The 52,600-nt window shown below is 39.1% G+C and overlaps 3 protein-coding genes and 2 pseudogenes across 3 annotated transcripts; all 5 read left to right on the forward strand.

Moving 5' to 3' along the window:
- Nucleotides 1-3,098: 3,098 nt before the first annotated feature.
- LOC139568018 (interferon alpha-7-like) lies at nt 3,099-4,080 on the forward strand (annotated as a pseudogene).
- Nucleotides 4,081-10,352: 6,272 nt separating this feature from the next.
- Nucleotides 10,353-11,908, forward strand: LOC139568024 (interferon a3-like; annotated as a pseudogene).
- Nucleotides 11,909-18,834: 6,926 nt separating this feature from the next.
- On the forward strand, nt 18,835-20,873 carry LOC139568028 (interferon a3-like). The gene is made up of 5 exons (XM_071389716.1): nt 18,835-19,023; nt 19,227-19,301; nt 19,427-19,576; nt 20,246-20,338; nt 20,553-20,873. The coding sequence occupies exons 1-5, from the start codon at nt 18,889-18,891 to the stop codon at nt 20,646-20,648; spliced, it is 549 nt and encodes a 182-aa protein (XP_071245817.1). The 5' UTR covers nt 18,835-18,888; the 3' UTR covers nt 20,649-20,873.
- Nucleotides 20,874-29,112: 8,239 nt separating this feature from the next.
- On the forward strand, nt 29,113-30,190 carry LOC139568034 (interferon alpha-7-like). Its single transcript, XM_071389726.1, has 5 exons — nt 29,113-29,238; nt 29,335-29,421; nt 29,547-29,696; nt 29,793-29,885; nt 29,990-30,190. Exons 1-5 carry the CDS (start codon nt 29,113-29,115, stop codon nt 30,095-30,097), a joined length of 564 nt encoding a protein of 187 aa, XP_071245827.1. The 3' UTR covers nt 30,098-30,190.
- Nucleotides 30,191-36,741: 6,551 nt separating this feature from the next.
- Nucleotides 36,742-38,310, forward strand: LOC139568041 (interferon a3-like). The gene is made up of 5 exons (XM_071389739.1): nt 36,742-36,876; nt 37,145-37,219; nt 37,350-37,499; nt 37,811-37,888; nt 38,221-38,310. Exons 1-5 carry the CDS (start codon nt 36,742-36,744, stop codon nt 38,308-38,310), a joined length of 528 nt encoding a protein of 175 aa, XP_071245840.1.
- The last annotated feature ends 14,290 nt before the right edge of the window (nt 38,311-52,600 follow it).

Below are 52,600 nucleotides of genomic sequence, written 5' to 3' on the forward strand. Positions count from 1 at the left end.
CCTTAATATGTCACTCCCAGGTTCACTCAACAGTTGGTACTGTTCTTGTGTATCGGCCTTCAGCCTTATGTTAGTGTCGTGTTCTTGGTTTTGTGTTTTATTAAAACATTTCACCTGCACCTGCTTCCAACCCTAATCTAGCGTACCTGATTAATTAGGTGGTTGATAAACTGAATCAGGTTAGTTACAACTACAGAAGGGTAGTTCTCCAGGAACAGCGTTGGAGAGCCCTGACCTGAACAGTGATTATCATTTTTTTATTAAACTCTTTATTTAGACAGGAGTTACGGTTCTCAAATTGGCATTCATATAGTTTATATGTTGTATTTCCCTTTTGTACCTGTGTTGAACTGAACCGTATTGTCTGTCTACTTAAAAAACATGTGAAAAAAAATTACATGTATTTTGTACTCATTTTCAAAATGTCATTCTTGTCTAAACACAATGAGAGTGGATTTACAATATTGAGCAGTCTTATCCAACCATCAGAGGGGATGTACATTAAACTTGTTGCTGATCAGTCACATGATAATTCTACTTTATGTTTAGGTATTCTTGTTTTGTTTCTTTGTGTAATTTATTTTGAATGTGTTTTTGTACTTTGTAAGGGTTGCTGTTCTTTTAGTTTTTCCTGTTTGTTTTTGTGTGGTAATCACACTGGGGCAGTGGACTGAAGGAGGTGGGGAGATCTGGGTAGCAGTGGACCAGGAACTTTTATCTCCCACTTGACATTGTGGGATGTTTATTTATAAAGTCTGTCCAATGTATTAAACACCCGATTGTCTTACTATGATTGAAGGAGAAATAAGAAAAAGTAATGGAAATAAAACAAACCAAGCTTTTAATAGATAATAGTTTAGACCCCTGAATGAGGCACCCCTCATTGAAATGAAAATAAAATTAATTGATTTAGCTTAGTCATATATATAGACCTTTTTAAGTTGCATCAGGGATCCTCCTAATATCTATTAATGAATAAATGAGGTCAATTCCTTACGTAGGCCTATGATGCAATCCTTTCAAGAGGCTTGGAATTCCTGGATGGAATAGAGGCTATGTATTTATTTATTCCTTTATTTATATATTATAAAATTAAAAGAGAAAAACATTCATCTATTATCATATTGTTTGTATTCAGTTACATATTCAGTCATCCATGCATCCATCCATTCAGTTTTTCATGCATTCATTTGTTAAAAGGCAATATACAGTTCAAAACAACAGCATAGTGGTCACTCAACCAATATTTTGGTAAATAGCCGAGTGATAAGGTTGGAGAAAAGTAATCAGTCAGAGAGATATTTACTCAAGAAATGACCCTCCAAGAGATCAAAATGATCATTTTAATTACATTTTGAAGCCATACAGTGTTTGTTTATATGTATGTTGTTTCAAACAATGTCATAAAAAAGTACATTTTGGGTTCTGTTGAAGTAAGACAGGTGAACGAAGCTCATTAGGCATTTAAAAGTTATATATTCTTCAAGAGTCAATAGGCAGCCTGTGTATCATTAATTTAAAAGTCAAAATAGGATGTAGCAATCGCAGAAATGTCCCCTTTAACTAAGCATATCCAAGACGATGAAAAGTAGTATTATAAGGAATTAGGATGTAGTTTTTTTTTATAATATTGGTTTATTTATAGGAATATCCCTGCTAGTCTCTCAAAAGTAATAAATAGCCAAATGATAAAGTTAGCCTCATTATTCAGATATGGACGTCATATGGACGCCAGGCTCTGATCAGGCCCTACACCCAAACAAGGGCACTGCGTTCATCCACCTCTGGCCTGCTCGCCTCCCTACCTCTGAGGAAGTACAGTTCCCGCTCAGCCCAGTCAAAACTGTTCGCTGCTCTGGCACCCCAATGGTGGAACAAACTCCCCCACGACGCCAGGTCAGCGGAGTCAATCACCACCTTCCGGAGACACCTGAAACCCCACCTCTTTAAGGAATACCTAGGATAGGATAAAGTAATCCTTCTAACCCCCCCCCCCCCCCCCCCCCCTTAAAAGAGTTAGATGCACTATTGTAAAGTGGTTGTTCCACTGGATATCATAAGGTGAATGCACCAATTTGTAAGTCGCTCTGGATAAGAGCTTCTGCTAAATGACTTAAATGTAAATGTAATATAATGCTGCTTAATTTCTATTTAATCATCAGTTATTATCAAGAGTTTAATTCAAATGTATAGACATGCATGGGACTAAAGACAGAAGACCCAAACAGAACGAGATCATATAAAATCATCATCTCTCACTCCCTCTCTCTCTCACAGACACGGACACACACCCACACAGAGAGAGAGAGAGAGACAAACAAACAAGCAAATAGCAGTTTTGTGATTAAAAAACAAACATTGTAGTAGGCCTACCCTTAGTCCATAAAAGTTAGTTTAATATTGGTGTTGATGAATGGGGCGGTAGGTAGCCTAGTGGTTAGCGCGTTGGACAAGTAACCAAAAAGTTGCGAGATTCGAATCCTCGAGCTGACAAAGAGGAAAGAATCTGTCGTTCCGCCACCCGAATAAGGTAGTTAACCCGCTGTTCCTAGACCTTCATCGAAAATAGAGATTTTGTTCTTAACTAGTTCATTAAAGACATGAAAAGATCTACTGCAATCATTGTGAAGTTAAGAGATAGTTGTTCTTTTTCCCTGTCTTTCTCAGAAACGTTTGAGTGTTCACAAGGCCAGCTATGAGTAACTTCTTTTCAACCGACTTAGGATAACGTGTCTCCCATGAAGGAACACTCGAAACACGATGAGAGGGAAGTGGAGCACAAGGAAAGAGAAATCCGGTCTTGCGGTTCACTGGGCAAAACTTTCCCAAATTCATTCATTTTAACACATAATTTAGCGAGACACCCTTTCACTTTTTGTACATCCTTTCAATCCTCGCTATTTAAATGAATCCGCAGATATGGGATCAGAACACAAACCACATTCACACTGGAGAAAATTTGCGATATACTGGCAACAGGTGAGTCAACAATATGCTATCATTTGATAATTGCTTCAGGATACAAATAATGAATTATTTTCAGGATTATATTCTACTAACAATTATCATCTGCTGCAGATATTCTAACTACAATAAGAATGGCACTTCAGACTATCGCTTGGATGAGCGCCTTCCTCTGCCTTGCGCAAGCTTGCTCCATGCCCATGCCTTTGCCATCTACAAGGACAGCTGGTGCGAATAACACACAACCTACTGAGAGACATGGTACGTTTTTTATATTGCTTTTGTCTTGAGAAGTATTATCCAACTATGTTTAACTGAATAGCTCAACGTGAATGCTGTGTTTTCTCTAACTTTCAGGGGGGACATTTTCCTCTGGAATGCCTGCAGGAGAATGTCTTCATGCCATTCCCAGCCACCGCATTTGCAACCTCCGGCGCATCACAGGTAAGGGCAAGCGAGCATATCCAAGTGTTCTTTACAGCATGACAGAGTATTTTCAACCATTAAAAAGTAGATACCTTTAAACTGCCATTTATGTTATTTGAAATTATTGTTGTTGTCCGTTTCAGTTGAGCAGCAGTGGTGCTACGGCTATTTATGAGACATTGAAGAACATCGACACATTGTTTGGAGCTGACGACCTGCCTACTAAGTGGGACCAACAGAAGTTGGAGAATTTTCAGAATATTGTATACCGCCAGATTGAAGAGAGCAAATGTGTGAGTTACTATGCCAGAAGGGTAGTTAACTGTTTAATTGTGGTATTGTGACATTTTTATTATTATTCATCTTCTGCCTTTTTCTTTCTGGCAGATGATGGGCAGTGTGGATACAAGTGATTATCTCATCAGGGCAGAAGGACTGAATACGTACTTTGGGAACATTGCAGCAGTCCTGAAAAGAAAAGGTAGACTATAGGTTAAACACAAATAGACATATTTTTTTGATAATATCTCTACATACAATATTCCCCCACATTGCCCTAACAGTTTATTTGTATTTTCACAGAATTTCAATTACTGCGCCTGGGAAGTGGTTCGAAAAGAGCTCCTGTACACCCTACAGTTCATTCTGGAACACAACTCTGATAGCCTTCTGTGGGCCAACAGAACATGAATTTTAACATTTTTAAAATTGAGTTTTACAATTGTACTTGATTTTAAAAGCCTACTATTCTACAATCATGTCATGTGCAACGTCAAACAGAAATATTATACATGTATTTATTTATTTATCAAGGTTATTTATTCATGTATGCCTATTTATGAATGTAATTGATTTATCTATTTGAAAATATGTTGCTCTTCATCAAATGTTAAGTTAATAAACATTTGTATACTTTTAAATATTGTTAATCTTTTTGCTCATTCTGTAGCCCAGTCAATCGGTGTGTGAACATTCAGATTTGTATTAAACATGCTCAGGACATATGGATGTCAGTACAATTAGTCCTTTAGCCTACTAATCCATTAAGGAAAGACCTAGAAACAAGTCAACTGTATCTTCTTAAAATGTAGTTGTATTCAAAAGCCTTTTTTCAAATAAGTGTGTTTTAGCACTGGACAGGGCGGGCCTGTTTTGAACGTTGTACTCTGAGCTCCTATACGACTTAATTTGTTGATAGGCATACAATGTTGTTCTATCAATGCCATGATCAGTTCATTTTTACAAGGTTTCATGAGATAAATGCTTAATATAAAATCTGTATAATCAGAAACCTACATCTCCAATTAACGTTGTCCTCATCACATCACCATCATCATAAGCATCATTCTATGAGACTATATATCCATGTTACTTTCCTACTCATTCACATTAGGCCAAACTCACACATCATCGTCATCATTTTCGTCGGTCTTGGTAAGCGCCTAATAAAGGCTAATCTTTTGCACATACTCTTTTATCAACCAGAAATTAACACATTGTAAAAAATTGTAATTTACCGAATCAATGTAATAAGAATGAACCGCATGAGAGAAAATGAAAAAGTAAAGACAAAACTACCGCAGTTTACTCTCCATTTTAAAGGCGGGTCGGATTTAGCCTTCATTCAACACTACCAGTCACTTTGTTAATAAAATGTGTTTCATTTCAAAGATGTGCAATATTAACACTGAACAGTCATGCTTCAGATTGAACTACCTGATTAAAAGAAAGTCACATCAGACTTAACGTGTGAGCAAAATGTGATCGCTGTGCCTTGCCTATTGAAAACTTCTATGTAGGGTTAACCCTACATAGAATCTGAAAAATGTGGTGTGCAATGTCCACAATATTGACCATGGCCCTCATTTGCTAATATAGAGCCCTGCAACATTGTAGAAATAGGCGACTGTTCTATTAGTTTCTCCTATTCAATTTTACCTGCTGAATTACTGCTTTCTGACCTCATGAAATGCATTGCTCCAATACAATTCTCCGCAAAGACATGTATGAAAACTGTTCACTTGCAGGACAAAAAACATTCTTATTCATTTCACAACAGCATAATTAAGCATATATTTTTTACGTAGTAATTACACACTGATTACACTATCACTCGTATTACATATGTCACAACGATTCTTCGATAGGTATGCTATGATGCTGCTAAAGTTGTCTCGCGCACCTACAGTGCTGGTCATAAAAAAAGCTAGCTAGCTGATGGATGCAAACAATGTTCTTCCACATAGAAAAACGACATAATATGTAGCTATAGTTGGTTGGCTAACTATATGGCTAGTTGTCATCATCTAAAATTATCATCATTTATAATACAGTTCTTATTTGATTAATGGTGGTCGGACCCATCTATGTGAAGCTAGACACAATAAGGATTAGCCACAATAGTGGACTTTGAGGTTAGCAAAGATAACCTCCCTCGTAGAGAACCTCCCTTCACATTTCTCACAGTCAATTGTGAATAATAACTCTTCAAATGTTTCCAGTGTCACGTCATGCAGAATCTGCATACCAACCATTTGATATCAATCAGTTTCATGAGGATATGCATTTAGATTTTCCTGAGTTGTAGGCTACAGTTTCGTAGTAGCCTATTGTGTTGTTCTAAATGATGTACAATGAGTGAATTCTAGAGCAGATGGTGTTAACAAACTGTAGCATAGCCTACCTGTTTAGTTTCAATCAAATCACATATTTTGCTTAGCAGCACAATCTTCCTCAAATTTCATGAGAAATTCGTTTTTTTTAGTAACGTTATACTACGCTATTATATTTGGTTCTGTTATGTAGAAAACTATCATTATGTGATCATGCAGAAATAGATTCAGATTTTATCTAACTTTATTAAATGAGCACCATTCGCCACAGTAGGCTAGCCTGTTCTCTATGAATGGAGAGGAGACTGTGTGGAGTTGGGGGTCCTGCACATGTGCAGAAGCTTCAGGACCTTTAGCTGTTGGGAGGAAAGATCCGTGTTTTACATTGCCTGTTTTTATTTCACATCATTCTTTCAATAATCTCACCAGTAAAATCACAACTAACCAACACTAACACTTTGATGAAATCAATTCACTTTAAGCTGTCACTGTAGGATCAATATTGGTTTGTTCTTTGCCTCTAGAACACAAGTTGAAACTTCAGGAGGAGGAACCCAAGCGGTGGACCTGGTTTCAAGGACAGACAAGTCATTTCTACATTTGCGGCTTAATGAGGAAATAATGAAAATAACGAAAATCTTTGTTCCGTTGTTCTAGTTTTAGATGCACATTAGGATAAATCTTCTTCAGGCTGCAGGGGCAGTATTGAGTAACCTGGGAAAAGGTGCCCATTTCAAACGGCCTCGTACTCAATTCTTGCTTGTACAATATGCATATTATTATTACTATTGGATAGAAAACACTCTCTAGTTTCTAAAACCGTTTGAATTATTTCTCTAAGTGAAACAGAACTCCTTCTGCAGCCCACTTCCTATCCGGAAGTGAGATTTCTGAAAGCGAGGTCTCTGTTCAAGAGCTTGTCTATAAATGGGCATGTCACTTAGGACTATACATACACGTCATACACCTTCCCCTGGATGTCAAGAGGAAGTGAGAGCAGAAATGAGTTGATTATCTTGTTCTGAGGTGGAATACATCATCTTGGAATGAGGGGTCCGGCCATTTTTTTTTTCGAAAGCGCGAAGTTGGACCTGGAATCGCCTTCTGGCAAGCTGTCGTTATGGGCGAATACAATCTCCGGCTTAGATTTTATTTGATACATGTCACAATATCATCCTAAAGTATGTTTTTTCAATATAGTTTTATTATATTATTGAAATTTATTCGGGACTTTAGGCGTGTTGCGTTGTATCACTTTGTTCACGAAGGAGAGGTTAGCGCCGCATGGCCAGTGTGCTTGCTAATTCAAGAGGGAAAGAGTTTGTTCTGGATCCAAACAAAGACGGTTCTGGACAAAGGACCCCTTGTACAACATTCTGATGGAAGATCAACAAAGGTAGGACCCAATTTGGGATGCTATTTCATATATCTGTCGAACTGTGCTATCGCTACCGATTACCTGGAATCAATGCTGTTGTGTGTTAGCTATTGTAGTAAGCTAATATAACGCTATATTGTGTTTTCGCTGTAAAACACTTTTAAAAAATCGGGAATATTGGCTGTATTCACAAGATCTTTGTCTTTCATTTGCTATACACCATATATTTTTCTGAAATGTTTTATGATGAGTAATTAGGTAGTTGACGTTGGTGTCTGTATTTACTCTGGCTACTCCCGTGCTATTTCTGACTGTAGCTGTGATGGTAGCAGTAATGTAAAACTGATTTATAGCTCAAATATGCACATTTTTCGAACAAAACATAGATTTATTGTGTAACATGTTATAGGACTGTCATCTGAGGAAGTTGTTTGTAGGGTAGTTTGGTTGGTTCTAGGTTAGTTAGGTTGGCTTTGTGCATGCTACCTGCATGCTACCTGTGCTGTGAAAAATGTCTGTCCTCTTTTGTATTTGGTGGTGAACTAACATAAATATACGTGGTGTTTTCGCTGTAAAACATTTTAAAAATCGGACATGTTGGCTGGATTCACAAGATGTTTATCTTTCAAATGCTGTATTGGACTTGTTAATGTGTGAAAGTTAGATATTTTAAAAGTATACATTTTGAATTTCGCGCCCTGCACTTGAGCTGGATGTTGTTATAAGTGTACCGGTGTCAGGCTTGCAGCCTGAAGAAGATAACATTATGTAAACTATATTACTAATTAACTGTCTTCTTTTGGTTTTATTTCAGAGGGTCAAGCAATGGGGACAAAGGTTGTTAAGCCAAAACCTGAAACTGTGGGGAGACTTTCTCTCTAGACCTCAAAGAGGAACATGCTTTTCTTATGCTTATGAGAAAGCTTGTAGAATGTAGACCTTTCCACATTGCTCTGTAATATTTATTTAAATGTTCAGACTGTGCTCTCTTGTCTCCTGTCTTTGTACTGGACATTTTGGGGGATTTCAAGGTCTTCAACTGTAATTGCGAATAACATTTATCAAATGCATGTGTCAACAATGAATGTGTATGGTTGGCTATATTTTTATATATAAAAAGTTATATCAATGTAATGGATATGAAATGGAAAAGTAAAAACAATAAGAAGAATTTGTCTCCTGTGTTTACCAAAGTAATTTGTTTGCATTGCCACTTTTTATGAAAAAAAATGTTTACAGAATGATTCCATTAATTTTCCTACAATCTTTCACTGAACCAGATATCGAACCCAAGGTGTTCTTCATCACTGAACCAAAATTGGGTCCAAATAGAACTTTGTATGGTGCCATTTACTAATTATTACTGCTACTAATACAAAATATTCATAGATAAGAATATAATAATACATATATTTAATAAAGGACAAAAGAATACCAGCATAGTTTCGAGATTCTTATTGTCATTATATGCAAACGTCATCAGAAGCAGCCAAAAGAGTAGATCATCTGCCTCTAATAGAGTTACTGACAGACTCTGAGCAAAACAAATAGTGCTTTAACTTAAAAGTCATGTAATGATTAACTATTGAATCACCATGACATCAAATAAATAATTTCTGTTTGGTCTAATTATTCATTGGGGGAAAAACGGTGAATTGTGGCGGCTGCTACAATGTTGAACCAGGCTCATGTTACGCTTCTCAGGTGAAAGAGCATTAGGTAAGACAGACAGACAGACAGACAGACAGACAGACAGACAGACAGACAGACAGACAGACAGACAGACAGACAGACAGACAGACAGACAGACAGACAGACAGACAGACAGACAGACAGACAGACAGACAGACAGACAGACAGACAGACAGACAGACAGAAGGACAGACAGACAGAAGGACAGACAGACAGAAAGACAGACAGACAGACACGGAGAAAGTCTAGGCGAAGTGAAAAGTGATGAAGGGATCTGAGACCAGCAGTGAAGCCTAGCCGTATTAGTGGTTCCATAACGTCAACAATTTAGATTGTCTATCAATATCCAAGAATAGACATAAGGCCTATGCTTTCCCAGCAGTTAACTGACTTGCCTAGTAAAATAAAGGTTAAAAAAGAAGAATGGTCCACCACTCAAAGGACATTCAGCCAACTTGACACATTTGTGGGACGCATGGGCTAGCATCCCTGTGGAACGCTTTCTACACCTTGTAGAGTCCATGCCCCGACGAATTTAGGCTGTTGTGAGGGCAAAATGGGGTGCAACTCAATATTAGGAAGGTGTTCCTAATGATTTGTACACCCAGTGTATGGTCAAATATAATTTTTCATATTTCCTTTGTAAAGAAAAGGACAGTTCCAACAAATCATGTTATCATTGCTCGTCAAAATTGCATCACCAGCAGGTGAAAGTTGGTTACATCATTGTTGAAATTAAAAGTTGAGAGACACAGACGTCTCCCTTTCAATTTTCATTTGAAGCGCAACATTGAGGACTTGCAAGTAACGCCGCGAAAGGATATTTCGGACTAACTTGGTAATGAAACCCACTAAATTGACTTATTATGTGGGTAAATGTCATAATTTTGGGTTTTGTTTTGACCTCGGCGATTTCGTTATCAGGCTTGTTTTGTATTTTTTTTTTAGGTTCACGCGAAGATAATGGCAGTTAAAAGCCTAGCTCACGTGTAGCTTATTCTCGCAAATAGCCTATATCAAAATAAAATAACCTATATTGTTGTGGTTAAACTATCATTCAACGCTGGCATTTGGTCGTCCAGAAGTCGGACAAGGCATGGAATTCCTTTGGCTGCATGTGCTAGAGTCTGGAAAGTTAAAAACCCGCGCTTTGGTAGGTCTATTCGGGGAAATTCACGATACAATTTTCACTTTCCCATCTCCAAATAAAACTCCTTAATAAGAGCCAAAATGTTCAAACTCAACTGGAAAACTAAGAGCAAAGCAAACTGCTATTTACAATGTATACAATGCAGAGTTGGACGTGTATTTTTCTTATTATTTGCAGAATGCATAATGTTATTGCTGTGACTGGATCCGACACCACTACGGCCACTTGAGCGCAGAATACCTTTCACTGCTGGACCAGATGGTGAGTTATCAGCACACTGTAAGAGGAGACTGAATGGATGATTAAAGGCATATATAAAACAACCAACCAAGTAAAGTAGTCATATGTTTCATGTTTAGCAGCTGTGTTAGAAAACTGTCATCTATATTTGAGTAGCCATAGTAAAAGGGCGCTAGGCTATAATGACAGAGCGATCACGAGAGGCTATATACATTAGGCCTATACTGTCCTTGCAGTAAAAGCTATACTTTTAGACGCGTGACTTAAAATACTATATTGGTTGTATTCCAGGGAGGAGATATCACAGAGCAGGTTGCCCCGTCTTTTTCCCCGAATCAAATTTACAGACCCATAGATGACGCCAAGGTAAAAACTTCAATTTTGACTTTTCATGTTCTGATATGCTTTAGTATAGCGGTCGTGACCCAACGTTACATTGATGGCATAATTGAAGACTATACTGTTTCTAATCTTCTTTTTACATGTTCATGTGTAGTTTGAGGACCAAGTCAGATTCCGGAACGAGACCATCTATCAAATCACAAAACTGTTTGATGGGAATATGAAGGCTGTCACTTGGGACAAGAAAAAGCTGGACAATTTCCTCATCTGAACGCCAATTGAGAACCTTAAGTCCTGGTAACCGGTCTATTTAAAGTATAATCCCTGTTTTCGTTAGGGCTCTCGAACCCTGTTCATGGAGAACCTCCCTTCTGTAGGTTTTCGCTCCAACCCCAGATGTAACTAACCTGATTCAGTTTATCAACCAGCTAATTAATCGGCTGTGCTAGATGAGGATTGTAGTGAAAACCTAAAGGACCGTATCTCTCCAGGAACAGGGTTGGAGAGCCCTGTTTAAGCTGTAGACTTCTAACTGTACAAGTGAGAAAATCTATGTGGGCTATTATGTTCAGTGGAAGGCTAATGTTTTAATCTTGTCCAACAGGTATCACCTGCCAAGATACCTGAGAGGAGACTGAAACGTTACTTCAAGAATTTGAATAGGATGGTACTGAGAAAAATGGTGAGTTTGTTTTCGGATGGCAACGTGCTTAATATATCTAATCAAATGAATATAAACTAGGCTAAGCAGGAGCAGTTTTGAAACATTTTTTGGGTTCTAGGGCCATATGTATTAAGCATCTCAGAGAAGTGCTGATCTAGTATCAGGTCTCCTCTGCCTTATTTATAGTGACCTAAAAGACAATACTGATCGTTAATCAACACTCCTACTCTGACATGCTTCATACATTATTATTATTATTATTACATACGGCCCCAGCCCTTTGTTGTTCAAGACAATATGATCATTATATGACTAGAAAGTCCATACCACTAATATGTACAGTTTTTCAGAACTACAGTGCACTGGCATGGGAGCTCATCAGGAAAGAGACGAAACATCATCTGGAAAGATTGGATATTTTTCAGGCAAAGATTCACTGATCATCCGGACTCATCTCAGAAGCTACGCCCTTACCAGTTTATAAAGCACGAATACAATCATGTGGGACCCTGTCAGTCTATTTATTATATTTAAATGCATAATTTATTGTTTTTTCATTATTATACATTTATATTTATATTTTGTATGTCCCTTTTGCACCAATGTTGAACTGAACTGTATTACCTGTCTGCTTGAATAACCTAAGAAAAAATTGCATATTGAAAATGTGTTTAGTTGAATTTAACTGTGTCTCGTTCTGCTTTTCAGTGTCACACTTATTCTCAGTGGTGGAAGTATTCAATTGAAACACTGATGTATAAAAGTAAAGATACCTTACTAGAAAATGACTCAAATAAAAGTTAAATTCACCCAGTAAAATTCTACTTGAGTAAAAGTATTTGGTTTAAAATATACTTAAGTATCAAAAGTAAAAGTATAAAGTATTTCCAATTCCTTATATTCAGCAATCCAGACGTCACCATTTTGTTCTTAATTTACGGATAGCCAGGGGCACACTCCAACATTCAGATAAAACTTACAAACGAAACATCTGTGTTTAGTGAGTCCGCTAGATCAGAGGCAGTAGGAACGACCAGCGATGTTCTGTTGATAAGTGCATGAATTGGACAATTTTCCTGTCCTAATAAGCATTCAAAATGTTACGAGTACTTTTGGATGTCAAGGAAAATGTATGGAGTAAAAATAATAACATTTTCTTAAGGAATGTAATGAAGTAAAAGTAAAAGTAGTCAAAAATATAAATAGTAAAATAAAGTACAGATACCCCAAAATACTTCTTAATTAGTACTTTAATGTATTTTTACTTAAGTACTTTACACCACTGCTCAATCCACACGTTTTACCTGATTAATACTTAGAATGTGCCTGTCGTAGATATGGGTCTGAGGATTGCTCTCACAAGGTCGACTCCTCAGCGGGAGGGAAAATATTGTCTGAACACCCAGACTGTGGTTGCCAGTGAGATTAAACTCGTTGCTGATCGTCAGTCACATGATTTTCTACTTTAAGTTTATACACCACATGACCAAAAGTATGTGGACACCTGCTCATCGAACATCTCATTCCCCCCATTGCTGCTATAGTAGCCTCTACTCTTCTGGGAATGCTTTCCACTAGATGTTACTTCAAACATTGCTGCGGGGAGTTGCTTCCATTAACGGCCAAAAGAGCATTAGTGAGGTCGGGCACTGATGTTGGGCGATTAGGCCTGGATCGCAGTCGGTGTTCCATTTCATCCCGAACGTGTTCAATGGGTCATATCAGGGCTCGGTGCAAGCCAATCAAGTTCTTCCACACGAATCCCACAAACCATTTCTGTATGGACCTTGCTTGGTACACTGGGGCATTGTCAGGCTGAAACAGGAAAGGGCCTTCCCCGAGCTGTTGCCTCAAAGTTGGAAGCACAGAATTGTCAAAAATGTCATTGTATGCTGTAGCGTTAAGATTTCCCTTCACTGGAGCTAAGGGGCCTAGCCAGAACCATGAAAAACAGCCCCAGACCACTATTCCTCCTCCACCAAACTTTACAGTTGGCACTATGCAATCGTGGGAGGGTCGCGTCTTCGGTATCCGCGCCAAAGTCGGATTTTGTCCGTTGGACTGCCAGATGGTGAAGCATGATTAATTTCTACAGAAAACGTGTTTCCACTGCTCCAGAGTCCAATTGCAGCGAGCTTGACACTACTCAAGCCGACGCTTGGCATTGTGCATGGTAACCTTAGGCTTGTGCAGTCCCGTGGGAAACCCGACTTCATGAAGCTCTCAAATAACCGTTAAAAAAAAAATGTATTCTTGTGCTGACATTGCTTCCAGAGCAGTTTGGAACTCGGTACGTGAGTGTTGCGGCCGAGGAGAGACGATTTTTTTACGCACTACGCGCTTCGGCGCTCTGTGGTCCCGTTCTGTTCTTGCTTGTGTGGCCAACCACTTCACGGCTGAGCCATTACTTCCCTTCGACGGTTCCACTTCACAATAAACGCACTTGCAGTTGACCGTGGCAGCTCTAGAAGGACAGAAATTTGACAAAATGACTTGTTGGAAAGGCTGCATGTTATGACTAAGACTTGGAATGCCTGGATAGAACAGAGATATTGTAGATATATACATCCAATTATTTAATGGTGTGAGGTTATTTGCCATAACATCTTGAATGGTGAGTATGTGTGTTTACTTTATATGGTATAATACTCATATGTGCTGTATCTAAATGGTTTTAAGTATGTTTTGTGTATATGTAAAAAAAAATATATATAATAATAATCATCCAATGACTTGGCACATGAAACTGTTAATGAATGCAACGTGTAAACTCAATAAACGCAATTTCCCCCTATAGAAAATTGTCTAGAGTGGATCATCATATGTTCTTTTGGTTGAGTTAAGTATATTTTTTCAATTGAAGATCACCACTGACGTTTGTAGGCAACAAGGGAAGGTTTCGATACACCGGGTTAACTTATGAAACCAACCTTCTTTACAGTCTCATCATAAGGCTTATTTTTGGTGAATCACGCAGCTAGGCTACTCGGTTGTCTCATTTCGATTGGCTGTCAGGAATTTTGTGAGGCCTTCCTATAGGCTACATATTGATGCTTGTCTGAATATTTCCAGACCGATTCTTCGAATACTTCGTGAGATTTTGTTGTTTAGCCGACACTCATGATAACCAGTTTGACGTGGTGGAGTGTTTCATTTAGCATATGTCCGGTGTATCCAACGATGAGATGCACATGGAAGGATGCTCGTCTCAAAATCCCCAAATAAGCACAGCATCAAACTCGGCTGACATAAACCATTGATGATTGTGTTCGAGCACGAGACGCAGCCTAATTTCTAAATCTGGCACAATTGACATCTTAGCTGACCATATCATGTTTTAAATACCTAAGGTGGTCGTTTTCCGGTTCAGTGCTTGCAAGAGAACTTGAACATCGAATTCAACATGAATTTGTTATTCGAAGACAAACAGTAGCCAAATAATTTTCTTCAATGGAATGATTTTATAGCACACTAATTTACATCCATTTATTTTTCCCAACAGAGAGAGATGAGTTTTGACTGCATATATCATTTTAGGTCAAGTGAGAACGATATTTGCTAAACCTTTCCAGCCTCTGTGTCACTACTTCCGCCGAAGTTGTTCCCTCTATTGTTCGGGCGGTGTTCGGCGGGCGACGTCACCGACCTTCTAGCCATCGCTGATCCATTTTCATTTTCCATTGGTTTGGTCACCAACCTATTTCGATCCTACCAATTACATGTTGTGTATTTAAACCCTCTGTTCCCCCTCATGTCCTTGTTGGTGATTGTTTATTGTAAGTGTGTGTACGTCTGTACTGGTGTGAGGCGGGTTATGTTACACATGGATATTTATTATTATGTTTTCCGGTGGGTTTTTGTAAATAAATTGCGCCGTTGGAAACACAGTTATTTCTCTCCTGCGTCTGACTCCCCAGCCGCTAGTTAATACCCTTACACTCTGTCATGGAACAAAGTTCCCTAGATTACTTTAGAAATATAATTTTCCGACAGACAACCAATTTATCGGAATGCGTGATTATGATTATTTTTTGCCTGCTAATTGAAATGTCTTCCCTGATATGATAATACCACTTATTACATTAAATAGTTTCACACAGTTAAATGCAGATTAAAATTATACCATTGGACACCTGTTCATGAAAAGACACTACGTCGTTCTAGAAAACATTGCTTCAGCTAAATGAAGAAACTTATAAAGCAAAAGGTTAAAGTAACACAGTAGCTTATATTGAATGGTTTAATTTTATTCACTTTTTCCGTTCTTCCATTTACTCATTTCAATTTACTGTGGGGTTTTGTCGTTTCAGGACAACAGCTTTTGTACTTTGGGAGGATGTTCGAAATTAAATCGTGTGGCAATAGAAGGATCTACAGATTCTACTCGAGTCTATGCACCACACATAGAGCAAGATGTAATATGTATATTTCATAACACGGCTGACTGTAGGCTACCAAAATAAACCTGCTCACCCATTTGAACCAGCTTGTAATTCATTGACTGGACAAATCCAGTGAAATTCATCTCACGTTTGAAAATAATCATCCATTTGTTGATAAGGCATACAATGTTGTTCAAATCAATGCCATGATCAGTTTATTGTTACAAAGTGACATAATATAAATGCTAGATACAGAAACTGCCATAATGCACTAGCGCTACAACTCCAATTGACCCTCCTGCTGTGTTCCGGTCGAATTGGACCGATTTTACAAGTTTTCTTTTGGAAAAATGTAGTTAATTTAATCGGATTGTCATACGGTTCCGTGACTTTGTCCACACAAGGCATCTGAACACACAAAATACATTTGGATGATTTTCATAACATTGGGGTGTTTTATTGAACTTTTGTACACTTGTGATGTTCCCGGTCAAAATTGACCGGTCATGCGAAATGAATGGGCGAGACCACAATTAGTGTATAAAATTGAGTTCAGGCACATGCCCATTCATCAGATGGACAAACTTCCTCTCCCAGACCTCCACATGCATGTGTGTCTTTCGAGCACACAACAGACACATCTCACTCCCCTTCTTTGCTTCCATGGCAACCCCCACCGGAACCTTTCCCCAAATAGAATCTTTCCCCCAAGGGAACCACACCTGTTGGCAGTCTCACAAACAATAATCGCAACATTGTTTCAATAATATATAGCACTATGACTCCTTTCACGTGGAACAAGGAAACACTTGAACCTGTTCAAAAACAGATGACCTAGTTAATTAAGTTAAGAAATTAGAGGGATGGGTGAGTCTGCTCCCTCTCATGGTGTAGCCTAAGCTATATTTGGGGGGGCAGACAGTAATTGGCACAGGTTTTTAATTTGTGATTTAATGAACAACAAAAAATTGTATCATGTTTTACAGAACATTTTACCTAATACGTAACTAATTCTAACGGGCTTGACCACCATTTTATATTGTCTCCAGGTCGGTGTGGTGTTGGGGCATCCTCTGGAGATGGAGGGTCGGTTACTTCTGGTAACGCGTCATGAAAACATATTTCGACAAGCTGAACACCGTAACGAAACAGAAGGTGGGTCCAATATCAAATGTCCTCGAAAAAAGGCTGAATTAATCACAGGAAAAGTTCTAGATCACCACAAAATCGGATGAGAATTTTGCTGCCGCAAGACTCACATGTGAAACATGGAACTTCCAAACGCCGTTCAAGTCGACGGAACGCGTTGGCGCTGCACCTGCTGTGGTTGAGTTGACTTAAAAAAAAGAATGCATTGTATGCACTCCAGGAACACAGCGCATGCGCATGTGAGATCGTGGGGTCTAGGTTCGCTTCAAACTGGTGGCAAGTTTTAAAAATTCCACGACAGCGGAGTACAAGCGGTGACGAAATCAACTGCAGAGTCGAGCAGATGAGGAAGAAGCAGTCTGTTGGACAAACCACATGATCATAATTTTAGACATGTGACATGTACCTGAGGCTGGCTAATAGATTGATGGATGATATATTTACTGACTGACTGAAAAAAACATGCATCTATTAGCCAGCCTCATATTGTTTGTATTCATTTACATATTCAGTCATCCATGCATTCATCCATTCAGTCTTTCATGCATTCATTTGTTTATAGACAATATGCAGTTCAAAACAGCAGCATAGTGGAGTCTATGCACTACAAATGAGCAGATGTAATATATTTATTTCATACCACCACTGTAGGCTGCCAAAAAAACCTGTTGACCCATTTAACAACATTTGTAATTAACTGACTGCAAAAATACAGTGGAATTCATCTCAAGTTTTAAAATAATAATTAATTTGATGATTGGCCAACAATCTTGAACAATCAATGCCATGATCAGATAGTTCATTGTTACAAGGTAACCTAATATAAAGACTTAACATAAAAACTGAATAATCAGAAACCTACACCTCCAATTAACGTCGTAGTCATCATCGTCATATGATTCTATATCTGAATGGGATTTTCATGGTTAAGTAAAAGTTTAGAAAAATAGAGCTATAACCATCATTAGCGTCATCATCATTCACATTCGGTCAAATTCACACATCATCGTCAAGGCTAATTTAGGGCGTATACTCTTTTTTTAAACAAAAATGAACTAACTTTAAAAAGACCCCTTGGAATTTACCGAATCAATTTAATAAGAATGAAGCGCATAAGAGAAAAGGAAAAGTAATTCCCCTGCATGCTGGCAGTACCACCGCAATACCACCGCACATTACTCTCGATTTTAGAGGCGGCGGCTTTAGTCTTCATTCAACACTACCAGTCACTCTATTAAATAAAACGTGCTTTTATTTCAAAGATTTGCCATATTAACACGGAACAGTAATGCTTCATATTGCACTACCTGATTAAAAGAGAGTCGACAACAGACTTGACGTCTGTGACCAAAAAATGATCTCAGTGCTACGACTATCAAAAAACCTTTCTACACAGAATCTGAAAAATGTGGTGTGCAATGTCCAAAACTACAGCATATTTACTAAATATGGCCCTCATTTCATAGGAGAGAGCCCTGTACCATTGTATTATAGAAATAAAAAATCAGCCATGGTTTTCTTAGTTTTTAATATTCAATATGTCCTACATTTTAACACCTGCTGAATATGTTAGCATGAAATGCATTGCTCCAATGCAATTCTCTACATATGAAAACTGTTAACTTGATAGGCAAACATTTTCTGATTAGTTTTACAATAGCATAATTAAGAATCACCCGCTGAAAATTGGGTCTTATAAAGGGAAGCGAAAGCCTGAACTACGAAACCCTTCTTCACCACAAAGGGATTTTGACACCTTTACGTAGCGATACTTGTCTTATATAAAATGGGCAACTTCAACAGTCTAGGTATCATATCAATCAAGATTAAGATACTCCGTCTTTATTCATTTTTAATAGCTGTTCCGTTCAAGTTCTTATAAAAGAAACATGGCTGTATTGAAATGGTTAAGCATTTGCCTGACTCTGTTCTGCCAAGGCACAGCAGCATCAACACCTTGCAACTGGACGCAGTGTAGGTTGGGGAAGCTGAACGACGTGAGCATAGACCTGCTCTCATATATGGTGAGGAATTTAAACTGCACCAGTCCGCTATTTGGTGTGCACAAATTGATGCGCAAAATTCGCAATGATATTCTAATTTCTATTTTGCATTATAGCACATTTTATTGTTAAGCAATGCTTTCAAGTTTGAACAACATTGTTTCATTTAAGGTTACTATCACAATATAGTTTACTTCTTGATATTGATATGAATTCTATTTCAGGGTGGACTCTTTCCACTTAAGTGTGCAGAAGAAAACGTCGAACTGTTTCCAGAGGATGTTTACAAGAACACAGAGGTAGGATACACTTCAGTATTTTGATAAACTAAAGTACAGTATAACTAAAGTACAGTGTGGTAAATTGGAAGTTTAACCACTTCTTTAGACACCCAATGCCTAAAACCCTGTTTTATTTTATCCAGGGTGAGGACGTCTCTGTGGTTGCATTAGAGGCTATGCGATATGTGGACCAATTATATAACAACAGTCTGACGTCTGTCACGTGGAACAAAACAACACTTAAACAGTTCCAAAACGTCATATATCGTCAAGTTCAAAACTTAGAGTTATGTGTAAGTATGATCCCTCTTGTGTAGTCTATAGGTTATACGATGAGTGTACTAAACATTAGGAAGACCGGCACTTTCCATGACATAGACTGATATAGACATGACATAGACTGGCCAGCTGAATCCAGGTGAAAGCAATGATCTCTCACTTGTTAGATCCACTCCTATTGGTGTGGAGGAAGCCTTGAGACATTTGAGACATGGATTGTGTACGTGTGCCAGTCAGCGGGTGAATGGGCAAGACAAAATATGTACGTGTCTTTCACGGGAGTATGCTAGTAGGTGCCAGGCGCACCAGTTTGAATGTGTCAAGAACTGCAACGCCGCTGGCTTTCTCATGCTCAACAGTTTCCTTTGTGTATGAAGAATGGTTCACCACCCAAAGGACATCCAGCCAACATGACACAACTGTGGGAAGTATTGGAGTCAACATGGGCCACATTCGCTGTGGAACACCTGCTCTGACGAATTTAGGCTGTTCTGAGGGTAGAACGGGGTGCAACCCAATGTTAGGAAGGTGATCCTAATGTTGTGTACACTCAGTGTATTTTGGGGGCAGACAATCGTGGGCATTGGTATTTACATAATTTATACACTACAAATATTTTTGTTATATATTTTCATAACCGTCTCAGAAGTAATGCACTCACCAGCATTTTATATTGTCTCCAGGTCGTAGGTGGTGTTTGGAAATCCTCTGGAGATGGAGGCTCGGTTACTCTGAAAACATATTTCAACAAGCTGAACACCGTCTTGAAAGACAAGGTGGGTCCAATATCAAATGTCCTCAAATAGAGGCTAAATTAATCTGAGAAAAAGTTCTAGATCACCAGAAATAGGACGCATTTCAATGCCACAACTCACATATGAAACTTGGAATTGCCCAGTGCCGTTTTAATGTCGATGGATGCGTTGGATCAACAACACCTGCAGTGGTTGAGTTGACTGAAATAAAATGTATATCTTGTACGCTCTCCAGGAACACAGCGCATGCGCATGGGAGATTGTGCGAAAGGAGATTCGCGAAAACTTGGTGCAGTTCAAGAAATTCATTGACAGCAGAGTCAAGCCGTGAGGAGAACCACAGAATCATCATTGGAGACGTGACATATTCCTCAGGCTGGCTAACAGATTGATGGCTAATATATATACTGACTGACTGACTGGCCGGCTGCTAGATTGACTGAATGACTGATTTATTTATTTATATATATTGGTAGACTGATATTTATGTGTACACTATGTATTTATTTATTCGTGTTTTATATATAATACAATTTAATAAAAATACTTACAACTATTCTCATATTGTTTTCATTCACTTATATAATTAATTCATGCATTCATGCATGCCTGCATTCATCCATTCATGCATTCATTTTTTTATAGACTGACTTTCTAAAGGGGAACTCTGCAGTTCAAACAAAACCAAAGCACACTCAAACACTATTTTTGTAAATAGCTGAGAGATGGGGTTGAAAAAAAGAACCACTGTCACAGAACTATGGATGCAAGGAAGGATTATCCATGAAATCACAATTCTAGTTTTATCTACATTTTGAAGACATACAGTGGTTGTTAATATTTGCATTGTTTCAACCAATGGTGTAAAACACGTTTGCACGTTGGTTTGTTGTGTTGCAACACAATCTCACACTCAATTCGTGCAAATATGTACGAAAACTATTTTGCATATTTCAAGCACTTTTGTGCGTTTTTGTGTGAAAAGATACGCATTTTTGTGCTACTTAATACGTAGGAAAAGCACTCATTTTTGTACGACTTCATTCATTGGAACAAACTTTTTCGGGGTCAAACTTTGGAACAATCTTTTGAAAGTTATTTGAGCAATGCTTGATGAGCAGCTGTCTATTTTTTGTCCCATATATTTTTATATAAAAAAACAAAACGTGATAACAACCAAATATTGTTAATCAACCAGGTTGTCACCAAAATAATTATATTATAATAGAAGCCTTACATTGTTTTATAATTTTTATTAACACCTATAACCTTTTCTATGCTTGTTTTCTCTTAATTCTTCAGGATTCTGGTGTATTTGGAGTCAGATAGACCCTTTGTTTTCATGTAGGCACCAGTAGGCCTATAGAATTTTCTTCATAACGCATTTCATAGTATGTGGAGATGACAATCCACAATTTTCTTCATTTTATTCTTTAACTTCTTAGGGCTACAATTGTCTTTATTTATTTATTCTTTAAGGGTTTTTCTTTATTTTTACTATTTTCTACATTGTAGAATAATAGTGAAGACATCAAAACTTTGAAAAAACACCTATGGAATCATGTAGTAACCAAAAAAGTGTTAAACAAATCAAAATATATTTTAAATTTGAGATTCTTCCAAAATGCCACTCTTTGCCTTGATGACAGCTTTGCACACTCTTGGCATTCTCTCAACCAGCTTCATGAGGTAATCACCTGGAATGACATGATGCCAGACGATAGGATGGAAATTCCCTCCTCCGACATTGCGTATCATCATCCCCATCTGCAAACAGTAGCAGACAAAATTCCAGCTGTGGACACAGACGCTCCCATCCTCCTGATCTTAGGACGAGACATCTTAACTTCTTAACGCACGGATCCCTTTAGCGGGATAATTTTTGTAAACTACCGCTGAACTGCATTTATAATCATGAAATCACAAGTGAAATATACCAAAACACAGCTTAGCTTGTTGTTAATCCACCTATCGTGTCAGATTTTTAAAATATGCTTTACAGCGAAAGCAATCCAAGCATTTGTGAGTTTATCAATCACTAGACAAAACAGTAAGAACAGCTAGCCGCAAATTAGCTTTGTCACGAAAGTCAGAAAAGCAATAAAATTAATCGCTTACCTTTGATGATCTTCGGATGTTTGCACTCACGAGACTCACAGTTACACAATAAATGTTATTTTTGTTCGATAAAGATTAGTTTTATAACCAAAAAACGCCATTTGGTTTGCGCGTTATGTTCAGAAAACCACAGGCTCGTTCCGGTCCTGAAGGCCAGACGAAAATTCCAAGAAGTATCCGTAATGTTCGTAGAAACATGTCAAATGTTTTTTTTAAATCAATCCTCAGATTGTTTTTAACATACATAATCGATAATATCTCAACCGGACGGTAAACTATTCAATACTACAGAGAAAGAAAATGTTGAGCTACAACTCTCGGGCGCATGAACTAATCAAAGGACACCTGACGCGTTTTGATAAATCTCGCTCATTTTACAAAATAAAAGCTTGAAACTATGTCTAAAGCCTGGTCACAGCCTGAGGAAGCCATTGGAAAAGGAATCTGGTTGATACCCCTTTAAATGAAGGATGGGCAAGCAATGGAACAGGGATTTTTCCAAATAAAAGGAACTTCCGGGTTGGATTTCCTCAGGTTTTGCAAAATCAGTTCTGTTATACTCACAGACAATATTTTTGACAGTTTTGGAAACTTTGGAGTGTTTTCCATCCTAATCTGTCAATTATATGCATATTCCAGCATCTGGGCCTGAGAAATAGTCCGTTTACCTTGGGAACGTTATTTTTCCAAACATAAAAATAGTGCCCCCTAGCTGAAAGAGGTTAAGGGTACACACGGTACAAAGCAAATCAATGGGCCCCATGACATACCTTATGCATAGCGACTCGACCTCGGGTGTGTCATCGTGGGTGAGGTCTGTCTTGGAACGGCTCACCGACCAGCCGGTGTTAACGTGTTCAAGACAAACATACTTCAAAATGGTCGCACATCCTATCTGAGCCCTTGCCCTGACTTCATCCAGGTGAAAGAGAACTACAACAGCATAGCTCAAAAACACATCTCTCTCTCTACAGTGCACTCGAGAGATCCAAGCACAACTGTGAACACAGACAGCCTGGGATGTTCCGTGTTCGACGAAACACAAGACGATGATAAACAAGCACCATCAGTGGAGGACAAAGCCTTCTTGGACATTATGGACGAACAGGTTTTCCAGGATGACGGCAACAACTGGGTGGCTCCACTACCATTTCGCCCCACTAGACGTCACCTTCCTAATAACAGGGAGCAGGCCATGAACCGTCTCACATCACTTCACAGGACTTTAGACAAAAAGCCTGACATGAAACGTAATTTATTCCTCATGCAAAATATGCTGGATAACGACCAAGTCGAACCTTCTCCGCCACTAAAGGGAGACAAAGAACGCTGGTATCTGCCCATATTTGGTGTTTACCATCCACAAAAGCCTGAAAAATAAGATAGGTGTAATAAGATAGGTGTTTGACTCCAGTGCTAAGTGTAAAGGCATGTCACTTAACGACGTTCTACTCAGTGGTTAAACAGACTTAAACAACACACTCTTGAGCGCCCTAATGCGCTTCCGCAAGGATTGCATTGCGCTAACGGCAGATGTGCAACAAATGTTTTACTGTTTTGGTGTACGTGAGGATCACAGAGATTACATAAGGTTTCTCTGGTATGAAGACAACAACCCAGATAGAAACATAACTGAGTACAGGATGAATGTCCATGTATTTGGGAACAGCCCCTCACCAGCCATCTACTGCATGAGACAAGCAGCTCTACAGGGTGAGAAGGAACACGGGTCAAAACCCAAGCAATATGTAGTGAGGAACTTCTAAGTCGATGATGGGCTGACATCAGTAGCTACTACAGAAGAAGCTATCAACATTCTAAGAAAAACACAAGCAATGTTAGAGGAGTCCAAAATGAAACTAAACAAAATTGCATCCAATAGCAAAACAGTGATGGAAGCCTTCCCCATGGAGGAACGTGCTAAAGTCTTAAAAGACCTGGACCTCGGAGTGGATCCTCTCCCTTTTCAGCGGAGCCTGGGACTTTCCTGAAACCTGGAAACAGACAGCTTCACATTCCAGGTGTCCCACAATGAGAAGCCTTTTACGCGGAGAGGCATCCTGTCCACAGTGAATAGTCTTTATGACCCCCTTGGGTTAGTGGCTCCAATAACAATGCAAGGTAAAGCCTTAATCAGAGAACTCTCTTCTGACCAGAGTGAGTGGGATGCCCCTCTTCCCACAGAAAAAGAAGAGGAATGGAAAATGTGGAAGGAATCTTTGATGGAGTTGGAACATCTGTATATTCAGCAGACCTACATCCCAGTCTCCTTGTCTACCACTCAAAGAAGAGAGCTGCACATCTTCTCAGATGCCTCTACAGTAGCCATAGGAGCGGTAGCCTACCTGAGAGTTATTGACTCGAAAGGTCAATGCCATGTTGGATTTATCTTGGGGAAATCAAAATTGGCCACTCGACCGGCCCACACTATCCCACGCCTAGAACTGTGTGTGGCTGTGCTAGCTGTTGAGATGTATGAACTGATCAGAGACGAAATGGACATTGATGTAAATCAAGAGCCAATTTCTACACAGAGCCAAGTTCTACACAGACAGTAAGATAGTTCTCGGTTACATCCACAATGTCACCAAACGATTCTATGTGTATATTGCCAATAGGGTAACTCGCATAAGGAAGTCTACCCATCCAGATCAGTGGTGTTATGTAAACACTGACAGCAATCCAGCAGACCATGCAACAAGGCCCATACTAGCTGCGCTCTTAATCAGGTCCACCTTTCCTGACCCAAGCAAACTCAAGTGAGCCTGAGACCATCAATTTTTACCTTGTAGAGCCTCACGCAGATGCAGAGATTCGACCAGATGTCACAGCCTTCGCCACTAAGGTTTCTGGAGCTCAACGTGGCTCTCATCGCTTTGAGAGGTTCTCAAGCTGGTAAGCTCTCAATCGAGTCACAGCACGACTCATTCATGTTGCCAGATCCTTCCATGAAGGTGCGGACAACACCAACTGCAGAGGCTGGCAGGACTGTAATAAACCATGCAGTACAAGTGAGTTGTATTAAACTTCTGGTCTCTGGTATCATCCACAAGTGTGTCACCTGCAGCAACGTTAGAGGGAGGTTACTTGACCAAAAGATGGCTGACTTGCAGACAGACTCACATCTGAACCACCATTCACCAGCGTTGGACTTGATGTGTTTGGACCATGGAATGTCATAACTCGACGCACAAGAGGTCAGGCCACGTCGCAGTTGGAAACGAGAACTTGTTCTCAACTGGCCTACCTGGTTAAATAAAGGTGAAATAAAAAAAAATATGAGGTGGTAGTGCAGACTCCAAGAGCTGGGCGGTACTTTTTACATGTATGTCTACTAGAGCAGTCCATATTGAGCTCATCGAATCCATGTCCACATCCAGCTTCATCAACTCACTGAGGCGTTTTTTCTCTATCCGTGGTCCAGCAAAAGTGCTACGCTCTGATCGAGGTTCAAACTTTATAGGTGCCTGCAGGGAACTGGGAATCGAAAAACAAATGACTCAGAACTGACTAAATACCTCTCAGACAAGGGATCTACTTAAATATTTAATCCCCCACACTCGTCTCATATGGGTGGTTCTTGGGAGAAACTCATTGGGGTTGCCAGATGCTATGCTGTTTCAGACGGGCTCCACTCATCTCACACATGAGCACATTGAGCACTCTTATGGAAATTATCAATGCGAGACCCCTAGTGTCAGTGTTAACCGACCCTGACATGCCTGCCATTCTCACACCCTCAATGTTACTGACACAAGAGACCAGGACTTCCTCAGCCCCTTCTGGATACTTCAGCATGAACGACCTTCATGGAAAACAGTGGAAACAAGTCCAGTGTCTCGCTGACACCTTTTGGAAAAGGTGGAGACAGGAGTACCTGACAACGCTGCAGAGACGCAGAAAAGACACATGTAAAAGTGGGAGATGTTGTCTTATTGAAAGACAGTCAGTCGCACAGAAATGACTGGCCAGTCGGGCTTGTGGTCAAAACCTTTCCCAGTACTGACAAAAAGGTTAGGAAAGTTGTTCTTCTTGTTGAAGCATCCTAGAGACAAAATATAAAAATAAAGAAAGGACATTATTTGTTTCTTGATACATGATTTATTTCATAGTGGCACAATTTCTTTATATCAGGCTGCCATCCTGTTAGAAGATAACGGATTATTTTATTACAGTGGTTAATATGGATTTTCATTGTGTTCCATGGTGTTTATTACCCCCTAGTGGAGCTTTCTGGTACTTAGATTGTACGGAAACAGGAAGTAGAGTAGAGCAGTCGTTCTGCACGCAGAGAAGCAGCTAAGAACAACGCCACGGTGCTGTTTTTTTCAGTGCAGTTATTTCTTGTCACGCTTCAGCCTCGGAAAATATTTCTTTGTAAATTCGATTCAAGCATATTGCTAGTGATGATAATCTTGGTATTGATAGAATTGCTTACTTATCATTGTTAGTTGGTTGCCGATCAGTCACATGATAATTCTACTTTATGTTTAGGTATTCTTGTTTTGTTTCTTTGTGTAATTTATTTTGAATTTGTTTCTCTACTTTGTAATTGTTGCTATTCTTTTAGTTTTTCCTGGTTGTTTGTGGTAATCACACTGGGGCAGTGGACTGAAGGAGGTGGGGAGATCTGGGTAGTAGTGGACCAGGAACTTTTATCTCCCACTTGACATTGTGGGATGTTTATTTATAAAGTCTGTCCAATGTATTAAACACCCGAATGTTTTACTATGATTGAAGGAGAAATAAGAAAAAGTAATGGAAATAAAACAAACCAAGCTTTTAATAGATAATAGTTTAGTCCCCTGAATGAAGCGTGGTGGTGGGTAAAAAATGAAAATAAAATTAATTGATTTAGCTTAGTCATATATATAGACCTTTTTAAGTTGCATCAGGGATCCTCCTAATATCTATTAATGAATAAATGAGGTCAATTCCTTACGTAGGCCTATGATGCAATCCTTTCAAGAGGCTTGGAATCCCTGGATGGAATAGAGGCTATGTATTTATTTATTCCTTTATTTATATATAATAAAATTAAGAGAAAAACATGCATCTATTATCATATTGTTTGTATTCATTTACATATTCAGTCATCCATGCATTCATCCATTCAGTTTTTCATGCATTCATTTGTTAAAAGGCAATATGCAGTTCAAAACAACAACATAGTGGTCACTCAACCAATATTTTGGTAAATAGCTAATAAGGTTCGAGAAATAGCTGATAAGGTTCGAGAAAAGTAATCAGTCAGAGAGATATTTACTCAAGTAATGACCCTCCAAGAGATCAAAATTATAATTGTAACTACATTTTGAAGCCATACAGTGTTTGTTTAGATGTAGTTTCAAACAATGTCATAAAAAAGTACATTTTGGGTTCTGTTGAAGTAAGACAGGTGAACGAAGCTCATTAGGCATTTAAAAGTGATATATTCTTCAAGAGTCAATAGGTAGCCTGTGTATCATTAATTTAAAAGTCAAAATAGGATGTAGCAATCGCAGAAATGTCCCCTTTAACTAAGCATATCCAAGACGATGAAAAGTAGTATTATAAGGAATTAGGTTATATTAAAAAAAAAAATAAGCCTACGATAATGTTACCACAACACATTGGCACATTGGTTATTTATAGGAATATCCCTGCTCTCGAAAGTAATAACTAGTCAAATGATAATGTTAGCCTCATTATTCAGATACGGACGTCATAAAATGCTGCTTAATTTCTATTTAATCATCAGTTATTATCAAGAGTTTAATTCAAATGTATAGACATGCATGGGACTAAAGACAGAAGATCCAAACAGAACGAGATCATATTAAATCATCATCTCTCACTCCCTCTCTCTCACAGACACGGACACACACCCACACAGAGAGAGAGAGAGACAAACAAACAAGCAAATAGCAGTTTTGTGATTAAAAAACAAACATTGTAGTAGGCCTACCCTTAGTCCATAAAAGTTTGTTTAATATTGGTGTTGATGAATGGGGCGGTAGGTAGCCTAGTGGTTAGCGCGTTGGACAAGTAACCAAAAAGTTGCGAAATCGAATCCTCGAGCTGACAAGGTAAAACATCTGTCGTTCTGCCCACTGAATAAGGTAGTTAGCCCGCTGTTACTTGGCCTTCATTGAAAATAAGAATTTGTTCTTAACTGACTAGCCTAGTTCAATAAAGACATGAAGAGATCTACTGCAATCATTGTAAAGTTAAGAGGTCGTTGGTCTTTTTCCCTGTCTTTCTTAGAAACGTTTGAGTGTTCACAAGGCCAGCTATGAGTAAATTCTTTTCAACCAACTTAGGATAACGTGCCTCCCATGAAGGAACACTCGAAACACGATGAGAGGGAAGTGGAGCACAAGGAAAGAGAAATCCGGTCTTGCGGTTCACTGGGCAAAACTTTCCCAAATTCATTCATTTTAACACTTAATTTAGCGTGACACCCTTTCACTTTTTGTACATCCTTTCAATCCTCGCTATTTAAATTCATCCGCAGATATGGAATCAGAACACAAACCACATTCACACTGGAGGAAATTTGCAATATACTGGCAACAGGTGAGTCAACAATATGCTATCATTTGATAATTGCTTCAGGATACAAATAATGAATTGTTTTCAGGATTATATTCTACTAACAATGATCATCTGCTGCAGATCATCTAACTACAATAAGAATGGCACTTCAGACTATCACTTGGATGAGCGCCTTCCTCTGCCTCGCGCAAGTTTGCTCCATGCCCATGCCCTGCCAGCTACAAGGACAGCTGGTGCGAATAACCCACAACCTACTGAGAGACATGGTAGATTTTTTATATTGCTTTTGTCTTGAGAAGTATTATCCAACTATGTTTAACTGAATAGCTCAACGTGAATGCTGTGTTTTCTCTTTCTTTCAGGGGGGACATTTTCCTCTGGAGTGTCTGCAGGAGAATGTCTTCATCGCATTCCCAGCCACCGCATTTGCAATCTCCGGCGCATCACAGGTAAGGGCAAGCGAGCATATTCAAGTGTTCTTTACAGCATGACAGAGTATTTGCAACCATTAAAAAGTAGATACCTTTAAACTGCCATTTATGTTATTTGAAATTATTGTTGTTGTCCGTTTCAGTTGAGCAGCAGTGGTGCTAAGGCTATTTATGAGACATTGAAGAACATCGACACATTGTTTGGAGCTGACGACCTGCCTACTAAGTGGGACCAACAGAAGTTGGAGAATTTTCAGAATATTGTATACCGCCAGATTGAAGAGAGCAAATGTGTGAGTTACTATGCCAACACATATCGCTTAACTGTTAAATTGTGGTATTGTGACATTTTTATTATTATTCATCGCCTGCCTTTTTCTTTCTGGCAGATGATGGGTAGTGTGGATACAAGTGATTATCTCATCAGGGCAGAAGGACTGAATACGTACTTTGGGAACATTGCAGCAGTCCTAAAAGAAAAGGTAGACTATAGGTTAAACACAAATAGACACATTGTTTTCATAATATCTCTACACTGGACAATACTACCCTCCATTGCCCTAACAGTTTATTTGTATTGTCACAGAATTTCAGTTACTGCGCCTGGGAAGTGGTTCGAAAAGAGCTCCTGTACACCCTACAGTTCATTCTGGAACACAACTCTGATAGCCTTCTGTGGGCCAACAGAACATGAATTTGAACTTGCAGAACTTTTTTACAATTGAGTTTTACAATTGTGCTTGATTTTAAAAGCCTACTATTCTACAATCATGTAATGTGGAACGTCAAACAGCTATATTAAATATGTATTTATTTATTTAACAAGGTTATTTTTTTAAAGTATGCCTATTTATTAATTTATTGATTAATCTATTTGAAAATATGTTGCTCTTTATCAAATGTTAAGTTAATAAACATTTGTATACTTTTAAATATTGTTAATCTGAGTGTTCATTCTGTAACCCAGTCTGTCGATGTGTGAACATTCAGATTTGTATTAAACACGCTCAGGACATATGGATGTCAGTACAAAATGTAGTTGTATTCAAAAGCCTTTTTTCAATGAAGTGTGTTTTAGCACTGGACAGGGCGGGCCTGTTTTGAACGTTGTACTCTGAGCTCCAATACGAATTTATATGTTGATAGTTATACAATGTTGTTCTATCAATGCCATGATCAGTTCATTTTTACAAGGTTTCATGAGATAAATGCTTAATATAAAATCTGTATAATCAGAAACCTACATCTCCAATTAACGTCGTCCTCATCACATCACCATCATCATAAGCATCATTCTATGAGACTATATATCCATGTTACTTTCCTACTCATTCACATTAGGCCAAACTCACACGTCATCGTCATCATTTTCGTCGTCTTGGTAAGCGCCTAATAAAGGCTAATCTTTTGCACATACTCTTTTATCAACCAGAAATTAACACATTGTAAAAAATTGTAATTTACCGAATCAATGTAATAAGAATGAACCGCATGAGAGAAAATGAAAAAGTAAAGACAAAACCACCGCAGTTTACTCTCCATTATAGAGGCGGGTCGGCTTTAGCCTTCATTCAACACTACCAGTCACTTTGTTAATAAAATGTGTTTCATTTCAAAGATGTGCAATATTAACACTGAACAGTCATGCTTCAGATTGAACTACCTGATTAAAAGAAAGTCACATCAGACTTAACGTGTGAGCAAAATGTGATCGCTGTGCCTTGCCTATTGAAAACTCTCTGGTTAACCCTACATAGAATCTGAAAAATGTGGTGTGCAATGTCCACAATATTGACCATGGCCCTCATTTGCTAATATAGAGCCCTGCAACATTGTAGAAATAGGCTACTGTTTTATTAGTTTTTCCTATTCAATTTTGCCTGCTGAATTACTGCTTTCTGACCTCATGAAATGCATTGCTCCAATGCAATTCTCCGCAAACACATGTATGAAAACTGTTAACTTGCTGGACAAAAAACATTCTTATTCATTTCACAACAGCATAATTAAGCATATATTTTTTACGTAGTAATTACACACTGATTACACTATCACTCGTATTACATATGTCACAACGATTCTTCGATACGTATGCTATGATGCTGCTAAAGTTGTCTCGCGCACCTACAGTGCTGGTCATAAAAAAAGCTAGCTAGCTGATGGATGCAAACAATGTTCTTCCACATAGAAAAACGACATAATATGTAGCTATAGTTGCTTGGCTAACTATATGGCTAGTTGTCATCATCTAAAATCACCATAATTTATAAAACAGTTCTTATTTGATTAATGGTGGTCCGACCTATCTATGTGAAGCTAGACACAATAAGGATTTTTTTTTTTTATTTTACCGTTATTTTACCAGGTAAGTTGACTGAGAACACGTTCTCATTTGCAGCAACGACCTGGGGAATAGTTACAGGGGAGAGGAGGGGGATGAATGAGCCAATTGTAAACTGGGGATTATTAGGTGACCGTGATGGTTGAGGGCCAGATTGGGAATTTAGCCAGGACACCGGGGTTAACACCCCTACTCTTACGATAAGTGCCATGGGATCTTTAATGACCTCAGAGAGTCAGGACACCCGTTTAACGTCCCATCCGAAAGACGGCACCCTACACAGAGCAGTGTCCCCAATCACTGCCCTGGGGCATTGGGATCTTTGTTTAGACCAGAGGAAAGAGTGCCTCCTACTGGCCCTCCAACACCACTTCCAGCAGCACCTGGTCTCCCATCCAGGGACTGACCAGGACCAACCCTGCTTAGCTTCAGAAGCAAGCCAGCAGTGGTATGCAGGGTGGTATGCTGCTGGCCACTATTAGCCACAATAGAGGACTTTGAGGTTAAGAAAGAGAACCTCCCTCGTAGAGAACCTCCCTTCACATTTCTCACAGTCAATTGTGAATAATAACTCTTCAAATGTTTCCAGTGTAACGTCATGCAGAATCTGCATACCAACCAATTGATCTCAATCAGTTTCATGAGGATATGCATTTAGATTTTCTTGAGTTGTAGGCTACAGTTTCGTAGTAGCCTATTGTGTTGTTTTAAATGATGTACAATGGGTGAATTTTAGAGCAGATGGTGTTAACAAACTGTAGCATAGCCTACCTGTTTAGTTTCAATCAAATCACATATTTTGCCTAGCAGCACAATCGTCCTCAAATTTCATGAGAAAATCGTTTTTTTTTTTTTGTCTTACAGTAACGTTATACTACGCTATTATATTTGGTTCTGTTATGTAGAAAACTATCATTATGTGATCTTGCAGAAATAGATTCAACTTTGATCTAACTTTATTAAATGAGCACCATTCGCCACAGTAGGCTAGCCTGTTCTCTATGAATGGAGAGGAGACTGTGTGGAGTTGGGGGTCCTGCACATGTGCAGAAGCTTCAGGACCTTTAGCTGTTGGGAGGAAAGATCCGTTTATTACATTGCCTGTTTTTATTTCACATCATTCTTTCAATAATCTCACCAGTAAAATCATAACTAACCAACACTAACACTTTGATGAAATCAATTCACTTTAAGCTGTCACTGTAGGATCAATATTGGTTTGTTCTTTACCTCTAGAACACAAGTTGAAACTTCAGGAGGAGGAACCCAAGTGGTGGACCTGGTTTCAAGGACAGACAAGTCATTTCTACATTTGCGGCTTAATGAGGAAATAATGAAAATAATGAAAATCTTTGTTCCGTTGTTCTAGTTTTAGATGCACATTAGGATAAATCTTCTTCAGGCTGCAGGGGCAGTATTGAGTAACCTGGGAAAAGGTGCCCATTTCAAACGGCCTCGTACTCAATTCTTGCTTGTACAATATGCATATTATTATTACTATTGGATAGAAAACACTCTCTAGTTTCTAAAACCGTTTGAATTATTTCTCTAAGTGAAACAGAACTCCTTCTGCAGCCCACTTCCTATCCGGAAGTGAGATTTCTGAAAGCGAGGTCTCTGTTCAAGAGCTTGTCTATAAATGGGCATGTCACTTAGGACTATACATACACGTCATACACCTTCCCCTGGATGTCAAGAGGAAGTGAGAGCAGAAATGAGTTGATTATCTTGTTCTGAGGTGGAATACATCATCTTGGAATGAGGGGTCCGCCATTTTTTTTCTTTTCGAAAGCGCGAAGTTGGACCTGGAATCGCCTTCTGGCAAGCTGTCGTTATGGGCGAATACAATCTCCGGCTTAGATTTTATTTGATACATGTCACAATATCATCCTAAAGTATGTTTTTTCAATATAGTTTTATTATATTATTGAAATTTATTCGGGACTTTAGGCGTGTTGCGTTGTATCACTTTGTTCACGAAGGAGAGGTTAGCGCCGCATGGCCAGTGTGCTTGCTAATTCAAGAGGGAAAGAGTTTGTTCTGGATCCAAACAAAGACGGTTCTGGACAAAGGACCCCTTGTACAACATTCTGATGGAAGATCAACAAAGGTAGGACCCAATTTGGGATGCTATTTCATATATCTGTCGAACTGTGCTATCGCTACCGATTACCTGGAATCAATGCTGTTGTGTGTTAGCTATTGTAGTAAGCTAATATAACGCTATATTGTGTTTTCGCTGTAAAACACTTTTAAAAAATCGGAAATATTGGCTGTATTCACAAGATCTTTGTCTTTCATTTGCTATACACCATATATTTTTCTGAAATGTTTTATGATGAGTAATTAGGTAGTTGACGTTGGTGTCTGTATTTACTCTGGCTACTCCCGTGCTATTTCTGACTGTAGCTGTGATGGTAGCAGTAATGTAAAACTGATTTATAGCTCAAATATGCACATTTTTCGAACAAAACATAGATTTATTGTGTAACATGTTATAGGACTGTCATCTGAGGAAGTTGTTTGTAGGGTAGTTTGGTTGGTTCTAGGTTAGTTAGGTTGGCTTTGTGCATGCTACCTGCATGCTACCTGTGCTGTGAAAAATGTCTGTCCTCTTTTGTATTTGGTGGTGAACTAACATAAATATACGTGGTGTTTTCGCTGTAAAACATTTTAAAAATCGGACATGTTGGCTGGATTCACAAGATGTTTATCTTTCAAATGCTGTATTGGACTTGTTAATGTGTGAAAGTTAAATATTTTAAAAATATATATTTTGAATTTCGCGCCCTGCACTTGAGCTGGATGTTGTTATAAGTGTACCGGTGTCAGGCTTGCAGCCTGAAGAAGATAACATTATGTAAACTATATTACTAATTAACTGTCTTCTTTTGGTTTTATTTCAGAGGGTCAAGCAATGGCGACAAGGTTGTTAAGCCAAAACCTGAAACTGTGGGGAGACTTTCTCTTTAACCTCAAAGAGAAACATGCTTTTCTTATGCTATGAGAAAGCTTGTAGAATGTAGACCTTTCCACATTGCTCTGTAATATTTATTTAAATGTTCAGACTGTGCTCTCTTGTCTCCTGTCTTTGTACTGGACATTTTGGGGGATTTCAAGGTCTTCAACTGTAATTGCGAATAACATTTATCAAATGCATGTGTCAACAATGAATGTGTATGGTTGGCTATATTTTTATATATAAAAAGTTATATCAATGTAATGGATATGAAATGGAAAAGTAAAAACAATAAGAAGAATTTGTCTCCTGTGTTTACCAAAGTAATTTGTTTGCATTGCCACTTTTTATGAAAAAAAATGTTTACAGAATGATTCCATTAATTTTCCTACAATCTTTCACTGAACCAAATATCGAACCCAAGGTGTTCTTCATCACTGAACCAAAATTGGGTCCAAATAGAACTTTGTATGGTGCCATTTACTAATTATTACTGCTACTAATACAAAATATTCATAGATAAGAATATAATAATACATATATTTAATAAAGGACAAAAGAATACCAGCATAGTTTCGAGATTCTATTGTCATTATATGCAAACGTCATCAGAAGCAGCCAAAAGAGTAGATCATCTGCCTCTAATAGAGTTACTGACAGACTCTGAGCAAAACAAATAGTGCTTTAACTTAAAAGTCATGTAATGATTAACTATTGAATCACCATGACATCAAATAAATAATTTCTGTTTGGTCTAATTATTCATTGGGGGAAAAACGGTGAATTGTGGCGGCTGCTACAATGTTGAACCAGGCTCATGTTACGCTTCCCAGGTGAAAGAGCATTGGGTAAGACAGACAGACAGACAGACAGACAGACAGACAGACAGACAGACAGACAGACAGACAGACAGACAGACAGACAGACAGACAGACAGACAGACGGACAGACAGACAGACAGAAGGACAGACAGACAGAAGGACAGACAGACAGACACGGAGAAAGTCTAGGCGAAGTGAAAAGTGATGAAGGGATCTGAGACCAGCAGTGAAGCCTAGCCGTATTAGTGGTTCCATAACGTCAACAATTTAGATTGTCTATCAATATCCAAGAATAGACATAAGGCCTATGCTTTCCCAGCAGTTAACTGACTTGCCTAGTAAAATAAAGGTTAAAAAATAAGAATGGTCCACCACTCAAAGGACATTCAGCCAACTTGACACATTTGTGGGACGCATGGGCTAGCATCCCTGTGGAACGCTTTCTACACCTTGTAGAGTCCATGCCCCGACGAATTTAGGCTGTTGTGAGGGCAAAATGGGGTGCAACTCAATATTAGGAAGGTGTTCCTAATGATTTGTACACCCAGTGTATGGTCAAATATAATTTTTCATATTTCCTTTGTAAAGAAAAGGACAGTTCCAACAAATCATGTTATCATTGCTCGTCAAAATTGCATCACCAGCAGGTGAAAGTTGGTTACATCATTGTTGAAATTAAAAGTTGAGAGACACAGACGTCTCCCTTTCAATTTTCATTTGAAGCGCAACATTGAGGACTTGCAAGAACGCCGCGAAAGGATATTTCGGACTAACTTGGGAACGAAACCCACTAAATTGACTTATTATGTGGGTAAATGTCATAATTTTGGGTTTTGTTTTGACCTCGGCGATTTCGTTATCAGGCTTTTTTGTATTTTTTTTTTAGGTTCACGCGAAGATAATGGCAGTTAAAAGACTAGCTCACGTGTAGCTTATTCTCGCAAATAGCCTATATCAAAATAAAATAACCTATATTGTTGTGGTTAAACTATCATTCAACGCTGGCATTTGGTCGTCCAGAAGTCGGACAAGGCATGGAATTCCTTTGGCTGCATGTGCTAGAGTCTGGAAAGTTAAAGTCCCCGCCTCCGGTAGGTTGATCGGGGAAATTCACCATACAATTTTCACTTTCCCATCTCCAAATAAAACTCCTTAATAAGAGCCAAAATGTTCAAACTCAACTGGAAAACTAAGAGCAAAGCAAACTGCTATTTACAATGTATACAATGCAGAGTTGGACGTGTATTTTTCTTATTATTTGCAGAATGCAGAGCGTGTGTCATTGCTGTGACTGGATCCGACACCACTACGGCCACTTGAGCGCAGAATACCTTTCACTGCTGGACCAGATGGTGAGTTATCAGCACACTGTAAGAGGAGACTGAATGCATGTATTAAGGACAGCAAAACAACCAACCAAGTAAAGTAGTCATATGTTTCATGTTTAGCAGCTGTGTTAGAAAACTGTCATCTATATTTGAGTAGCCATAGTAAAAGGGCGCTAGGCTATAATGACAGAGCGATCACGAGAGGCTATATACATTAGGCCTATACTGTCCTTGCAGTAAAAGCTATACTTTTAGACGCGTGACTTAAAATACTATATTGGTTGTATTCCAGGGAGGAGATATCACAGAGCAGGATGCCCCTGTCTTTTTCCCCGAATCACTTTACAGACCCATAGATGACGCCAAGGTAAAAACTTCAATTTTGACTTTTCATGTTCTGATATGCTTTAGTATAGCGGTCGTGACCCAAAGTTATATTGATGGCATAATTGAAGACTATACTGTTTCTAATCTTCTTTTTACATGTTCATGTGTAGTTTGAGGACCAAGTCAGATTCCGGAACGAGACCATCTATCAAATCACAAAACTGTTTGATGGGAATATGAAGGCTGTCACTTGGGACAAGAAAAAGCTGGACAATTTCCTCAACATTCTCGAACGCCAATTTGAGAACCTTAAGTCCTGTGTAAGTAACGGGTCTATTTAAAGTATAATCCCTGTTTCGGTCAGGGCTCTCCAACCCTGTTCATGGAGAACCTCCCTTCTGTAGGTTTTCGCTCCAACCCCAGATGTAACTAACCTGATTCAGTTTATCAACCAGCTAATTAATCGGCTGTGCTAGATGAGGATTGTAGTGAAAACCTAAAGGACCGTATCTCTCCAGGAACAGGGTTGGAGAGCCCTGTTTAAGCTGTAGACTTCTAACTGTACAAGTGAGAAAATCTATGTGGGCTATTATGTTCAGTGGAAGGCTAATGTTTTAATCTTGTCCAACAGGTATCACCTGCCAAGATACCTGAGAGGAGACTGAAACGTTACTTCAAGAATTTGAATAGGATGGTACTGAGAAAAATGGTGAGTTTGTTTTCGGATGGCAACGTGCTTAATATATCTAATCAAATGAATATAAACTAGGCTAAGCAGGAGCAGTTTTGAAACATTTTTTGGGTTCTAGGGCCATATGTATTAAGCATCTCAGAGAAGTGCTGATCTAGTATCAGGTCTCCTCTGCCTTATTTATAGTGATCTAAAAGACAATACTGATCGTTAATCAACACTCCTACTCTGACATGCTTCATACATTATTATTATTATTATTACATACGGCCCCAGCCCTTTGTTGTTCAAGACAATATGATCATTATATGACTAGAAAGTCCATACCACTAATATGTACAGTTTTTCAGAACTACAGTGCACTGGCATGGGAGCTCATCAGGAAAGAGACGAAACATCATCTGGAAAGATTGGATATTTTTCAGGCAAAGATTCACTGATCATCCGGACTCATCTCAGAAGCTACGCCCTTACCAGTTTATAAAGCACGAATACAATCATGTGGGACCCTGTCAGTCTATTTATTATATTTAAATGCATAATTTATTGTTTTTTATTATTATACATTTATATTTATATTTTGTATGTCCCTTTTGCACCAATGTTGAACTGAACTGTATTACCTGTCTGCTTGAATAACCTAAGAAAAAATTGCATATTGAAAATGTGTTTAGTTGAATTTAACTGTGTCTCGTTCTGCTTTTCAGTGTCACACTTATTCTCAGTGGTGGAAAAAGTATCCAATTGTAATACTTGAGTAAAAGTAAAGATACCTTACTAGAAAATGACTCAAGTAAAAGTTAAATTCACCCAGTAAAATTCTACTTGAGTAAAAGTATTTGGTTTAAAATATACTTAAGTATCAAAAGTAAAAGTATAAAGTATTTCCAATTCCTTATATTCAGCAATCCAGACGTCACCATTTTCTTGTTTTCTTAATTTACGGATAGCCAGGGGCACACTCCAACATTCAGATAAAACTTACAAACGAAACATCTGTGTTTAGTGAGTCCGCTAGATCAGAGGCAGTAGGAACGACCAGCGATGTTCTGTTGATAAGTGCATGAATTGGACAATTTTCCTGTCCTAATAAGCATTCAAAATGTTACGAGTACTTTTGGATGTCAAGGAAAATGTATGGAGTAAAAATAATAACATTTTCTTAAGGAATGTAATGAAGTAAAAGTAAAAGTAGTCAAAAATATAAATAGTAAAATAAAGTACAGATACCCCAAAATACTTCTTAATTAGTACTTTAATGTATTTTTACTTAAGTACTTTACACCACTGCTTATTCTACATGTTTTACCTGATTAATACTTAGAAATGCGCCTGTTGTAGACAGACCGGGTGTCTGAGGATTGCTCTCACAAGGTCGACTCAGCGGGAGGGAAAATATTGTCTGAACACCCAGACTGTGGTTGCCAGTGAGATTAAACTCGTTGCTGATCGTCAGTCACATGATTTTCTACTTTAAGTTTATACACCACATGACCAAAAGTATGTGGACACCTGCTCATCGAACATCTCATTCCCCCCATTGCTGCTATAGTAGCCTCTACTCTTCTGGGAATGCTTTCCACTAGATGTTACTTCAAACATTGCTGCGGGGAGTTGCTTCCATTCAGCCAAAAGAGCATTAGTGAGGTCGGGCACTGATGTTGGGCGATTAGGCCTGGATCGCAGTCGGTGTTCCATTTCATCCCGAACGTGTTCAATGGGGTTGATATCAGGGCTCGGTGCAAGCCAGTCAAGTTCTTCCACACCAATCTCGACAAACCATTTCTGTATGGACCTTGCTTGGTACACTGGGGCATTGTCAGGCTGAAACAGGAAAGGGCCTTCCCCAAGCTGTTGCCTCAAAGTTGGAAGCACAGAATTGTCAAAAATGTCATTGTATGCTGTAGCGTTAAGATTTCCCTTCACTGGAGCTAAGGGGCCTAGCCAGAACCATGAAAAACAGCCCCAGACCACTATTCCTCCTCCACCAAACTTTACAGTTGGCACTATGCAATCGGGCAGGTAGCGTTCTTCAGGTATCCGCCAAACTCAGATTTGTCCGTTGGACTGCCAGATGGTGAAGCATGATTAATTACTACAGAAAACGTGTTTCCACTGCTCCAGAGTCCAATTGCAGCGAGCTTGACACTACTCAAGCCGACGCTTGGCATTGTGCATGGTAACCTTAGGCTTGTGTGGTCCCGTGGAAACCCATTTCATGAAGCTCTCAAATAACCGTTAAAAAAAAAAATGTATTCTTGTGCTGACATTGCTTCCAGAGCAGTTTGGAACTCGGTAGTGAGTGTTGCAACCGAGGAGAGACGATTTTTTTACGCACTACGCGCTTCAGCACTCAGTGGTCCCGTTCTGTTGCTTGTGTGGCCAACCACTTCACGGCTGAGCCATTATTTCCCTTCGACGGTTCCACTTCACAATAAACGCACTTGCAGTTGACCGTGGCAGCTCTAGAAGGACAGAAATTTGACAAAATGACTTGTTGGAAAGGCTGCATGTTATGACTAAGACTTGGAATTCCTGGATAGAACAGAGATATTGTAGATATATACATCCAATTATTTAATGGTGTGAGGTTATTTGCCATAACATCTTGAATGGTGAGTATGTGTGTTTACTTTATATGGTATAATACTCATATGTGCTGTATCTAAATGGTTTTAAGTATGTTTTGTGTATATGTAAAAAAAAATATATATAATAATAATCATCCAATGACTTGGCACATGAAACTGTTAATGAATGCAACGTGTAAACTCAATAAACGCAATTTCCCCCTATAGAAAATTGTCTAGAGTGGATCATCATATGTTCTTTTGGTTGAGTTAAGTATATTTTTTCAATTGAAGATCACCACTGACGTTTGTAGGCAACAAGGGAAGGTTTCGATACACCGGGTTAACTTATGAAACCAACCTTCTTTACAGTCTCATCATAAGGCTTATTTTTGGTGAATCACGCAGCTAGGCTACTCGGTTGTCTCATTTCGATTGGCTGTCAGGAATTTTGTGAGGCCTTCCTATAGGCTACATATTGATGCTTGTCTCAGATTTCCAGACCGATTCTTCGAATACTTCGTGAGATTTTGTTGTTTAGCCGACACTCATGATAACCAGTTTGACGTGGTGGAGTGTTTCATTTAGCATATGTCCGGTGTATCCAACGATGAGATGCACATGGAAGGATGCTCGTCTCAAAATCCCCAAATAAGCACAGCATCAAACTCGGCTGACATAAACCATTGATGATTGTGTTCGAGCACGAGACGCAGCCTAATTTCTAAATCTGGGCACAATTGACATCTTAGCTGACCATATCATGTTTTAAATACCTAAGGTGGTCGTTTTCCGGTTCAGTGCTTGCAAGAGAACTTGAACATCGAATTCAACATGAATTTGTTATTCGAAGACAAACAGTAGCCAAATAATTTTCTTCAATGGAATGATTTTATAGCACACTAATTTACATCCATTTATTTTTCCCAACAGAGAGAGATGGTTTTGACTGCATATATCATTTTAGGTCAAGTGAGAACGATATTTGCTAAACCTTTCCAGCCTCTGTGTCACGACTTCCGCCGAAGTTGTTCCCTCTTATTGTTCGGGCGGTGTTCGGCGGGCGACGTCACCGACCTTCTAGCCATCGCTGATCCATTTTCATTTTCCATTGGTTTGGTCACCAACCTGATTCCAATCCCACCAATTACATGTTGTGTATTTAAACCCTCTGTTCCCCCTCATGTCCTTGTCGGTGATTGTTTATTGTAAGTGTGTGTACGTCTGTACTGGTGTGAGGCGGGTTATGTTACACATGGATATTTATTATTATGTTTTCCGGTGGGTTTTTGTAAATAAATTGCGCCGTTGGAAACACAGTTATTTCTCTCCTGCGTCTGACTCCCCAGCCGCTAGTTAATACCCTTACACTCTGTCATGGAACAAAAGTCCCCTAGATTACTTTAGAAATATAATTTTCCGACAGACAACCAATTTATCGGAATGCGTGATTATGATTATTTTTTGCCTGCTAATTGAAATGTCTTCCCTGATATGATAATACCACTTATTACATTAAATAGTTTCACACAGTTAAATGCAGATTAAAATTATACCATTGGACACCTGTTCATGAAGACACTACGTCGTTCTAGAAAACATTGCTTCAGCTAAATGAAGAAACTTATAAAGCAAAAGGTTAAAGTAACACAGTAGCTTATATTGAATGGTTTAATTTTATTCACTTTTTCGTTCTTCCATTTACTCATTTCAATTTACTGTGGGGTTTTGTCGTTTCAGGACAACAGCTTTTGTACTTGGGAGGATGTTCGAAATTAAATCGTGTGGAAATAGAAGGATCTACAGATTCTACTCGAGTCTATGCACCACACATGAGCAGATGTAATATGTATATTTCATAACACGGCTGACTGTAGGCTACCAAAATAAACCTGCTGACCCATTTAAACCATTTGTAATTCATTGACTGGACAAATACAGTGAAATTCATCTCACGTTTGAAAATAATCATTCATTTGTTGATAGGCATACAATGTTGTTCAATCAATGCCATGATCAGTTTATTGTTACAAAGTGACATAATATAAATGCTAAATATAGAAACTGCATAATCACTAACCTACAACTCCAATTAACCCTCCTGCTGTGTTCCGGTCGAATTGGACCGATTTACAAGTTTTCTTTTGGAAAAATGTAGTTAATTTAATCGGATTGTCATACGGTTCCGTGACTTTGTCCACACAAGGCATCTGAACACACAAAATACATTTGGATGATTTTCATAACATTGGGGTGTTTTATTGAACTTTTGTACACTTGTGATGTTCCCGGTCAAAATTGACCGGTCATTAGAAATGAATGGGCGAGACTACAATTAGTGTATAAAATTGAGTTCAGGCACATGCCCATTCATCAGATGGACAAACTTCCTCTCCCAGACCTCCACATGCATGTGTGTTTGAGCACACAACAGACACATCTCACTCCCCTTCTTTGCTTCCATGGCAACCCCCACCGGAACCTTTCCCCAATAGAATCTTTCCCCCAAGGGAACCACACCTGTTGGCAGTCTCACAAACAATCGCAACATTGTTTCAATAATATATAGCACTGACTCCTTTCACGTGGAACAAGGAAACACTGAACCTGTTCAAAAACAGATGACCTAGTTAATTAAGTTAAGAAATTAGAGGGATGGGTAAGTATGCTCCCTCATGGTGTAGCCTAAGCTATATTTGGGGGGCAGACAGTAATTGGCACAGGTTTTTAATTTGTGATTTAATCAACAACAAAAAATTGTATCATGTTTTCAGAACTTTACCTAATACGTAACTAATTCACTGACCACCATTTTATATTGTCTCCAGGTCGGTGTGGTGTTGGGGCATCCTCTGGAGATGGAGGGTCAGTTACTTCAGGTAACGCGTCATGAAAACATATTTCGACAAGCTGAACACCGTAACGAAACAGAAGGTGGGTCCAATATCAAATGTCCTCGAAAAAAGGCTGAATTAATCACAGGAAAAGTTCTAGATCACCACAAATCGGATGAATTTTGCTGCCACAACTCACATGTGAAACATGGAACTTCCAAACGCCGTTTAAGTCGACGGATGCGTTGGCGCTGCACCTGCTGTGGTTGAGTTGACTTAAAAAAAGAATGCATTGTATGCACTCCAGGAACACAGCGCATGCGCATGTGAGATCGTGGGGTTTAGGTTCGCTTCAAACTGGTGCAGTTTTAAAAATTCCACGACAGCGGAGTCAAGCGGTGACGAAATCAACTGCAGAGTCAAGCAGTGAGGAAGAAGCAGTCTGTTGGACAAACCACATGATCATAATTTTAGACATGTGACATGTACCTGAGGCTGGCTAATAGATTGATGGATGATATATTTACTGACTGACTGAAAAAAACATGCATCTATTAGCCAGCCTCATATTGTTTGTATTCATTTACATATTCAGTCATCCATGCATTCATCCATTCAGTCTTTCATGCATTCATTTGTTTATAGACAATATGCAGTTCAAAACAGCAGCATAGTGGAGTCTATGCACTACAAATGAGCAGATGTAATATATTTATTTCATACCACCACTGTAGGCTGCCAAAAAAACCTGTTGACCCATTTAACAACATTTGTAATTAACTGACTGCAAAAATACAGTGGAATTCATCTCAAGTTTTAAAATAATAATTAATTTGATGATTGGCCAACAATCTTGAACAATCAATGCCATGATCAGATAGTTCATTGTTACAAGGTAACCTAATATAAAGACTTAACATAAAAACTGAATAATCAGAAACCTACACCTCCAATTAACGTCGTAGTCATCATCGTCATATGATTCTATATCTGAATGGGATTTTCATGGTTAAGTAAAAGTTTAGAAAAATAGAGCTATAACCATCATTAGCGTCATCATCATTCACATTCGGTCAAATTCACACATCATCGTCAAGGCTAATTTAGGGCGTATACTCTTTTTTTAAACAAAAATGAACTAACTTTAAAAAGACCCCTTGGAATTTACCGAATCAATTTAATAAGAATGAAGCGCATAAGAGAAAAGGAAAAGTAATTCCCCTGCATGCTGGCAGTACCACCGCAATACCACCGCACATTACTCTCGATTTTAGAGGCGGCGGCTTTAGTCTTCATTCAACACTACCAGTCACTCTATTAATAAAACGTGCTTTTATTTCAAAGATTTGCCATATTAACACGGAACAGTAATGCTTCATATTGCACTACCTGATTAAAAGAGAGTCGACAACAGACTTGACGTCTGTGACCAAAAAATGATCTCAGTGCTACGACTATCAAAAAACCTTTCTACACAGAATCTGAAAAATGTGGTGTGCAATGTCCAAAACTACAGCATATTTACTAAATATGGCCCTCATTTCATAGGAGAGAGCCCTGTACCATTGTATTATAGAAATAAAAAATCAGCCATGGTTTTCTTAGTTTTTAATATTCAATATGTCCTACATTTTAACACCTGCTGAATATGCAACACAGTCTCACATTCAATTCGCGCATATATGTACAAAATGTATTTCAGCAGATTTCGTGCGTTTTTGTGCATTTTTGGGCTGGTTTGGGCTGGTTAAATTCGTTTGAAAATACACGAATTTCTGTGCTACTTAATTCGTGCGAAAAGACACGAATTTAACCAGTAGGCGACACAAGCCTTTGCAACAACCATATAGACGCGATAATTTATATTTCATTTTTGTTCTTCTTAATGGCTAATTCAACGTCATGAATATACAGAAATGTTGTCTTTGTTTAACCATGTTTTAAAATGTGTCGTTGTATGCCTATATGTACTGTTTTAGACTTGCTGAACAGAATTTTTGAGAAAAGACGCACATTTACCTGCGACTTAATTCGTGGGAAATATTGTTTTATTAATGCCAATGCTGTTTTCTGTGCTTGATTTCGCTTAATACTTTGGATACTGGTGCACTTGTAATCAGAACGCCTTTTTGTCATGTAGGCAACCATACACGATTTTCTTCATAACCCATTTCATATTTCGTGGAGCCTAAATTACACCATTTTCTTCATAATGCATCTATTACATGTTAATGTAAAATAATGAATTATGTTGGCTTACACTTATGGCCTTTCCAAGGCCTTTCCATACCTTAAGGGAACATTTTAGCACTCGCCATATGGTTAGTGAGAAACGCCACATTGCAAATGTAAGGTCCCTTACTAGACGTCCTGCAACGTTTCTAAAATTCGCGGACGGCGTCGGGCCGTGCGCGGGGGAGAGATCTTTCAGGAAGTCATCAAACTAAATCTCTCAGACGTTCGGTTTCCGTTTTATAAAAATAACACATTTTGGTCATTTTTCCGCAGTCTAGGAAATTCCCACCAGAGGGAAAATAAATAATATTGCAAATGCACAAGCACATTGCAAATGCATGTGGCCTTTTCTCCTAAACGGAAAATATTTCGAAGACGTAATGGACAGTTGGCCCCGAACAAGATGGCGTCGAGGCCTCAACGCTTTTTGAGTTATGGCCATTTTTCTGGGATTAAAGGTCAAAAACGTAAAGTAGGGTGCTAATTTGACCGCTTCACGTCAAAGTACATAAGCATACGGTGTCAGGAAAAAAAGAACCAGCCATTTATCTATCGTAATTTAAGAGAAATCGTACATTGACAAATTGGTAATGTTCACAAAAAGGAGTTAAAAAAAAAAAAATTACAGATCCAGTTGCAGTGTGTTCAGACGAACATTTTTTAAGTGGGTCTCGAAGCTCTGCCACTGCATCGCAGTGCTAGCTGCGCCAACAGAGTCTCTGGGTTCGCGCCCAGGCTCTGCCGCAGCCGGCCGCGACCGGGAGGTCCGTTGGCCTAGCGTCGTCCGGGTTAGGGAGGGTTTGGCCGGTAGGGATATCCTTGTCTCATCGCGCTCCAGCGACTCCTGTGGCGGGCCGGGGGCAGTGCGCGCTAGCCAAGGGGGCCATGTGCACGGTGTTTCCTCCGACACATTGGTGCGGCTGGCTTCCGGGTTGGAGGCGCGCTGTGTTAAGAAGCAGTGCGGCTTGGTTGGGTTGTGCTTCGGAGGACGCGTGGCTTTCGACCTTCGTCTCTCCTGAGCCCATACGGGAGTTGTAGCGATGAGACAAGATAGTAATTACTAGCGATTGGATACCACGAAGAAAAGGGGATAAAAGGATGGAGTGAAAAAGTACGGTGCTTAAAGACACACAAAGCCTGAAATGGCATTGCCATTATCTCCAGGCCGTGCCGAGTTCAACGAGATGCCCCGCTTGACCGTAGCTAGCTCGGTCTGAGTGCAGCGACAGGGACAAGAAGAAGGACCCAAATGACCCTTTGACCTCAATTTCATATTTTTTTGCTTTTGGGAGACAGAGAGAGAACCGTTAAGGTTAGAAGCACAATTTGACCTCAGGAACGTTCATAAGGTCCTCCCGATCTGTGCAAGCCTAACATTGACCGTGTGGCATTAACCCTTAATAGTTAAAAGAAGGTGTTTACATCAAACAGTTTACAATGACATGTCTCCCCATAGGAGACATGCCTGCTCCCCTAAATTCAACCTGAAGCCTATGTGGGTTAATAATGCCTTATGAACCTGTCTTCGATGACAATCCATCAGGCCACTATGAGGTCTACCTGTGTCGATTCTAAGCTTCCTGGAGCAACCGGAAGTGGTTAAATCACCCTAAAAGTGTTTGCCATACCCAACCTGCAGTTTGAGAGAAATAGTGCATTCAACCCTATGTAAATCAGTGAGTTCTTAACGTATAGACTTAAAACTCAGGATTCTGTAAAAGCCCACTCCAATGAGGATATGTGTTTACTTTCAGCTTCCTGTGCCAGCCGGAAGTGCCATAATTGGTGTCAAAAGGGCTGTTTCGAAGGGTTAAAAAAGTCAAATATTTTCAAAACTTAATATATGTGAATAGGAAACCCTCATGAACTGTAAATCAGTCATTCATCCCATCAGATTTCAAGGAAAAATTTACACACCCACACAGAAAGGATGGAGTGACACACTGAGGGGCTTAGAGGCAGACAGTGCCTGCAATAGTTACTTTTGTTTGAACTTTTAAAGAACCGTCAGACCTAGAGTTCTGAAACTTTACAAACCTGTTCTAGAGCTCAGGTCGATTAAGCACGGTGAGTTATGTGGCTCTAGAAGGTTCTCGGACCGATAAAAAGCCTCGGTGCATTTGCATTGACTTCAATTCATTTTGAGCATTACAAAATGGTGACATTTAGAAAAGTCCCAGAGTTGCACGACTAGGTGCATTGAAACCGGCTCGGCCCATAGAGACGGACCCCGGCATTTCTGTCCGATAGCTCATTCAAGGACCCCGTAGCAAGGCATGGAAAAAAGTGGAATTTCAGCACCAATTAAGGTTTTGCTCGGGCACCGAATGACCTATCGAGCCGAAACTTGGGATTCGAGGTCGCCTCACATAGGGCTAAAAATAATGTGAAAACTGGACCCGCAGCTAGAACATAACTACCTATTATTTGTTTTATTATGGTTTAAATGGAAGGCGCTGTGAATTTTGGGCCTGCTCTGAAATATGTGATAGTTGGCTTCTAAACGAGTTGGAAAAAGTGAGTTTGGAGTCAGATGGTATCAGTTTGGTGTCTGAAAATATGTAATTGGCTGATGGACACTGACTTGCTAGTTGACTTTTGTGCATTTGCAATATGTTTCAACAGTGAAAAACCACCAAAATAGCATTCTGAAATTACCACTAAAAATGACATCACCATAGCCGTGCCGAGTTCAACGAGATGCCCCGCTTGACCGTAGCTTGCTCGGTCTGAGCGCAGCGACAGTGACAAGAAGATGACCCTTGACCTACATTTCAAGTCTTTTGCTTTTGGGAGACAGAGAGAGAACTGTTAAGGTTTAGAAGCACAATTTGACCTCAGGAACGTTCCTAAGGTCTCTGTGCAAGCCTAACCTTGACCGTGTGGCATTAACCCTTAACAGTTAAAAGAAGGTGTTTACATCAAACAGTTTACAATGACATCTCACCCCATAGGAACACATTGCCTGCACCCCTAAATTCAACCTGAAGCCTATGTGGGTTATGAATGTCTTATGAACCTGTCTTCAATGACAATCCATCAAGCCACTATGAGGTCTACCTGTGTTGATTCTAAGCTTCCTGGAGCAACCGGAAGTGATAAAATCACCCTAAAAGTGTTTTGCCATACCCAACCAGCAGTTTGTGATATATAGTGCATTCAACCCTGTGTAAATCAGTCAGTTCTTAACGTATAGACTTAAAACTCAGGATTCTGTAAAAGCATACCCCGATCAGGATATGTATTTACTTTTCCTGTGCCAACCGGAAGTGCCTTAAAATGGGGTCATAGGTGCTGTTTCGAAGGTTTAAAAAGGTCAGATCTTTCCAAAACTTTAAATGTGTGAATCGGTCAACCCTCATGAACTGTAAATCAGTAATTTCGCTAAACAGATGTCAAAGAAAAGCTCTCTCTCTCACACACACACACACACACACACACACACACACACACACACACACACACACACACACACACACACACACACACACACACACACACACACACACACACACACACACACACACACACACACACACACACACACACACACACACACACACACACACAGCAAGGACGGAGTGAAAAAGTATGGTGCTTAAAGACACACAGAGCCTTAAATGCTTTTAGGGGGGATCCAGACTTCCATACCCGCTCTGGGAGCGCTATACTACCGCCCCAAATCAATGGGTGCTGGCCTGAGTGATTTATGGAGGTTTTCAAAAAATATTCTGTTTTTTCTTCTGGAAAATATTTTATGTTTTTTCTTCTCGAGTCAATGGCCTGAGTGATTTATGGAGGTTTTCTAAAAATATTCTAAGTCCAAACTTTTCGTGCACCTGGTATTTTTTTTGGGTTACCAGGCGTCATTTTTCAAAACGGTTGAAATTGCTTTTAGGGGGCATCCAGAGTGTCACATGACCGGATGAGGTAACTATTCTTGTTCTTCTTGTAACTTTCCGGTAGGCTAGAAGCTTTCCGGTGTTTTGCTGCTCGACACAGGTCGACGCAGGTATTGCACTTGATTTATCGTTATCGTAACCGTAGGTGTAGCCAAGTGGAAATACGAAAGCTTTCTAGCTATTTCGCACTGACGGTAATTTGAACACAAGAACGTTTCTAGTGAAAAGGTGCTACACTCAGAGCCATGTATTTACACTCAGCCACCCTAGCCTTATTACGGGTTAACGTTTTGGTCATTTTGGTTGGCCAACAAAATGTAAGACTACAATGACTGCATACGTTTCCCCAAATGTTATACGAAAAAAAAATGTTTTGTTATTGATGGACAATGGCAAGGCTGCCATTGTATTTTCAGTTACATTCTGTTCAATAAAAATGGTTTACACGTTTATTTTTTAAGAAATACAAGGAACTACAACCGAATAAAACACCATTAACCATCATGCATTGCTTACATTCATTCTATACTGAAAAGTCTGTTCAGAAAAATCGAAAACAGTACATACAGGCATAAAACCACAATGTTTTAATAGGGATTAAATAAAGACAATATATATATAACCTCTTATGGTTATATGGTTAAAAAAAAGACAATATATCTATATATTCATAACGTAAAATAAATAAATAAATACAGGTGATCGCGTCTATGGTTGTTGCAACGGCTTATGTCGCCTACTGGTTAAATTCGTGTCTTTTCGCACGAATTAAGTAGCACAGAAATTCGTGTATTTTCAAACGAATTGAACCACCCCAAAACACCACAAAAATGCACAAAAACGCACGAAATCTGCTGAAATACATTTTGTACATATATGCGCGAATTGAATGTGAGGCTGGGCTGGAATATGTTAGCATGAAATGCATTGCTCCAATGCAATTCTCTACATATGAAAACTGTTAACTTGATAGGCAAACATTTTCTGATTAGTTTTACAATAGCATAATTAAGAATCACCCGCTGAAAATTGGGGCTTATAAAGGGAAGCGAAAGCCTGAACTACGAAACCCTTCTTCACCACAAAGGGATTTTGACACCTTTACGTAGCGATACTTGTCTTATATAAAATGGGCAACTTCAACAGTCTAGGTATCATATCAATCAAGATTAAGATACTCCGTCTTTATTCATTTTTAATAGCTGTTCCGTTCAAGTTCTTATAAAAGAAACATGGCTGTATTGAAATGGTTAAGCATTTGCCTGACTCTGTTCTGCCAAGGCACAGCAGCATCAACACCTTGCAACTGGACGCAGTGTAGGTTGGGGAAGCTGAACGACGTGAGCATAGACCTGCTCTCATATATGGTGAGGAATTTAAACTGCACCAGTCCGCTATTTGGTGTGCACAAATTGATGCGCAAAATTCGCAATGATATTCTAATTTCTATTTTGCATTATAGCACATTTTATTGTTAAGCAATGCTTTCACGTTTGAACAACATTGTTTCATTTAAGGTTACTATCACAATATAGTTTACTTCTTGATATTGATATGAATTCTATTTCAGGGTGGACTCTTTCCACTTAAGTGTGCAGAAGAAAACGTCGAACTGTTTCCAGAGGATGTTTACAAGAACACAGAGGTAGGATACACTTCAGTATTTTGATAAACTAAAGTACAGTATAACTAAAGTACAGTGTGGTAAATTGGAAGTTTAACCACTTCTTTAGACACCCAATGCCTAAAACCCTGTTTTATTTTATCCAGGGTGAGGACGTCTCTGTGGTTGCATTAGAGGCTATGCGATATGTGGACCAATTATATAACAACAGTCTGACGTCTGTCACGTGGAACAAAACAACACTTAAACAGTTCCAAAACGTCATATATCGTCAAGTTCAAAACTTAGAGTTATGTGTAAGTATGATCCCTCTTGTGTAGTCTATAGGTTATACGATGAGTGTACTAAACATTAGGAAGACCGGCACTTTCCATGACATAGACTGATATAGACATGACATAGACTGGCCAGCTGAATCCAGGTGAAAGCAATGATCTCTCACTTGTTAGATCCACTCCTATTGGTGTGGAGGAAGCCTTGAGACATTTGAGACATGGATTGTGTACGTGTGCCAGTCAGCGGGTGAATGGGCAAGACAAAATATGTACGTGTCTTTCACGGGAGTATGCTAGTAGGTGCCAGGCGCACCAGTTTGAATGTGTCAAGAACTGCAACGCCGCTGGCTTTCTCATGCTCAACAGTTTCCTTTGTGTATGAAGAATGGTTCACCACCCAAAGGACATCCAGCCAACATGACACAACTGTGGGAAGTATTGGAGTCAACATGGGCCACATTCGCTGTGGAACACCTGCTCTGACGAATTTAGGCTGTTCTGAGGGTAGAACGGGGTGCAACCCAATGTTAGGAAGGTGATCCTAATGTTGTGTACACTCAGTGTATTTTGGGGGCAGACAATCGTGGGCATTGGTATTTACATAATTTATACACTACAAATATTTTTGTATATATTTCCATAACCGTCTCAGAATTAATGCACTCACCAGCATTTTATATTGTCTCCAGGTCGTAGGTGGTGTTTGGAAATCCTCTGGAGATGGAGGCTCGGTTACTCTGAAAACATATTTCAACAAGCTGAACACCGTCTTGAAAGACAAGGTGGGTCCAATTTCAAATGTCCTCAAATAGAGGCTAAATTAATCTGAGCAAAAGTTCTAGATCACCAGAAATAGGACACATTTCAATGCCACAACTCACATATGAAACTTGGAATTGCCCAGTGCCGTTTTTATGTAGATGGATGCGTTGGAGCAACATCACCTGCAGTGGTTGAGTTGACTGAAATAAAATGTATATCTTGTACGCTCTCCAGGAACACTTGTAGCTGTGTTATAACTTATCATTCATCATTAATGACAATGCCATGACCAGTGGTGTACCACAGATTTGTGAGGCTCCCCTGCAAAGCACAAGCAAGTCCAATTGTAAAGCCAGGGGACGGGAAATAGAATGTGATGGTAATATTCCATTTTTTACCTCAGGAACATTTTACCTTGATTGCCAAAAGACAATTATCCTACCAACCTCTCTGAAAATGGTTATAGTGAAGGGACTTCAATGGTGAGGTAAAACGATTTGATTATTTTACTTTTCTCAGGTCTTCAAT

The sequence above is a fragment of the Salvelinus alpinus genome, chromosome 1 (genome assembly GCF_045679555.1).
Source record: "Salvelinus alpinus chromosome 1, SLU_Salpinus.1, whole genome shotgun sequence".
Lineage (NCBI taxonomy): Eukaryota > Metazoa > Chordata > Actinopteri > Salmoniformes > Salmonidae > Salvelinus > Salvelinus alpinus.

Coding starts and splice junctions, on each gene's coding strand:
- LOC139568034 (XM_071389726.1), top strand. CDS start 29,113: ATGGCACTTCAGACTATCACTTGGATGAGCGCCTTCCTCTGCCTCGCG. Junction 29,239..29,334: donor ACAACCTACTGAGAGACATG/GTAGATTTTTTA, acceptor TCTTTCTTTCAG/GGGGGACATTTTCCTCTGGA. Junction 29,886..29,989: donor CAGCAGTCCTAAAAGAAAAG/GTAGACTATAGG, acceptor GTATTGTCACAG/AATTTCAGTTACTGCGCCTG.
- LOC139568041 (XM_071389739.1), top strand. CDS start 36,742: ATGTATACAATGCAGAGTTGGACGTGTATTTTTCTTATTATTTGCAGA. Junction 36,877..37,144: donor TTTCACTGCTGGACCAGATG/GTGAGTTATCAG, acceptor GTTGTATTCCAG/GGAGGAGATATCACAGAGCA. Junction 37,500..37,810: donor TTGAGAACCTTAAGTCCTGT/GTAAGTAACGGG, acceptor CTTGTCCAACAG/GTATCACCTGCCAAGATACC.
- LOC139568028 (XM_071389716.1), top strand. CDS start 18,889: ATGGCTGTATTGAAATGGTTAAGCATTTGCCTGACTCTGTTCTGCCAA. Junction 19,577..20,245: donor TTCAAAACTTAGAGTTATGT/GTAAGTATGATC, acceptor TATTGTCTCCAG/GTCGTAGGTGGTGTTTGGAA. Junction 20,339..20,552: donor ACACCGTCTTGAAAGACAAG/GTGGGTCCAATA, acceptor TACGCTCTCCAG/GAACACAGCGCATGCGCATG.